This window comes from Coptis chinensis, chromosome 1 (genome assembly GCF_015680905.1).
Source record: "Coptis chinensis isolate HL-2020 chromosome 1, ASM1568090v1, whole genome shotgun sequence".
In the NCBI taxonomy this organism is placed as follows: Eukaryota; Viridiplantae; Streptophyta; class Magnoliopsida; order Ranunculales; family Ranunculaceae; genus Coptis; species Coptis chinensis.
The window spans coordinates 40,015,915-40,088,003 of record NC_141456.1 but is presented as its reverse complement, the minus strand read 5'-3'; the positions used below and the strand labels follow the sequence as shown (position 1 = coordinate 40,088,003).

Below are 72,089 nucleotides of genomic sequence, written 5' to 3'. Positions count from 1 at the left end.
AATTCCATAACAGCCCAAGCCAGTACATCTAAGGCTAGTGGTATTGTTGAGGTGAAGTCCGATCTAGAAATCAAAACTTTAATCGAAACCCTCACAAGAAAGATAGATTCCCTCATAACCAAACAAAAATACCAAACCCCTCATCTTGTCATGAACATAAATACCTCACCATGTAATTTATGTTAAGCTTAAATCATATAGATGTCACCTGTCCTTTGACCACAAACCTATCATCACTTCAACTAGAAAAAGTATGTGCTTTCAATGTACCAAATGCACCATGGAGACAACATCCAAACTTTGCATGGACTAATAATCCACAACCCTGACACTACCTCTTTTTGTGTGTGTAGATGTGTATGGATGATGTAGAAGTATGATGGTCGTTGAACAAATAGAAGTGTATCAAAACCTAATTATCCCTCAATAAGTAAAGGATGAGTAGGGTATCGTTCCACTTTTAAGTGTATGTTATGTGAAGGACAGGACTGGAAAGGGGGTTTGAGGGATTAAAAACTAATATTGTAGAGATTATAGATTCTAATGCTAAACTAAGCTAAACTAACTAAACTGTTGAGAATTTATAAGAGAGGGAATTCAAGAGATTAGAATCCACCAATACTTTTGATCTATGACCTTCTGCTTCATGGTTGTTCTTACAAGTAGACTACAATTAGGCAATCGGCGAGTGTGCCGATGCCCTCTTGGATCTAAAACATCGTTAACAATTAACTCTACTTAAGGTTGTTCCTATGTTTATGCTATTAATATCTTCTTTTCTTTTATGTAAGCTCGGGCAGCCATTCAATGTATTACCAAGAGCAACATCAAGGAGTACTTCCTAATAGGGCAGCCATTCAATGAATCACCACTTAAGGCAAACACAAAGAATACTTCCTCTAGGCAGCCACTCCCTGAGCTACCCTTTCTAAGGCAACACAAAGAATACTTCCCTAACTCTAAAGAACTATACTACTAGAAAAAAAATAAAGAACACTAGCATGATATTAATATTGCAAAACATAAACCCTATTCTATACTTTCATCCCCTGGTGTGGGCAATGGAACTAATAACTACAAACATAAAGAACTAACCTGATTGAAGAACACCATGAACCAGAAGAATCATTAAACCTTAAGCACTGGCTTCATCTTCTCCCTTGAAGGAGAAGATTAGCCTTCCATAAAGAAGGAAGAACAAGAAGAAGAAGAGTTGAAGAACATAAGACTAGAAAGACTAATTTATTAAGACTCAGCTAGTTAAAACCGATCTTTTATTATTAATCTCTCTGCCTCAAGTTCTGGAGACAAGAATATAAGTGAATTGGCAAATTACATGAGGCACTTAGGTCCTCTATTTATAGGGGTTACAATGAGCTCTAGAAGCATTCCAAACCATCATTTGTTTCCTAATACAAATAGACTTCTTTCAGAGTCCAACTTCGTCTCCAAAACTGAGAAGGAATTGGCTACAGTGTCTATTCATGCGTCTGGACTCATTATCCATGCGTCTTAGACTCAAGAAATGCGTCTGGACTCATGATCTATGCGTCCCAGACGCGAGCATTGAGTCCAGACTCATGATCCATGAGTCTCAGACTCAGAAGTCTATTTTCCCTCTTTTGATCCATCCTTCTATCCTCTTTTGCGGGCTTTGGTCCAAGCAACGAATCCTTTGGCCTTGGGCTTCCAAATAGGCTTTAAAATAGGTCCAAGTCACATCTTTAATAGCTCCAATTCCTTGGCCTTCTCCATGATTGTCCACGGGCTTCCCATGTGATCCTTAATGCTCCGAATTGCTTCATTTTACCCCATTTTCTCTAATATTCTACAAAACTGTCTTTTTCACCTGTAGAATCTTAAAACATAACTTATAAACACTATTAGTCTACTAAGATGGCTGAACAAGAGGCATAATCGAGGGTTAAATAGCACTTTTTGAGCACTTATCAAACCCCAACCACCTTTACGTTTCAATAAACCACCAAATACATTCAGACAAGGACAATGCACCTATAACAATCAGAACAGAGCATTGGTTACATCCCATTTTAACCAAAACTATCAAAACCCACCTATCAACAACCAATGAGACCTAGTTCCAGTTACACCATTAACTAGTGTCCAAACAAATAAGCCCACTGAGATAATGTTATATGTCATACAATAACAAACCCAAATTCTAGCATCCATGCAATAATCTCTAAACTTGTTTGCCCAAGACAAACCTAAAAAGGTGTGTTCCCAAGACAAGCTATTCCAAACAATAAACCAACAAACACAGCCTTTGAAGCAACAAGTGATGTGAACGAAGCTGGAGTGCTAAAAATTCTTTCATGATCATCCTAGCTACGAGGATTAAATCCTCTTTTCCTCGATGTATTCCTTCCCCGTTCCATTCCACTTTCTACTTCAAAGGGTATACATCAATAAGGTAACCGAACCCTCTATTTGGAGTGTGTGGTTGTAAGTGCCGGAGCCTTAGTCCACATATATTTCACATATTCTTTGTAAAACACTTTTTACTCATCGTTTGAGTATGTGTGAACCTGCGGAGCGAGCATACAATTTTTTTTTTCTTTATTTTACATTTCTTTTTCAAAACAATTGTTTTTTTCTCTGTTATATTAATGCTAGATTATCGATACATCAATAGTTATGTGATTTTCCAAAAAACAAAATAGGCAATAGATTTTACACAGACCAACCCCTTGAACAACGCAATCTAGGGGCGTTTTGAGATCAGTTTTGTTTATTAAGGGTCACCTATATCACCACACTATTCAAAAGGGTCAGGACATTCTATGTCTTGTGCAGTAAATCTCCCAACTCACATAGCTGAAGCTCTGTCTGTCTAGATTGGGTTCACCCCAGAACCGACACGAAAGTTGCCTGAGATTACCTATTATGGTTTGTTTTAAAAAATTAGCGTTTAAAATCACAGCTTTTGAGTACGAGTATCTTAAAACATCTCTCTATAGTTTATAAAACTAGAGGATATAAAAATGAAAATTATATACCCCGGAGTAACCAAAATGATACCGGATTCACGTATAATTTTATCTTCTTATCAAAACCTCTATATGGTTAGAGATATCTTTTGCTTGAGAAAACTAATTACAAAAAAAGGACGAGGCGTATCCAAACAAGAATTAAAAAAAAATAGAGTAACCAAATTAAAGTGATACTATTCTCTATTTAATTCTATCCTTTGCATCCACCTCTCTATTTGTCTCGAGAATCTGACGTTAAAATACTCAAACTTGTACAAATTTTCAAAAAAAATCCCTCTCAAAATCTTTCCCCTTCTCTATCTCTCTCTTTTAAAATCTTTCAAAAAATTTCAAAAATGTCTTCTGTAACGAACAAAAACCCTCCACCTAGCAAGACTAGATGGATCAGTTTCAATGATCGTGTGTGATTATTATGTATAGTGGGTGAGTAAAGGGTGTTGTTTTTTTGGCTAAAGTAAAGGGTGTTGTTGTTCATCTTAAATCTATGCAAAGAAGGATGGGTTTGATGATGGAAACTCTCATTCTCTAAGCCTTTCTAATCAAACTATGGGTTGCTTTTGGTGTTATCAAAGTAAAAACTTAGTTGTTTAATAGGAATCTTGAAAACTAGACTTTTAAGATTATTGATATGAAAACAAGTATGGAAAGGGTTTGTTTAAGATTATTGCTTAATCACTAAGTAACACTCATATGAACTTGTAAAATGAGTGAACTTGTGTTTGGGGTTGTGAATGCAAGATTAGAAAGATGTAATGAGATAAGAGTAATGGAAACAAGATTGAAAACTTTGTATTGAAGACAAATAAGAACTTTATTCATTAACTAAAGCTTGAAGAACATGAAAATGGAAAATAAGTTAAATAACCATTAAACTATTAATTAAAACATACTAAACTACTCCTAATGACCAAAGATTAATTCTAGGGTAAGTTCTCTCTCCTCTCACTTTATCTTATATACTACACCTTTTATACTTGACAACTTTGCCTTCATCCTTTAGAAATAAGACACCTCATTAGGGTTGCTTTATGATTTAGGTATCTTCTTGAACAAGCTTACTAATGATGCCCACTTTTAAGTTGAGGACATAATATTTTGTCTTTTGGGTTAAGGACATGATCTTCCGTCTTTTGGTTTTGAGCCCCTAATTGTTGACTGTTGACTTTGACTTTGATTTTTTCTCCTGGGTAGGAATCTTCCAAGCAGCGACGATAACACTCTTTTTTTAGCTAAAATGCATGTATGAGGAGTATAAGTCCTAAATGGCCTGAATCCTGCAAAAGGCATCAAAAGCTACGAGTTGTGTGTTCATTAAGCATAAGAAGGGCATATTTGAAGCATTGTAAAGGTAATTAAATGCACATTTGGGGACTGATCAACTACCCCCAAACAACATTTTGCTTGTCCTCAAGCAAATATGAGAGAAAAAACTAAGATCACAAATGTGTGATTTATTATACTAGTCTCGTTTCAAGGAGTGCGACTGCATTGGCCATATGGAACAAAGCCTTAAATCTCTAGGAATTCCCTAGTGGACCAACTTAAGCCTCATGAGAGTTTTCCATAGAAGGTACACACAAACTTCCTCTATCTAGTACAAAGGGTCTTGTTTCCTTGTTTATTCTCAGAAGTCTATACATCTCATTAGTGGGGGAATAAGGAAAACTCCTTTGAACACAGAATGGCATATACACAGTAATTTTAATCATCTAAAGATAAATGTACAAAGCATGAGTGGTGAAATGCAAAAGCAGAGTTATTTCCAAAACTTTTGGAAAGCGTCTTTAAGGTGGGTTCTCACAAGGGTGTGTTGCAATCACAACTCTCTGATATATTCACTCAAGTTTTGTTCTCTTAAGTGCAGAGGGCACTTATTTTTCTCACACACACGAATGACGTCCAAAGAACTCGGGGTCGATTGATCACAATATCCACTTACTATCACACTATCTTATTCCTAGTTGAGTTAATGGTCTTTTATTAGGAATTACGGGGCTAAGGTAGTGGTTTAGAAATAAAAAGGAAGGGAAAATAAACTTCGATAAGTTGAGAAAATGGGTCTTCAAGATATTTGTAACTAGAGAAGAGCCTTGTTTTGTTCTTTTGCTTCTTGTTTATGCATCAAAATAGGAGTTCAACAATAGTTGGATTCCAAGTTTAGACTAAATTTATATAGCATAACTCATTGCACACTTTGTGCCACTTCCTGGAGCATATAATTTGGCGGGGATGCGTTTATGCACAGTACTTGTCTACTTCCTTAGTAAGTGGGCTCTAGGTTGGTCCATGTGCGTGTTCTTGGAATTGGAAAGAGCTTTGCACTCAATAGAAACAAATGACATAGTAGACGGTTCAACTATATTTTAACTAAACCCGGCTGTTTGGATGGTTTAGGCCCAAACTTCATTTTAGTTGAAGGGCCAGTAATAAAATTGAGTTAAAATAGAAGTGTAGCTAGTATTTGATGTGACATTAGTATTTTAAGTGAGTGTGCGTGTTTTGGTTGGTAAGTACTATTTTGTAGGTGTTTATAATTGACAAATTGTAAAGTCCAATGAGTTAATGTGAAACCCACATTTTTGTAAAGAAAAGTTTGTGAAAAAAGGATATATTGAGAACTGAGAACCGTAATGTCCCTTGTTAAGTATACTTCATGGCCTTTCTTTTTCGTTGTTTTTTGGTTGAGTATATATATGTTGTGCCAATATATCTTATCAAGTAGTTAGGAATGGCAGGTATGCTATTGTTTTCTTCTTGGCAGTCTGGAGTGGAGGTTGGTTGAGTTGCTAATGAGAGTCCTCTTGTAATGTGGGGCTCCAGGTTAAAGGGACATGGCGTTTCATCTAGTAAATGACCTGCTGATCTCAACTAATGTTGCTGCAAGGTTGGTTCTACGCTTGCTTCCTTTTGAAACAATTTTTTTTTTTACAAATACATGCTTCCACAAAGTTATGTACTTGCAACTAGGGTGGTCAAGTTTAAGTTTGGTTTTCTGCTTTTGTTCATTGGATTTTAATGATTGGTACTAATTACCATCACATTAGACATTAAGATTTCAATTTGTCTCAAGTAGTGAACCAATGTTGAAAGAACTGATGATTTAGATTTTGAATCTTGCAGTGCTTCTTTGATACTCATGTTTCTTCTGGTTTGTTGCAACTAACTGTGGAGGGTGTGTACGTACCTTGATATGTTATGGGCCATGACCAACTAGATGCTAGGCCTGGTGAATAGCAGCTTAAGTATTTTGATCTCTATCCCTTTAGAAACAGATAATGATAAGTTGAGGACTTATCATGTTAGTTTTGAAAAAGAAAGTTAGTCTATGGAATCTGGCCCCCAATGGTTTCTTCTTTGTTAAGTTTGCCTATGATTTTATCGCCTCTACTCAAGGCTCCCAATGTCAAAGCTCTAACTCCTTCCAATTAAAAAATATATGGGGCATCTGGAAGCTAAAGATTCCGGCTCGGGTGCTCTGGAAATTTGCAAATAACTTGCTGCCAACAGGAAATGCCTTGGTCGAATGACACATAAATATAGAAAATATCTGTGTTTTCTATAATGAACTTACGGAGGATCGTGGGCATCTTTTCTTTGAGTGTCCCTAGAGCAAAAGCCTTTGGTTCTCTTCATGGCTGGGTCTAAGGGTTGAGAGTGGAACCTACATGACCCAAAAATGGGTTTCTTTCTTTAAGAGTAGAGATGCATCAATTGATAAAGTCTCTACCTATGCTTTTGTGTTGATGTACCATTTATGGTGGCACAGAAATGATTGCCGGTTTAGGTTTGTGAAACCTAACCATGATGTTGTTCTTGCCAAGGCTTTAACTAACTGGCAAGAATGTACTATTATGGATAGCCCTATAGCTATCTTATCACATGATTATGAACAAACTGAGAGTAAGGGGGAATGGATTGCCCCTCCTTTTGGTTCGTTTAAAGAAAATTATTGTGGTCTCTTTATGAAATCTAAAGAACCAAGTGTCTCTGCAGTGATCATCAGGGATTGGAATGGGGTTTGTGTGGCTGCTGCTACAGAACACACTCGAGTCTTATCTCGCATTGAGGCCTATCTTCTAGCAGCTGAATTTGCAGTGGACCTGGTTAGAACAAAGTAACTGGACAATGCAGTTTTTGAAGGAGCAGATCAACAAGCAACCTAGATGCTATCGGAGCTAAGTGGGAGTTTAGATCGAGACTGCAGGGCTGCATTAGAAGGGATACAACGGAAGTTAAGTGGGAGGACTGATTTTTCTTTTAGAACCACTTCTATAATAGGGAATGCGTGGGTTATAAATCTGGCAAAGTGCGCTAGAGCTTATGGTCCATAGAACTTTTGTATGTACTGCCCTGAGGCTGTTTACATGCTTTAATAAAATGTTTGCAAGTTTAAAAAAAAAAAAAAAAAAAAAAAAAAAAAAAAAAAGTTAGAACTAGAACTAAAGGAAAAAATAAGAGAATTTCTCTTCTACCTGCGACTACCATTTTTTTCAAACCTTTTTAGCTGGTATCATCTCTCTTACAGGACTGAACCCAAAAAAAAAAAAAACTTCGAATTTTCTGTCGTGTTCATACTTCTAGTGTTGAGTTGTGAATCAACAATGGGAATTGAAGTTAGCGACTTCACCCAATTCGAGTCGTGTCCCGTTTGAGTATATACTCAAACTTGGTTGGGTTGATTAAACTTGATTAGGTTGATTAAATTTGATTGGGTGGAAGATTGGGTTGATTAAACTTGAGTTCAAGTTTGCCCAAGCTTGATGAAGTCATTTCGAGTTTGGGTTAATTAAGTGAAAGTTGATTTTTAAAATGACCATCATGAAAAACAAACCAAATTTTTTTAAGTCAAAACGACCCAGACATGTCGTCCAAGAGAGTCCCCAAATGACCCCGCCATGTTGTCCTGAAGACTGCCCAAACAACCCCGCCATATCGTCTAGCTAAAAACCAAAATTTTTGTCTCAAACGACACGCGCAAACCACTTGAGTGTACACTCAAACTACATGGTGAGGTCGTTTGAGTGTACGCTCAAATGACATGGATAAACCGTTTGAGTATATACTCAAACGACATGGCGAGACCGTTTGAGTGGACACTCAAACGACCCGAGGGTTTCATCATGGTGATACCGTTTGAGTGTACACTCAAACGACCCGAGGGTTTCGTTATGATGAGACCGGTTGGATTGGTTGTTGGACCTAGGCTTTGATGGCAAACTTGTAATATGACAAACTTATAATATTTTTATTTTTTTGGGGGTTGCCCAATCCATTTTAATGAGTGCCTAATACAGGACCACCTCTTAAATTGCATATTGACAATCTCATATCTCTTAGTTAATACGAATTGAAAGATTGAGTACATGAAATTTTAATATGAAGGCGATGATATCAAACAGTTGGTTAATTTGGTGCGTGAGCATGGGCAATTAGGATATGCTAGTGCAGTAGAAGGAGGTGTAGTGCATGCATGTTTGTGAGGATGAGGTGGCGGTTTTCCAAATGATGCCAATGCATGCCTTTATTTCTTTGACTCATTTGGAAAGGGTGGGGGTGTGGTTTACGAAATTGGAGGAGAAAGTTTAATTAAGCCACAAAGAGAGAGAAGGGGAGGGACTACGAAACATTAGCCAAGGAGAAGTTAGCTTGGGAGAAAAGGACGATACCAATGATGTTATGTCATTCCAATTTCTATTGTACAAACATTTAAGTAATGGTGGCCGGGGGCGGCTGAAACACTACACCATAATAGGATATTTGCAACACAGCCCTTTTTTGCTTTGCAATGGTTATTTACCGTTAGCAAGTTGCCAACGCTATATAAGCATTGGTAATGTTGTTAAGTGTTGCTTTAATTCGAGTGAATTTCATGAATTTATTTCAAACGCTTAAAAATCATTTTAGAAGTGTTACAAATCAAAATTTCAAAAATTTCGTGAAAGAGGGAAACCAAAAAAAATCGCGCTCTATTATTTCAGTCGAAATATAAAAGATAACTTTAGTCTCTCTCCTCTCTCTCTCACCGCCGCTACAATAGGTCTCCTCCCTCTCTCTCACTACCGTAGCTGCGCCCACGGTCATAACTGTTGAAATCTTGTGTGAAAGTCTGCCACTGCCGCTTTTAAGGTGACTACTTTCTCACCTTCCCCTTCTATTTCCATTAGCAATGAAAATAGTGAGCTTTTATTAAAACTTGAAACTTGTTTTTATTCCCTATATATTAAACAAAATAATAAAAACCTTCTTACCGTTTTCACACTTTTACGACTCCCGTTCTCTTTCGGTTTCTTTTCAGTTTCTAATCTTTATATAGAATATCAGTTTACCTCTTGAAGCAGTTCCACTTCTTCAGTGTTCATTTGTTTTGTTTCAACTACAAGTAAAGTAAAGTAAAGTAAACTTTTTAAGGTAACCAAACTAACCAACCACTCCTTTCTTTCTCGTACTTGTTCAGATCTTCTTTGTTGAACTGTTTTTTTTTTAGCATTGAAAGAGTTTAAATTAAGCAAGTGTATGTAGTTGATGGATTGTTTGTCAATTTAGATTGTGGGAGTTTAATTGTTTGCAGGGGACAGATGGCTATGTTTAAGGACATAGGAGTGGCAGCGGCAATTAACATACTTACAGCATTTGGTTTCTTGGTGGCATTTGCATTTCTGAGATTAAAGCCATATAATGATAGGGTATACATTCCAAAATGGTATCTTAAGGGTCTAAGACATAGTCCAAGACATTCGGGTGCAGTTGTGCGCAAGTTTGTCAATTTAGATTATAGATCATATCTCAGTTTTTTAAACTGGATGCCGGTTGCACTTAAAATGCCAAAGCCTGAGCTTATCGACCATGCAGGCCTTGACTCTGCTGTTTACTTGCGGATCTACTTACTTGGGTACTTCCCTCCATTAAATAAGAAACTTGTTTTTATTGATCTACTGGTTAAATAAGATGGAACTCTACATCATGAACTTAGGGTTAAGGATGAGAAGACTCTTCTCTTCGGTGAGAAGCGATCCACTGTTTTTTATTTTGCAGTGCAATGCGTCTATCGTCTGTGCGTGATTTTATTGTTTAAATATGGTGAGAAACCGAAGTAGGAACATTTACATCAAATCTTTGTGTCCCCTTTCCGAAAACTGTGACAGACTCAATTTTCAATATCCTCAACGATTTAAAAGTGAAAAGGCAATGGGGAAATATGTAAGGATGCTCCATTGTAATGGAGAGAATGAGTTCTTGAACGCGTTACACCCCATTGCCTTAGAGATCCGGTCGGACATGAGCTGCATTAAGTTCTTCACATGTGAGGTGAACTTGACTATATCCCTCAAAACGTCAAGGAGACGCAAAGACTCTTTCTACAAAGTCAATAAAGATCTTCTTTCTTCTCAATTTATTGTCTCTCAAAAGAGCCTGCAGGAATGCTACTAATAATAAGTTATCATTAATTAATATAATAATTTTACGACCAATGAATCCTTTTTGTTTCAGGTGATAAAGCTGCCGCAATGTACATTAAATTAGCTAACTATCACTTGAAGGTATAAGACTTTCCATTAATGGATATGTAGATGTTTTTTTAGTCGTGTTTTACTTTACCTTTATTGATTTTTTATTGGTTTACAGCTTGACAAAGAAACATGAAGCCGCTTCAAATTTTATGTCGATCTTTGCAAATGCATACAAAAAGATCTCTCCTAAAGGTGTTTTTTGTTAGCTCCGGTGTTTATATATTCTCAGTCATGTTATTGAGTCACTTCTGTGATGGTAAACAAAAGCCGATTCTTGGGTTTGGTCTAGTATTGTCAAATTTCTTAAGGAATTTCTGTTTTAATACTTAGAAAATGCGAATAAAGGGTGAATCCTTAGAAAACGCCACCATCCGCAAACCTAAGTCTTTTATTTGGACATAGCTATCTATCGTTTGTGTGTAGCATATTCTTTTCATACTTGGCTTTCCTCATCTGATTATAAATATCTTATTTTCCATAGTAAAGTAAAAACTTTATTCTTAGAGATAGAAAAAGCATGTCGAGCTTTACGTCCTAAGTGTTTTTTTCTTCTTGTTTTGAAGCTTGTTGTCGATTCGTAAAAACTGCACCGGAGTTTGGTCCGCGGATATCCTTTTCTCTTTCTTTTTTCTTTTTGAATGCTAATATTCTTTCCCCACACACTAATAATCTAAATAGAGATGGCTTTATCATAAAAGATGAGATTCCATGGGCTGATAATCTTTGGAGCTAAATATGTTGTTGAATCGACCGTGTGTTGTTTACCACCAAGGACAAAGTCTTTGCTCATTTGAAGGTTTGCTTTCGTGTTCTAGCCTCTAATGCTTGTTTATATTGACGGATCTGTGGTTCGTGGTTTGTAAATGTTTATAAAAATGGGATTATTATATTATAGTCCACTTAAACGGAGTTTTCTTATTGATACTATTTTGAAATGAAATAGTTGTAGTCGGTTAATTCTAAAATGGGGTTGTTATGTAGTTTGTTTCTTAGTATGTGCGGTGATCCGAAGTCTATGCAAACGAAGTAATGATTCAGAGTAGAATAATGATATTTAAAAGTAATTAAAATTTGTTTGGTTGGATATATACCTACTTAAATACTACTAATAAGATTGAAATGAATTTGATTTCATTTTATTCCTAGAAGAAATTCTAATGATAAGATTGAAATGAAGTGGATTTCTTTATTTCATTCCTGGTTGTGTAGTTTTTATGTATTGACTTTCTTGTGCCTCTACTATGGTTGCATACTAATTATATATATATTGTTTTCTAAAATGTGGTGGGTTGTCAATGCACATGGTGGTGCTAAGAAGGTTGTCATTTCTGCCCCAAGTGCAGATGCTCCCATGTTTGTTGTCGGTGTCAATGAGAATGAATACAAGTCGGACATCAACATTGTCTCCAACGCAAGTTGCTTACTACCAACCGCCTTGCTCCCCTTGCCAAGGTTTGTTTATATTTCAATGGTGTTAAGATTTTCTGAAATTCAGGATCTCTACTTGTTAATCTGTGGGATCTCAAATTCGGGGCTTGCTACCAATGTGTGCACTTAAGAGGGAAAACGCTTCAGTAGTAACTCCCTTTGTAGAATTCGCACCCTCTAAAGTTAAATACTCAGTGACTCCCTCTTAAGAGTGTTTCTCTGTAGTGTTATACTCCCCTTCAGACGCTGCAGTTATCGCACACTCTGGGTAAGATTTCTCTGTAGTGGAATTCACCGCTACCTTCTCCGTAGCTTTCTCCGGAGCTTTCTCTGCCGGGTTGCACTCCGCATCCTCATGGACAGCAGTGCCCTCATGTACCACAGAGCCCTCATGGACAGCATTAGCACTGCCCTCATGCTCGTGCTCAAGATCCTCCTGATCCTCAACCACAACGCTAAAATTCACAGCAGCCCCCTCATGTTCTTCAGCAGCCCTCTCATGTTCGGCAGCACTAGAAATCTCAGCAGCCCCCTCGTGTTCGGCATCAGCTCCCTCTTGATCAGTAGCACCCTCATGCTCATGGGATTATACTGCCACAAAGGCATCTATTCTTCTGCGTAAGACACTCTAAAAACAGTATATTCGTGGTATGGGATGTAAACATGTGTTGCTTAATTGCTTTGTTTGCCTTATTTCACTGAATCACTGATGAGAAGAGAAGACACACTAGCGAAATATAAAAGAATATAATGATGCCTAATAGCAGATGGGATTTAACTGCTAAAAACAAATGGGTAACTAACTATTCATGAATATCGTCTATTTAAGGTATTTTAACTATTTAAGGTACGTTAAGTGCTTTTCTTGGATTCACAAGAACTTTCTTATGTCTGATTGTAATTTACTTGTATGTAGGTGTAACAATCAAAAGGTATCCCAAGGGCATCTGATTATCAGAATTCCATGCCAAGTGTCACTTGCAGGTAATTGCATTTTAACAAGGAGTTCACTAAACCTTATTTTTAACTTCAGTCAGATTCATTTGCCAAACATGTTATGATTGTTATCTATGGAATTATCACACATTGAGTGTAATGCGTGCTTAGTTTTGCAACTGATATACCTGGGCTTCACTTGGGTTGATTTGATATTGGGGTTTAACAAAGAAAGAATGGATCATTGTTTCAGTTATTGCCCGCTTTTGAGAGGTTAGAGGCTTCAACTTAAATATTTTTCTCCTCTGTGTATAATTAAAGACAATATGTATTGCAGTGGAGATAGTAATTAAATTTTAACTACTCTTCTGACATCTATTCTTATACGTGTTTAGGCTTTTGCTGATGAAATTGGAATTCCATTCATGGAAACCAGTGCCAAAAGTTCTACAAATGTAATAGTAGTAGTAGTAGTAGTAATAATAGTAATAATTATCTTTCTTTCTTTACAATTCTTGGTTTCTTGAATAGATTTGTATTAATTTCGTTGACTTTGGCAGAGTTGTTTGACATTAAGATATGAGGCATTGATTTTTAGAGAGAAAATCCGTGGATGAGAATTGACTTAAAGTTTCATATCAAGAGTGGTTCAATTTTGCTAAAGATTTAGTGGGAAATGGATTTCACTACATTGCCGTCAAGGTAATTAATGAAATGTTATTGTTTGCTTATTGGTGTTGTTGTTAAGCTAAAACTTTACTTACTTGTTTGTAGGGGTGTGAAAGTGCATTTTCATGCATTCAGGCAAACAATGTCGTTTGCTGTTGAGAGATAAGTTCGTGCTTGATAATGTGAATCTTTCATGAATCTCCATTTGGGTTTTGATGCAGAGGTGAGAATCCTTAGTCCTTCTTTACTGTTAAGCTCAATCCACTATACCTTAGATTATCAGTATTTAGCGTTTGAATTGGTCTTGATCCCCTTATTGTCTGCTTCATGATCTTTTCTTGGTCGACTATTTTATCTTAATGCTAGGATCCTTTTTGGAGCATTTGTGGAAGTAAATGGGCGTAGGGTTTTCCACAACATAAGCTGTTATCTCTTGTTTAGGATCATATAGTATGAACACTTTTTTTTATGGTGATAGTTCAACAATAAGTTTGTGAGGTTTAGAAAATTGCTTAAAGTTGTGAATTTATATGGTTGGATTAGTTTTGTACTTTATCAGTTTTTTTTCCCATATATATTATGGTTTCTTTGTAAAATAGTATGAAAATGTATTGTGTACAGGATAAATTTAGCTTAAATAAGAATTTATGATTTATGTATATGGTGCAAGAGGGGGCATCTTTTTGTAGGTTTAGCTAGTCGCTACAAAATATGAGATTTTTTTTTTAATCAGCAACCCATTAGCAACGGTTCATAACCGTTACAAATGATTTTTAAATTAATTTTTTTAAATTAACTAACAACTTTGCAACGGTTAAAAACCGTCACAAATTTCCAACGCTTAAAACAGCGTTTGTGAAATAAAAAAAACCGTTGCAAATATTTTAAATTTGTGTACAAAATAGTTATAAAATGTGTTGCAAATCATTATTGCAACGCTTAATAAGCGTTGGAAATTTATATTTGCAACACTTATTAACCGTTGCAAAAATTTCCAACACTTTACCCACGCCATATTTGCAACGCTTAAAAAACATTGTGAAAACTATTCGCAACGCTTTTTTGACGTTGCAAATAGACTGTTATGGTGTAGTGAAAGGAACGAAACTCCCGAAATATGATGGGAAAAAGGACTAACAAAAAAAGACTTCTCTAAGAATTGGTACTCATGCATGCACCTTTCTGGGTTCCCTCAATGCCAACATTCATTTTCCGAGCTATTTTCTACAAAGCAACCATCAGCAAGATAAGTATCTTTTAATGTATGGTTATGTTTTCATGTTTAAGCATGTACCTATTTACATTTGTTGGCAATTGAGAATATAATACAATGTTGTATAAAGTATTTTTAATTATTGAGAATATAAAATTATTTTTTCATTTGTGAAATGGTAATGAGTTATGGATAAATGGAAAGAAATTTATAGTAGTGCCTAGTGATTGGAGCAATGCTAGTAGTTTCAGAATGTGGTCAGCATTTTTTTTTTTTTTTTTTTTGAAATATTAATACAAATAAGTGACGCCAAAATAGCGTCACAAATCTAGAATGCCATCACAAATTTGTGAAGCCAAAACGCAATCACAAAAAAAGTGACGCCAGAATGCCATCACAAATGTGAAAATGCCATCACAAATATGTGATGCCAAAATGCCGTCACAAAAAAAGTGACGCCAGAATGCCGTCACAAATGTGAAACTGCTGTCACAAATTTGGGACGCCAAAATGCCGTCACAAAAATTAGTGACACAAATTGAGATGCCTAAATGGCGTCACAAAATACTGTTATGGTGTAGTGCATGAAAAGTTGAAGTTGCACTTCACAACAAGAAAGTGCGTCTTAAAAAATTACGAAGTAGCACTACTATCCTTTTTTTGGCAGTAAAAAAAATAAAGATAGTGAGCAGAGAACATATAAAACATAAAGGAAAAGGAAAAAAGTTGGTCCACATTGATTTTGAAATATGTATCAGGCGGGATTAAATAAAACAAAGGGAAAAAAAATCAGACGGTAGCAAATCAGACCGAAGTAAATAAAACAAAGGGGAAATAAAAGTCAGATAGTAGCAGGCGGAAATAGTAACCGAAAGGACCACATATAGTGGGGTAGTACATACAAAAAAACATTGGTTCTTTCTTTTTGGTTCCATATATTGAAAAAAGGTTAACTTCACGGAACTTACTTTTAAGGGATGAACCTCAATGAACCTCTCTTTACAACTCACTTTTAATGAACTTATTTACTTTTAATGAACCAGCAACTCTTAAAAATGTGGGAGTGATGCGACGACAAGAAATATGGCAGAACGATGTTACAAATATAAATTGTCGATGTTACAAAGAAATAAGTCAGATCAGCGGCAAGAAAGAGGTTGGTCGACATTGACTTCGAAATATGTATCAGGCAAGATGAGAGACAAACAGATCAAAGAAAATAGAAAGTGTACTCACTAACTAATTTACTACAAAAAGCTCAAAGTCACCTGTAAAAGAGCAAGATGAGACCGGGATGAGAAAAGGGCATTGAGTATTTGTGGAAGTGGGAAGGAGTGATGTGGCAGTTAGGGCAGATGTTGGAAAAGAAGGTCTGATCTCATGGATCCAGACGTTATGGATGGAAGTAGCATACCAAGTGAGAGTCGTTCTTTTTGCCAAGTCACAACTTGCGAAATGATATATGAGCCACCAGATGGAGGCCATGCGGGCAGGGGAGGATCCAGGATTTTAGATCGGTAGGGGGGGGGAGGGGGCTGCCATGGAGTTAACCTTTAAAGATTTTTTTAGGAACCAATAATCAATGTCTACGGAAAATTATCTGAATATCTATTTGAGTTCATAATTAGCTAGGATTGATAAACAAAAGAGTTATCACTTTTATTACCTTGCCTAAAATGGACAAAAGAGTGTTTTCACTATAGACCTAGACAAACATAACAAAGAAATGTGCAAGAATAATATAGCACATTAGCATCACACTAGTGAAGTTTTGACCTTCGTGGATTCTTATCAAATTCATCTATTATTGCATCCAAATCAACTTCTTTAGCAAATTCCCGTTCAATGTAAATAGCTATGCAATCTGCAAGAAATTCATCCCCCATCTTGTTACGAAGTCGTGTTTTGAGCAATTTCATAGCTGAGAATGCTCGTTCTGTAGTTGCCGTGGAAACAGGAAGTGTCAAGACAAGACGAATCAATCTATCAATCAAATAATAGATCTTTATATTTCTTGTTTCAACTAGTCTTTGACATAATTCGGAGATGGTAGACAATTTTTGAAAAAGATGATGCTTGAGCACATCAAGTTTGTAATGTTGCAGTTGACTTCTCAAATAATGTATCTCTTGCTTCGTGAAGTCTCCACAATAAAACTTTTCTGCGAGTTTGTAAATGTCATCAATGCAGAAAGACTTAAAAACATCTTTCGGATCCAAAGCGGAACTAAGATAAAGAAGCTCTATTGTTTCTCTGGAAATTTGTTCTTTAATTCCACCAACTGGTAATCTATTACAGCATTAAATAACTCGACGCGGTAGTGATGCTCAACTGTAATATAATCTTTCTACTGGCAAGAACGACTTGTACCTGCCATGTGTCGAGCACCCATATCAGGCATATCAATGTCATGCTTTTTGCAAAACAAAATCACATTGCTAAGGAAAGCGTCCCAAGAAGATTCTCTTAATTCTTAAAGAAGTGTTTTCGTACTGGAGACTAAGCTGATAGCATTTAAAATGTCTTGGGACTCTTCTTGCAGGGCTTTACATAAGACATTAGTAATTCCCATAGTCTTATGCAATAAATGAAAAAAAAAAAAAAAAAAAAAAAAAAAGACAAACTCAAAACTTTTCATTGCAAGAATAGCACATTTAGCTTCCCCACGCATAGAGTTGCTTGACCCATTCTTCATGATGCTTTCAAGAACTATACAAATTGAATCAAACATCTCTTTTAGGCTACAAACCGAAGCAAAATGAGAACTCCATCTAGTATCTCCTGCTCGTTGCAAAGTAGAAACTTGATTAGCTCTTTTTCCAGTAACAAGTTCACCACTAGCTACCAGCTTATCAATTTCATTTTCCCGAGTATCTTCTAACTCCTGTTTACACTTAGGCGCAACATGAAGATTAACAATGGAAGCCAACTTGGAAAAGAACAACCAAACATCATAAATATCTTTCGAAGCCGCAACTAGAGTAAGTTGTAGACGATGCCCACATAATATGCATATGGACACTCCTTCATAAACAATGCATGTAATCCATTCCATTGACCATGCATATTGCTAGCACCATCATAATCTTGACCTCTCATATTTATAATATGTAAATTATGGCGAGCAAGGATATTGCATATAGCTTCTTTCAAAGTTAATATGCTAGCAAGTGCATTTAGCACCAACAATACCAAGAAAATACTCTAACAAAACCACATCTATCAACAAATCTTAGGACAATCGCCATTTACTCATTGTTTGAATTATCTTGTGCTTCATCAACAAGGACACAAAATTTTGCATCACCAATTTCTTCACAAATTTTCTCTCTCACTTTATCGGCATAGATATGCAAAAGTGTCTTTTGAATTGAATGTGAGGTATATGTGGCATTTCTCGGAGCATCTTTTAATAATTCTGCAACCTTGTCATTCAATATCGCTGCAAATCCCAACACTCTCTTGAAATTTCCACCATTTTTTTTGTTTTTTGGACTTGTCATGGCCTCTAAAAGAAATCTCTTGTAGTGCAAGAACTTGAATACACTGAAGAATAGCTTTGACTAGCAAACGGTTCTTAACAACCTCTTCTTTAGATAATGTATTTAACACAGTATCTATATGTCGAGAAGGATTCATAAAATTTTCATAAGCTATCATCGCCAACCTATGAGGTGAGCATGGACCTCCTTCATGTTGCAAAAAGGAACATTTCTTTCCATTATTAATCTTCTTACAACATTTAAAACCTTTAACAATTGAATGCGGGGGACGCCAAATGGATTTGTTTCAAATATAAAACATAGAAAACAATAAGCTCTATCGCGTGATAGAGTGACTTGTGAAACGAGTCGATCTCATTTTTTTCGCTACTAACAAAGACGTCTAGGATTCATCATTCATATATATATATATATATATATATATATATATATATATATATATATATATTTTATTTTATTTTATTTTATTTTTTTTTTTGGGGTGGGGGGGACATGCAGCCCCACACCATTCCTAATAGATAGATATCTCACTATAGTATTAATACACTAAACAACATTTAAAAGAACGCCTCAGTATTTTTAAAGTTTGCCAACCTTATTTTTGCATTCTAATATTTTATGAAATGAATTTAGATAATCTTGACAAATGTAATTTTAACTAGGGTTTATGAGAAAAGCTGACGTTGATTAACATTGTTGTTGTTTTGGATCAGGCGCTAATACTAAAAAGATCGATCTTTCTATATCACGATGCATATTTTATTTTCAAGGCTATAGATAGCTACAACTTCATAGTCAGGTTCTGTCCACAACTTTACCTTAATAATTGTTGAGGTGAGCACCTCAACACCACTGCTTTGATAGGTAATCATGCACTTTTTTTTTTTCGATAACCCAAGCATGCACTTTCTTAGTTGATGATTCTACAAATGCTTTAGCAAGCAGTAGGATTTTATTTTACCACATTCAAACTTTACAATTAAGAACTTCACATATTTTCCTAACATTTGAATACTAAAATCGATTGCATGCAAACAATTAATTATGTACATTAGATACGGATAGATGTCCCTTCTGGTTTCTACTTTCTACTTTGGTCACTCTTCTAGTCTTCTGGTCCTGAAAGTTTTGAATTGAAGGTTGGAATTATAAATTGCAAGTACTTAGCTTCCCATGTTATTAAGATAAACTACGGAGTGAGTACAATTTACGAATTAAATTGCGCACTAGAAAAACACCATCATCAGTTAAAGCATAGATAACCATCTTTACCAAAAAAACTTTAGAGCATGGACCCGAGGGACCACTATATATTGAAGTTCTAAATAGGTCGCTTAAGAGCATTGTAAAGGTGTGATATGATAATCCCTTACAAACAGTCTCTGGGGGACTGATATGGATGGATGGGTGAGACCGAAGTTGGCTTTTGGAGGCGAGCGCCTCACGTATCTTACTCTGAGTTTTGGGGTCAGAATAGAAATCAGGTCTGGCGTAGTTCATAGGAGTGGTATTTATAGAGATTCGGAGTATATCCTCACCCTCCGTGTAGAGGATATCACCGGCGTGGGGGTGTGGATCATGGGAGCATGTGAGAAATATCTACATAGGTCGGCTGTGATGATGAGGAGTGACACCGAGCAAGTAGCTGCGGCGTCGTCGATCGATGATCGGTCGGGATTAGTGCAAGTACTCCGTCGGTCATGATTGCTTATGGATAGGAGTATGTGTCACTTGCCCGATGTAGTTTCGCGTGATGTTGCGACTGTCTTGTGCTATTTGTTGGCTCGTGGATGCGACGATATCGCAGTCGGTACCTTAGTTCCACTAAAGCGTCTTTGTATAGAGAATATCACTCCCTACACAGCCCCCTCTTAGTAGGTTGTGAAAACGACCTACTGAGAGAGAACGGTGGCACGCGCGTACTATGTGATAGTTGGGGATCGGCCACGATCAGTGTAGAACAGCTAGTGCTAGCCGCGTGAGTTGGTTAGTGCGATCGTGTGACGCGTGCGGTGCGTACGTGACGGGATCTGGCGATTGCGACAAAGGGGAACGTGGCGCCCCGTTTTTTCGGGATGTGAAAAGACAAGACAGTTACTTGGAAGTCGTGGGGGCTAGGGCTACGGTGTAATCATAATGCCTTGGAAATTGGAGGGGCGGTTGTTCAAAAATCTTACTTGCTTGACTGAGGCTTCATTTGGCTACTTCGTTTGGTAGAGAGAACTTCATTAGCGCGTCAACCCTCAGGTTAGTTTTCTGCCATTTTTGAACCCGTTTCCCTTGTTTAGTGTTAAGCTTCTGTGCTAGAGTTGTTAGGGTGCTCTGTTAGATACCAGTAGCTAGGTTTGTTAAGTTTAGAGGAGAAGAATGTCGGATTCGATGACACTTTCGTTGAGGGCGGCGTGAAGTTTCCCTTTGTTGGGAAGAGGAGGAGGAGACGGATGAATTTGGTAAAAATTGGGAGGAGGAGGATAGGGATGTTGGCGGAGTGAAGAAGGCGATGCTCGATCTGCTTCTGTGGTTGCTGACGTTGGCACTTCAGGACGCGGTGAGAGGTCGGCTTCGAGCGAGCTGCCGCCTAGGGCTGTGGATAAACACGCCTTGAGGGCGTTTCCATACCTGAGGAAAAGATATGGTATAACCGTAGAAGGTCTGGAGATCCACGAGCCTGACCGAGGCGTCCTGGTCTTTAGCGATAGGTACGTCCCACCGCACCACGGGGTGATCGTCTGTGAGGGGCAGCTGAGGGCGCATTACGACGATACCATTTTCGGTTGGTTTGTCATTTTTGAACCATTTGTGGCAAGCGCTGTCTGCGGTTCGTGGGTAACACCTGGCGGTTGTTAAAGGTGTTCGACCTATTGAACGCCAGCGGTGAATACCAGATCGAAGTCGCTGATATTATTGAGCACTTCACTTTGAAGCGATCTAGGGCATACAATTTTAGCTTTTGCAAACCCGAAGCTACTCTGTCGCCCGATGGATGGAAAGTAACGAAGTCTTGGGATAAAAGACCGTTCTGCTAGTCGGTAACTCCATCGCGGCGGGTTCAGTGTGGACAGGAAAACGTGTGATTTCACTGGTGGGTACCAGTACGCTTTCTTAGGTTTTTCGCTGATATCGATTGATTTTGTACTGATCGAACATTTGTTGTTTTGTCGTTTGTACAGATACCGACCACAGCTTGCAATAACCGAAAGCAAAGGATGTCGAGATTCGCTTCGGCCGACTTCGAGACGAAAATCGCCAAGTTGCCAGAGGTCGCCGAGTTCTTTAAGGAGCGTGGAGGACCTGTCGTTCGGAAGAGAAGAGAAGCTCAGAAAAGTAGGGCTCGTGGTAAGGGAGCGTCCAAAGTACGTGTTATGGAGAAGCGTGGAAGTGATTTGGTGACCAGGGAGGATAGAAACCGGGGCCGTGCTGGGGTGAAGCGACCCACCGGGTCTTTGGGGCCTCCGGTCCGGGTCGGGCATGGTCGGGAGGATGCTCCCTTCGACGTTGAGGACGTTCCTTCCGATGTTCGGAGTACCGACCGCTAAGATCGCGGAGGTGGCCCGGATCGCATTGAGGGGTGGTGCGAGGTGCGAATGGGTGGGAGGGCGGCTTAACCCGAGGTCGGGGCGAGGCCGATGCCCGACTTCAGCGTTCGTTTCGGGCTGAGGCCTCGGAGAGGTTGCCCCAGAGGTCATTCGACCCCGGGTGGTTGGAGATGCCTCAGGCAAGATGAAGGGAAGGTTGGCTCCGAGGAACCGGTAAGGAGCCGTCCCGCATCGGCAAGGAGGAAAGGCTGGAGCGCAACCCGATGTATGTTGATGAAGTAATCGGGAAGAAGCGCCTGTGGAAGAGGTCGGACTGCAGCTACAAGTCCGCACCCATCCGCTTGCTTGCTAGAAGGATGACACTTGATGGTGACAGGAAAGACCTTGACTCCAAGGAACTAGAGTCGAATGTGAGAGCGGTGGATAAGGCGATTTGCCTGGTAAGTGGAAGTGTTATTACTGATTGTGTTATCCCTTATTGTACACTGTTGCTTATCGTTTGTTTGCGGTAATATGTGTGAGCTGCTGCAGATGGTTGCCGGGTATCAGAAACTGAAGACAACTGCCTTGTTTGCTGAGATGGAGAAGTCGGAGGTTGAGGCCTTGAGGCTTGAGGTCTCCGATCTCCGGGCGATATCTCAATCGGAGAAGGTGGAGCTGGAAACGCTGAAGGCGCAACTAGTTACACTGTCTCTGGAGAGGACGTCGGCTGTGAACGAGGCGGCTGGGCTGAGGCATGAGGTCGATGATCTGAAGAAGAAGGTTTATTCTTTGCTAATACGCCGCTGACGTTGTAAAGCTCTTGCAATGGAAGCGAAGCGCCTATCTTGCCATCCGTCTTTGAAATAGAGGAACTGGAGGCGAGGTATGGCGACCGCCTCGGAGAGCCCAGCTCGAGGACCGCAATAGATCGACAGTCGACTTCATTTCGAGGTCGGTCGGCCGGTTCTCAAGGGTCGTTCTTGCTCTCGGGCCGGTGAAGTGGTTCGTGATCAACCTCCCGCCGTTGGCGGTGCGGGTGGGACGCTTAATGAAGCAGATATGCCTGCCTGGTGATCCGAAGCCGTTCCCCAGTCTTTGGACGTCCCTCGGTTGAAGGCTTTGAAGATGTTGTTTGAAAGTTGAAGGTCCGGTTTTGCGTTTGTAGCGGCCTCGCCTAAAACAATAAGGGCTGTTTTCGGGGTTACAGGGCAGTTCATCTTTTTTTTATCCGCGGCTTATGATAATCGATGTTTTAGCCGGGTGGATTTCTGGGTAGACCAAAGAATTTCGGCTTATCCGGGCGACTCGAAATTTTGGATCGGGTCTTTGATTTGCTAATTGTTTTATATTAATGCCATGTTGTTATCCGTTGTTTTTCTTCCTTGCGCATCTTGTATGTGCCGTCTCGATTTGTATGCCGCAGGTTGGTCGACTTGTATCGGCCTTTGAATCGTTAAGGCGTGGAGGGCGGTGTTAGCGCCCTCTAGTTACTCGAAGATAGTACGACCGGAGTGTCCTGTGAGCAATGGTCACTTCCATTACAGTGCGTGCTTGGCACGTGTGCGGATATGAGCGGTTTGCGAGATATGAAATGATGGCTGCCAGTTGGATTGGCGTTTGGCGTCTCGATGCCTTAATTAGCTGCCTCGGGAAGAGACGTTTCTTTTGCATAAATAGAACCTGTTCGGGGAGAGCGATGGCATTTGGACTTCCTTTTTTTGCCGCGCGGCCCGAGCGTGCTTGCTTTTGTTGGTCATCTCCTCAGGTATGGCTGTTCTTTCGTTCTTTTGATCATGCTTGAAAAGATGCTATCTCTTCCTCATTGCCTCTGTTTTGTTCTTTTTGCTTTAGCTTTCCTCATGGCTCGTTGTTACGCTTTTGGTGTGGGTGAGGGCAGTCTGCGTGAGAGCTCTCCTCTACTGATGGAGGAGATGGAGTTCCATCCGCATGTGCTCGGTGACCGTGGCAAGAGGAAGGTGGTGGCATCGGGGTCAAAAAAGGCTAAACGGCCCCGGAGGTCGTGGCGCCCCACTGGAGGTGTGGTGATCAGGTCGCCCCATCGGGAGGACGGTGTTCCTCGGGCCGCCGAACGGATGGACGACCTGGACCAGGGGGGCGACGCCGCCGGTGGGGAGTTCGCTACTCGGCGTTGGGGACGGGGAGCGAAGTTCTTCACGTCGGTAGGTCGGGGAAGAAGCGTCTTTGTGGCCGCTCGATTGCGGCTTCCACTCTGCGCTATAGCGACCCGGTCTTCGAGGGTATCGTCTTTGGATGGGGACAAGGCCGAGGTTGAGGGCGAAGATATGGATACGCCTCCAGGGACCATGGACATGGCGAAATTTGTTTGGTGAAGTATCTTTGTTTGTTAATTTCTCGGTCGTTCTCTCGATTGATTTTCGTTGTGCTTCGTGCGGCTTGCAGTTTCTTTCTTTGGTTATGATAAGTTGAAGAACGTGGTGCAACGACCAACATCGATGTTGATGCCCGAGTCGAAATGGGATGTCTCTGGCTGCTTTCGGGTAGTGACGACAAGAGAAGGTTGGAAGCTATGTCGGCAAAAATGTCGTCTTTATTCTTGATGAAAATGAGAAACTTCTTTCGTCTGTTGTTGATTTGCAAATGGAGATCACTGAGGTGACCAGCACGCCGGCAATGCCGGAAGGGTTGCTCGTAAAGGCTTCGAACGCCAGATACCACCGTCAGTAGTGAGTACGCCTGCCGGACGAGAAATATTGTCGGTGAAGAAGGCGGATGGTGCTCAAGAGGCCGGTATATGCGTGTTGTTCTCATGAAGCTGCCAGATATGTTCCCTCAACCAGCGCTGTTCCTGAGGATAAACATGTGGTCGCTCCGTGATGCTGATTTTGTTTATTGGTGAGGATACGTTTTTTGATTTGTCTGTTTTGATCGTGTGTTTTCTGTGCCCCTATGAGGGTTAAACATTAGAGCTGTGTATTTTTCGGGCTTGCCCGAGCAGTTCGCTTCTTTTGATTTTTGGAGAACTGGTTTCCACTAAAGTGGCAGTTCGCTCCCTTTGGTATTTGCGATTCGGTAGCCGACCTGGATTTTCTGGGTAGACCCAGCAGGTCGGTGCTCTGGATCGGATTAATGCTGTATATGTTTTGGTTTGATTTGTTCACGGCTTTGATTCTGCGTACGTATTTTGGTTCTGAAATGTATTCTTGCTACATGTTGTGCTGCTATGATAATGTATGGGAATACGCTATGTGAGCGTTTGATCTTTTAGGACGAAAAGGGGGCTTTGCCCCTGTAAGCTCGTGGGCTATGGTGCTCACTGGGAGCGTTCTTCGTTGATTAATCCTAGGAGTGCCGGTCCCCGTCTAGTAAGAATGAAAGAGGTTATGAGCCTGTAAGCTCCCTAGAACGTCATGCTCGTTATGGCGTTTGTTTTAGTCGGCCGAGGGCGTTACGTTTTCGAGGCGTTCGCTTAGTTAGTTGAAAAGAAAATATGCCCCAACGAGATTCGGAGAGGCGATGAGCCTGTAAGCTCCTGAGAGCGTCCTGCGCGTATGAGCGCGTGTTTAGCCCCTGAGGGCGTTCTGCTCCTGAGAGCGTTCTCGCTTAGTTGATTCGAAAAGTATATGCCCCCAACTTAGCGAGATTCGGAGAGGCGATAGGCTGTAAGCTCCCCGAGGCCGCTGCGCGCAGTGATGGCGTGTTTAGCCCCCGAGGGTTTCGCTCGGAGCGTTCGCTTAGTTGATTCGAAAAGTATATGCCCCAACTTAGCGAGATTCGGAGAGGCGATAGGCCTGTAAGCTCCTCGAGCGGCCCCGGCGTATGGCGTGTTTAGCCCCCCGAAGGCGCTGCTCGCTTGGCGTTCGCTTAGTTGATTCAAAAGTATATGCCCCCAACTTAGCGAGATTGGAGAAAGGATAAGCCCGTAAGCTCCCCGAGCGTTCGCGGCGTATGCGCGTGTTTAGCCCCCCGAGGTTACGCTCTGGCGTTCGCCAGCTTTAGTTGATCCTAGAAGTATAGGTCCTCAACTTAGCGAGACTTTCGGAGAGGCGATGAGCCCGTAAGCTCCCTGAAGGAGAGCCAGCGTATGGCGTGTTTAGCCCCCGAGGGGTTATGCTCTGGCGTTCGCTTAGTTGATCCTAGAAGTATAGGTCCTCAACTTAGCGAGACTCGGAGAGGCGATGAGCCTGTAAGCTCCTGAGAGCGTCCTGCGCGTATGAGCGCGTGTTTAGCCCCTGAAGCTTGCTCTGTGGGAGGTGTGGTTTGGAGATGTGAGTAGGTCCGCCATTTATGATACCTTCTTGATTTTCTTTCATTTGAACTTTGTTGTGCCTGGGAACAGGAATTACAATGCGTAATACAACTATTGGAAAAATTGCTTTAACAAGTATGTGTTCCAAGGTCGTGGCAGCATCTTTCCTTCTTGGGTTTTAATCCAACACAGCGCGCTGCCAGCGACCGTTCCACGCGATGTAAGGGCCTTCCCATGTTGGTGCTAGCTTAGCATCGTCTTGAGTTTTCTTCAACACGAGATCCCCCGTTGAAAAGATCGTGGATGTACTCGCTTGTTGTAAGATCTCTTGAGGACCGTTGGTAGTTTGCCACTTTCGGACGGGTTGCTAGGTCCTGTAGTTCCTCAAGAAGGTCGATCTCTCGAGCTAGAACCGAAGTCATTAAAGGCTGTTTTCGACAAGTTCAGATCGGGTTGTCGGATTGTCATTTCGGTGGGTATGACGGCTTACGTGCCATAGCATAGGAGAATGGGGACTCGCCGGTGAGCGCGGTTAGTGCGATGAGCCAGTATGTTCTCGGTGATTGGGCCACTGGCTTTTGTTATTTTCAATTTTCTTTTCAAATTCTCGAATGGCTTTATTGGCGGCCTGCTTGTCCATTGCTTTGAGCCGCATCGTGGTGTGGAGAATGCATGAACGATCTTCCATTTGAATTTGGAATTTATACACATTCGGATACACTTTATGCATATCTACATGCAAATCTAAGAAGGGATAGATAGTTCAAACTTCAAAGCATGTTTCATCATGTTTAAATCGACAAGGTATTTAGAAATGGCATTGATAAAATGTAAAACTAAACCAGTAAATATAGATGTAAAACTAAACCCGATAAACTAAACCCGAAGATTTAAACATGTTTCATCATGTTTAAATCCACCCACTCCGTCTTTGCTCTGTATATCACAGCCCCCTCGCCGCTTTCGATCGGCCTCAATTGATCCCCCAACCACCTCATTGCTCCGTACTTGTTCTCCTGTTACCACTATAGCACTTCTTTGCTACCATAAATAAGCTGGATTTTCCTCTCTACGGCACAAAACAAAAAGAAACCGGGGCTTCTTTAAGTTTTTCCTTTCATTTGTTCAAACATGTTTTCCACCCTAGCATCACGGAGATTCAGTTCTAAGCGAAGGATTCTCTTCATTTACCACACAAGGATCCTTTTTACCAACTCGCCAAACCACCAAACTTGTGAGTAACCAAAACACTATCAAGACTAGCACACATATAAATACTGAAACTCACGATACCTTTCTGTTCTCCGCATTTAACTAGATCTTTCCATAACAATTGTACATCACAGCTAACCGAGAAATTTACAATAGCCCAATGCTCGATCTTTGTAGGTCAGTGCTAGTTTCTACATAAAAGTATTTCGATTAGGACAACAAACTAAAGCTGACAAAAAATGAAGTAGTTATTATAACAGTTTGATAAAGACCACAAATTTGTCAATAAGAACAGTACACACTAACCAAATAAATATACCTTCCTCCAATTTAAGTGAACTCGGAATCTCTTGAAACTCCGTAGAGCGTAAGCGTTGGTCATTCACTCTAAATCTCTTGGAGCTGACCAAGATTTGTTGGAGTGGAATTTGTGGTTTAATTTGACTAGTCCAAGAAATTAGTTTGAGGTTCAGTTTTGTTCATTCCTTTTTTTAGAAACAAGGCCGAGCATACCTCTCAAACTCACAATACAATAGAAAGTGAAAGAAAAAACGGTTTTTCAATACACACAATATTTTGATATCATTCCATAGGTAAATTCGACTCCTCTCACTGTTACCACTTTATAGCTTCGGCGACCGGAATCTCTGCCTCTAGCCGATTTGCACTAGCAAGCTGTATCGAGAACTCCTTCGGCCTCTCTATCTCACCTCTCACTGTCCTGTTTTTCCTCGGACTCACTATACTTTCATCTGGCGATGCTTACGCCCACTACCTCCGACCGAATCACAAAGCTCTCTTCTGCTATCGATTACGACTTACTACCCGAGACAACATCTCTTCCCCGAACTTCTTATGCCCACTTCCTCATAAGAGTTTACGCCTAGCAGCTCCTCTCTCGACTTGTTCCTCTCTTTCGACCACAACCTCAATCCGGCACTTCCTCCCTTTACCATAGGAGCTACTCGCTGTTACGAGACAACTGCTCTCCAAAAGCCCGTGTCCACTTCCTCATTAATGTTACCCGATCGCTCCTCTACCTCGGTGGTACCTCTCTCAGTGATTCCTCTCTCTCTCTGCATCAAATTGCTCCACTCTCTCATTTTGGGTTTGTTCCACAGTAGCCGGGGAAGACCGGTGATTTCTTCCCTATTTCATTTCTAAACATGCTACTCTCCGGGTATGGTTACAGAGTTTTCTACATGCACCTCCTTTTGACTGGAACAGCCGTTCCAATTTCTTGTTTGAGCTCTGGATTTCTTGCATTCACTCCTTGCATATGGTGACTATCCACCATGTTGTGTGTTTGTTCTTATGCGTTGGAATGTAAGGATTGGAGAGGTGGGAAGTTCCGAACATTCTGGCCCCGGGAACTCATGGTTCTTCTAAAGATTTGTTTACCACTTGTTGAACTCACATTGTGTTGGTGTAGGATTTTAGCAAAATGACTAAAACCATACACAAGGATTGGATGAGTAGGATGATGAGCGGTGTTCTTCCACAACGAGAGGGATGTTTTGCCGAAAAGGAATAGAATAAGCGAAGGTTTTTGGATAAGAAACAAGGAACTTATGTATTTTTAACTAAACGCGGCAAAAAAAAGGATTACTAGATCATTGATACGACTTAAGTTATGTCGCATCTTGTCGCGTAAGAAATGGTCCCTATTGTTAGCTTTTGGTTTAGTAGAAATTTATGCAATGTTGCTTTGTCTTTATTTATTAACTTTCACTATCTCTTACATGTAGTTTGAAGATGGTGGTACTTCAAAAGTGGACAAGGCAGCGTCAAATATTGAGTTTAGTATCCCCATGAAGTATGTTTTATGGGCTAAATTGTGAAATTATATCCAACATTAGTTTCATTCTATCATATACATTATTATTTAATACTTGTATGTATTATTTGATAGATGCAGAATTGTAGATTGACTTTGGGATCAAAGGACAAGATTGTTGCCAAAGGAAAGGTTTATGAGAAAGACGGGACCATTAGAAAAAATTCACAATCTTCCTTTAGGGGAGCACAATGTAAAAGTGTCGATTGATTGTGTATTGTGTCCCCGATTCCCTCTCCTATACCTGCGTGGTGTTTTGACCTCTATTTTAGATGCACACAACTCATTTGTGGCTTGGCCTGAAAAGTGGGTGATAGTAGGTGATAAGGTAAAATATATTTTCCAAATTTTATTAGTTATGCTTTTAGAACTATAAGTAACTAACTTTAACGTTTTTACTTGATTGTAGGATATGGTTGATGATTCTTCTGCAGCTAATGGTGAAGTGGCAAGTCAGCTCAAAAGTTTGGCAAGATTATAGAAAAAATGATGAAATCAAGTCAAATAAGTATTCCACTTGAGAAGGGGTGTTTGAAGAAGAGATAGCATTCAATTATTTCTTAAAATCTGATTTGTTAGATGTTTGTAACATGAAGAAGCTTGAGGTTAACTCAATGACTGCATACTTAAGGTAAACTATTTGTCTCAAGAGGAATCTTTTATACATTGGGTGGTATTGCCATTTAATTTACTATACTTATTTTTTAGGTTTCTCTCGACCGATTTGAAAGTTCTCGAAAGCAAAATATGGATTCTTCCATCCTTCACATTTCAATGATTTTGGAGATAGAGAAGAGATGAAAGCAACCTGATAAAGAGAATGAAAGTTGTGAGAAAGGATCAATTGATTTTTGTGCCATACTCCACCATGTAAGTGTGTATGTATTGTATATTCATGTGTGTTCAATGTATCTTACTAGTTATTTAATTTTAACCACTTGCATGTAATTAAATCTTACTTGTCATTTAATCCGGCCCACTTTTGTGGCTTTAGGGGGTCATTGGCTTTTGTTAGTCATTGATATGACATCAATGGTAGTGTTTTGGTTGGACTCCATGGTAACGAAAGGCTATTGATTTGGATGTAAAGTTCATAGTGAATGAGTGAGTAGTTCATTTTTTCTTGTTTGTTTTTTCAAGGCTTCATTTTTTAAAATACTAAGTCGTAATGGATACCGTTGTGTGAAGTCGCGATGAAAGTGGCAGCTATGGAAATGGGAAAAAGAACTAAAGGAAATCCGACTTGGGAATTGGTGAAGGTGAGGAATGAATAGTTGTGTTGATGATATACCACATAGTTTAATCCTCCATTATTGTGACTTTTTCATCTCTATGTAGTGCCCTAAACAAACAGGGAATAAGGAATCGCGGGCGTTTATGGAATGAAATTTATGAAGCACCTTATGGAAGATCCTCTCGTGTCGACAAAATCTAAGTTGAAAGAACTTGGGGAAGTAGCGACATCTGAGACGAGGAGCTTAATGATATTCGCTTTGGAGTTAGTTGAATACATTTTGGATTTTATCAACCATGGAGAATAGGTACTTCCTATGCTTTTGGCTCTTAATTAGCATGAATGCATGTTTGTCTTTCTTGATGGCATGAAACCTATTCCCTTTATGACCTAAAACAAGCTTACCTCCATTTGTATTCCTATTAAGGACAAGAGTTAGACTTGTCTATTCCTACTACACTTACACTTAAGTAAACACTTACACTTACACTACTACACTTATTTGCCATGTGTGAAATAGTGTAAAATAATATTCAATGTTAGGTTGGCGATTTATCTTGGAGTTTAGTAGTTACATGTTTAATTTCTTGGTGTAATGCGTGCTTGGTATTATTTTGTTAGGCTTCTCTTGCAAAGTATTGATGAAGTGCTTGATTTATGCCGTGTAGGTAAATTTTTCATTGGAGAACTAATGGGGAAGCTTTACATGGAGACATCATGTGCTACTTTTGGTTTTTTTAGTTTTAATTTTTTTTTTGTACATGCATGGAATGGAAGTTAGAGAACTAATTGAGGAAGCTTTACATGGAGGCATCCTGTGTTACTTTTGATTTTTTGTTTTGTTTTAACTTTTTGTACATGAAAGTGCAACACATACTTTTTCAGTGGAAAATTGTCTATAGCAAGCTTTCTTATGCAAGTCTTATTTTGTTAGCTTACTACAAGGATGTTGTTGGTATATTGTGAGATTGGAGGTTATTTTGTGGTGCTGCAATTGGTTTTAATATTAAAAAAAAAATAATAATAATATTATTTCGGTTACAAAACAACCGATATTAAACAATTTTACAAAAACCGATATAACAGACAAATATCAAAACCGATATAACAAACAATATAAAAACCGATATAATAACTCTTTTTTATATCGGTTTTCTCTGTTAGTTATATCAATTTTTAATGAATTTATGTTATAAATACATAAGATTATTACATCAGTTCATGTTTAACCGATCTAGAAAGAGACACTTATTATATCGGTTATGGTTATCTCCGATATATCGGGGTACTTATATCGGTTTGAAGTTTATTGAAAAACCGATATAATAAGTCTTTTATATCACTTTTTAGCCGATATAAAACCATTTTTTTTTAGTAGTGTTTTCACATAAACGGGAAGGAAGGATTCTTGCTGGAAATCTACTGATAGATAGCTGTCGGAGCGTATCACGAGTGAGTAATCATTATTTTCTATACCCATTTTTAGTGTGTGATTGGATGTTCTTAAAATCTATAAATTTGAGTAGTTAGCCTATTGATTTTTTTTTTTTATGGATTCTAAGGGATTTTTGTATATGATATGCAATAGGTATGTTGTTAGTGAACTTAAAGTGAATTGGGAATTTAATATATTGGTGTTGGTCTACTGTGGAAGTACTTACAAATTCTTGTACGTGGGTAAATGAATTGGAGTTTGGCCTATCATTGATCATTAGATTTATATTGATGTTTGTATTTTCTGCCCCTCTTGCTTGTAAATAGTGGACTGATCTTGAAAGAGTTTTAAACAAATTGATGTTGCGCATACGCTGAGTTCATTGTTTTTGTGTCATTAGTATGGATTTAAATACTTAAGATTTCTTTATGGTAATTGTTAAATACCGATTCGTTCGGAGAGTTGTTGTCGATTAAATACTCAATTTAGAGCTGGGATAGTGTATACCTCCTTTTTATGAGGACTTTGTCTAAACATCAAAGGATAAGTTCAACGAGTCCTTAGTATGTATGCATCAAGTCTCTAATTGAATGTGTATGTGAAAAGTTATGACGTCGATAAGTTACGCAGTTGGAAATCTGTCTTTAGAAAATCAGGATCTGTCTGTTTTGGAACTGTATTTTCACCTAGTTAGAATCAGATTCAGACTCTCACCGAAACATGAAAGAGTGAGTTTTCTGAGTCTTCTTTCCAACCCAATTGACCTCGTTGCATTCCGAGATTTGTGGATATGGTTACCGTGTTCGGAAGTTGGCACGTCAGAATTTTCTAATTTCAAAAATCCAGTCTGTGCCTGGTTGGAATCGAGTTTTCACATAGTTAGGGTCAGATTCAAACTCTTGCCAAAACATGAAAAAATATTTTTTATGTGTCTGCTTTCCAACCCAATTGGCCTCGTTGCATTCCGAGGTCTGTGGTGATAGATATAAGGTCTGGAAGTTTGGTTAATAGAAAACAGTGCGTCAGAAATCAGTTTCTACGCACTGTGTTCAAGTCCAGTTTTAAAATAGTTAGGGTGAGAGTTAGAATTTTTATAAAACATAAAAAAAAAAAGATTTGGAAGTCTTCTTTCTATTCCAATTGGCCTCATCGCATTCCAAGGGCTGTGGAATTAATTATGGTGTTTGGAAGTTTGACTGGCACAAAACAGTGCGTCAGAAATCAGTTTCCTTGCACTGTGTTCGAGCTTAATTATCGAACGTTTATAATGAAATTGAGTATTTTTGTAAAACATAAGAAAGTAAGTTTTGTGTGTTATCTTTTCAACGCAAAAAGCCTCGATGTATTTGGACACCTGTGGAAAGCGTTGTGTCATTCGGAAGATAGTCCGTCATAAATCTAGTTTGCTGAAAAATTAGGATTTTTACCGTTTTCAACTTAAGTTTTCTTCTAGATGGGCTGAGGTTGGGACTTCGAGTTCTACATGAAAAATTATGTCTACATACCCTAGTTTCTAAATAATTAAGTTACATGTCATTTGGATGAATGTAGGAAAATTATAACATTGACTATGTGGCTGATAAGAATTACGAAGGCTTGATTCCAATCTTGAAAGATTTGGATACGTAGGTAGATTTAAGCAAAAGTGCAGCCACTACACTACACTATATCTATAATATATATATTAGTTTGTGTGATAACTATATGATTGTGTTAGAAATTACTGTTGTTTTGAGACTACATAAATATATATGTGTGAAATAGAAGTTGTATATGAATATAGACTTTAATATATGTGGATCTGTTTTTGACATTAGTGTGTGTGGACTTGAATTTGGGCTAATAAACTATTTGTTTACGATATTGTGTTTATGAGTATGGTTATGTAAATTGTATTTGTTTGATTATAAGTCTGTTTACATTCAATGATATTTAAGTGCTTGATTTGCCTTAACGCGCGAAAATGACTCTCTGCATGTGTGGTCTGTTTTGACATGAGTAATGCTAGTATAATTATAAGTGATAATAATGTTTTAATGTGTCGCCCACATTTTTAGAACTCTCCACACCTCAGGATTTGGTAATGAGATATTATAACTTGTGATGTCATGTGATAGATGGGTATTCATTGAATGTGCCATGAATGACCCGAGTATTCATTAAATGTGCCATGAATGACCCAATAGTTTAGACTGCCCTAGAGAGGAACTAAGGTATTCGCCTTGCGGATTGGTCGTATTCCTTGAATGTACGGGAATATAGGGTTGGGTATTCCTTGAATGTGGCGGGAATGACTCAGGGCATTCATTGAATGTGTCATGAATGGCCCGTTAGTGTTATGATGGGTATTCCTTGAATGTGGCTGGAATGACCCAAGGTATTCATTGAATGTGTCATGAATGACCTGAGATTTTATGGCCAAAGAGGCTGTGATTATGTGTATGGAAAGCCCAGAGATGGTTGTGATATAGTGATACTCGGTGGGAGAGAGGCACACTTGTATGTGTGATTTGGCAAATGTGTGGAGTGCAAATCGTGGAGTAGGAACTAAAGGTTGGGTTGAGTCTGTTTATAAATGAGTCAACAAGATAATTAATAAGCAAAGTGAAATATTGATTTTACGTATGAGTGAGTTAGTGCCTATGAATATTTATGTATTATGATGTATATGCTTTCTTACAAAGAAATATAGAGGTGGTTTGTGTGAGGTTATGAATGTGAAGTGTGACTGGGAATAATATTATTGAATGTTTGTGATCTTTTCTGTGATTGTGGAATGACTCTAAAATGATATGCTATTATGAAAGCATTAATAACTTGTAATAGTCTAAGATATATAGTTATGCACTTGGAAATTTTATGACATAATGATGTCATGTGAATGACTACCCTTGATATAGATGGTATGATAAGTAATTTTTTCCGAATATGCGGGACGAACTATGTTGTATTAATTAGACTTCAATGTCTTAAATGAGGTTTGATTATGAATAAAAATTTGACTGGCTGAGATAAATTTTTTTATAGTGTTGTCTAACTCTGTTTTTGCAAGAGGGTAGGATCTGTTAATCTTTTATGCAGGGACGTAAATATCCTACCCTGAGACGACGTGCTGGCTTAAAGGTAATGTGTATCAAACCAATATTTAATTAAGTTATCATATTTGTATGTAATAAGTGGTATTTCTGTTGTGAGTTATCTTGGAAAATGTATATTGGGATTGAAATCTTACTTGGGAAGAAACTACACGCCGTTTTGGAAAACGAAACTATATTGTCTTCCAAGTTGAAATGGTTAGTAATGTTATATTTATTAATTTGAAAGATTATTATATATATTTTGTTGTTAGTCTACTCATACCAAAAAATTCAATTTGTCACCCATGTTTCTTTTGTTTTCACGCGTGTGTTCTCTTAAAACATAGATAGTGGAATCAATTGGATGAAGACGCTTGATTGGGATTCGCTCTTAGAGTCTTACTGGTATAAGTTTTATGAAGTATAAAATCTTGATTTGAAACAGATGTAATAGAGTGGTTTAGTAAATTCTTAAATTTGTACATTAAAAGTTGTTTGTTTGGTTGTAATTTGATCTCATATTTTAATATTGTGGTTGCTAATGGGTTATTAGGGTTTTGTTTCATCCTAAATTTTCAGAAGATAGAATAGGGTGTGGATAATTCCCTATTTTAAATTTTCTGGAAATTTGGGGTGTGATATACAATTTGACACCAATGTTGGTGAAAGTGAAACTTGAAAGAATTTCTAATTTCAGTGTAGGGCAATTGCGTAAGGAAGAATTTTCTGTTCGGTAGGAATTTAGTGTACCCGTGTGTGGTCCAAATTTCGCTTGGAGCTCTAGGAGGAAAAGTAAAAAATCACTCTAAAAAAAGTTGGTGGGTTCCGGGTCATCGCGTAGTGAATAGAATTCAACTGAGCTGGCTCTCCTGCTACGCTATCTATAAGACTATAACCTGTGATGGGTTCCGGCCATCGTGTGGTGAATAAAATTCAACAGAGCAGGCTCTCCTTCACGCTATCTATAAAACTATAACCTGTGATCGGTTCCGGGGCATCGTGTAGTGAATAAAATTCAACAGAGGTCCTTCCACGCTCTCTATAAGATAACCTGTGATGGGTTCCTGGCCAAGTGCAGTGTATAAAATTCAACAGAGCAGGCCATCTTTTCACGTTGTTTATAAGACTAACCTGTGACACTCAACACTCTTGTTCAAGTTTGCAAAATCAAGAAGAAAAACACTCTCTCAAATCAGCAACTCCACTCCGGTATCTTCTTATCTCTCTCTCTCTCTCTATCTTTCTCTAAGTTTGCAACATTATGAACTTTGCAAGTAAAACATAGACACTGAGACACACACACAGAACACTGTTATTCCTACAATCTCTCACTGTCCAGCTCTCACACTACACATCTCAAATATAAAACAAAGATATATACTGCTTCATGGAACTGTATAATCAATGGGAATTCTCAAAAAGGCATGTATACAACTTCTCCAAACAATGACAGTAGAATTTTCTCTCCCTTTTCCCTTGCCTTTAATTTTACTGTTGTCTTTTATGGTTGTGTCGAATATTATACATGTTTTGGTTCTTTGGGAAATTAAGGTTGTCATCACTCTTGTTAGGAGTTCTCTACGTAACATACATTGTACAGCTGGTGTTTCTGGTACTGGTAAAATTGTTTGATATAGCGCATGACAACAATTTGATTTCAATGGAGTTTTAAATTTTTAAGTCCAGAGATAATTAGTTATGATATTGTTCACTTTGAAGAAACAAGACAACCAACAATAATCCTTTTTCTGGTTATTGATTTTTATTTATTTTTTGTCCTTGATACCAAATACTAAAGCTAAATTAATTCATGTCGTGTTGTATTCGTATTGCCAAGGCCTACCAATCCCTACCATTGGCCTTCACATGAATTGTGGTCGCTAGTTATATTGTCGGTTGCATAACCTGATCTCTTTCCTCTATTCTTTGGTGGAAGAATTGAAGATGTCTCTAGATACTTGGTCTGAACTTCCCGAGGATCTCCCTAGGTTAGTATATCGATTTAATACCAGATTTTTTAAGGTTTGGTGCCGTTTGTCAGTAGTGGAGATCTGTTGCGCTTGGTAAGCGTCACTTTTCTTCATTCTTGAAGCGTTTTCCGTGGTTGATGCTCACCACCAACGATAGTAAAGACAACCGAGGTTTCTTTAGTCCATTAGAGAACATAGTGGATGTCACTGTTGGAGTTTTCCTTTCGGTTTCTGGTCACCTTAGGATTCGATCAAAAAGTTTATCTGTTAAATCCCCTTTCACATGCTCGTCTTCCGCGCTCCCACCATTAGCCGCAGTTAATGATTGGTTTATATAACTAAAGCATTAGTTGTCAAGGAACATAGTGGAAAACGGGAAATGATAGGTTTTACATTATATGCGAAAATTCCTAAAGTGACACAAATAATAAAGGGTACTGTTATTGACGGACGCATTTTGTATTGGGCAGACCCGGTTCAATTTGGAGTCTGCAATTGTGTTGCCCACTACCAAGAGTCCAATACAGCCCCACGCCCAAAACCGATTTCTTAACAAAACTGGAAAAACAAGTTAAACTGGAAAAACCCATCTTCTTCTCCTTCAATGAGTTAAAACTCTCCGACCGAAAACAACTTTTCTTTTCTAACAATGATAACTGGAAAATATGTTTTTTAGGTCAATAGTAATTTTGTAATAAAAAATTTTTTTTGGGGTCCGCCCAACACAAAATGGAAAAAAAAAATTTGGGATCGGCCCAACACAATGCCCATAGCGAGTACCATAGATAATGGGGTATGGCAAATTGCAAAAGAGAGACAACATAATGGTTTTATGGTGGGACTGGACGAAATTAGCCATACCTAAACCCGACTATTTTCATCATATTCGAACCTGAACCCAAACCCGAATTGAATCCAAATGTTCCATCTGAACCCAAAACCCGATCGGGTTGATATCTGCGTTTATGTAATGTGAGTAGAATAGAGATGATAGAATGAATATATGGATGATAATGGATGATGGATCTCGTTGGTCAGATCTAAATGCAGATCAAACCTAATTATCCCTTAATGAGTAAAGAATGAGTAATTGTCGGGGAAAACGATACCAATCGATCCCCTCTAAAATAGCTTGAATGAACACTCTATACTCCAATCGAAAAATCTAAACTTTCACTACAACCAACCTAGCAAGCCCAACTATCTAAGCAATCAACAACTATCATAAACAAGTAATAATAATGCAAAGAAAGTAAAACATACAACAACACAAGATGTAACGTGGTTCGGCCAATGATACCTAATCCACAAGAGCAAATCCTTTATAAGATTGGGAAGGAAGATTACAATCACTCCTCACAAGTCTCTCCAACACTTACTAGATCTCTCTTCTAATAATCTCTCTCCTTACAAGCTAGCTTTATCTCTTTGCAAGGGTTTTATCTCAATTTTGGTTGCTCTCAAAATTGGTTTTCTCTCACTTCTTTGTTATACTAACATATGAGAGTATTTATAGACTCCCAAGTTCCAATTTGGTTTCCTAAAATAATTAGAAACCCAAGTCCAATAGGCAACTCCAATTGGTTTCCAAAATGAAACCAGTTTCCAATACTTCACGTGGTGAGGGACCCAACAATCTCCCCCTCCCGAACCATGAGAGAGAATACTTCCACGCATTCACAAATCAGTGGGAGGAGTGTGCCACCAATCCGGCGGTAGCACGACAAGCATCGAACTTGCCCTTGGGCAAAACCTTGGTCATCATATCCAACCCATTCTTGTCGGTATGGATCTTCTCTATGCACAATTGCTTCTTTTCGAGAACTTCTCTAATCCAATGACAACGCACACGTATGTGCTTGGATCTAGAATGAAAACTCGGATTCTTGCTCAAATGGATGGCGCTCTAACTGTCACACAGAACTACAAATTGTTTCTGCTTTAGACCTAGTTCATTGAAGAACCTTTTCATCCATAGCATCTCTTTGCAACACTCAGTGGCTACAATATACTCGGCTTCTGTAGTGGAGAGGGCAACATACTTTTGCAACTTCGATTGCCAAGAAACTGCTCCCCCTACAAATGTCAACAGATAACCAGAAGTACACTTCATCGAGTCAACATCACCTTCCATGTATGTATCTGTATAGCCTTCAAGTAAGGTCTTACTCCCACCAAAACACAAACATTCTTTGGAAGTGCCCTTGAGATATCTCAATATCCACTTAACACCTTCCCAATGCTCTTTACCCGGATTTGACAAAATTGGCTTACAACACCAACGGCGAAAGCAATATCCTATTTTGTACACACCATTGCATACATCAAGCTGCCCACTGTGGATGCATAAGAAATTTTTTCTAATTCATTATGCTTATGCTCACCCTTTGGACACATACCTTTGGTCATACGGAACTGGCCACTAAGCGGACAACTGACTGGCTTCGCTTGATCCATGTTAAATCTTTTCAACACCTTCTTAATGTAGCTTTCTTATGAAAGCCACAACTTCCCACTCTTTCTGTCACGAGTGCTCCGCATCCCAAGTATCTCTTTTGCTTTACCCAAATCCTTCATCTCAAAAGACTTACTCAAGTCTTTCTTTAGCTTGGATATCTTATTGATGTTCTAGCCAACTATCAACATATCATCCACATACAACAACAATAGCACTATGAAATCCCTATCTGGAAATTTTGAACAAACACACAATGGTCGGAAGCAGACTTCATGTAGCCATGCTTCACCATAAAGGAATCAAACTATATGTACCACTGTCTCGGTGCCTGCTTCAACCCATACAAGCTCTTTTTCAGCTTGCATACCAGGTGCTCCTTACTTTTGAACTCAAACCCCTCTGGTTGGTCCATTTAGACATTTTCTTCAAGATCTCCATGAACAAAAACTGTTTTGACATCTAGTTGCTCAACCTCTAAGTTCATACATGCGGCCAAACCCAATACCACCTTGATAGAAGTCATCTTAACTACAGGAGAGAAAATTTCATCAAAGTCAATACCTTTCCTTTGACTGAATCCCTTCACAATAAGGTGAGATTTGTGTCTTGGATATGGATTATTCTCCTCATGCTTGACTTTGAAGATCCACTTATTCTTAAGAACTTTCCTTCCTTTCGGTTTCTCAACTAAGTCATAAGTGTGATTCTTATGCAAAGAATCCATCTTATCATGCATGGCCTTCAACAACTTCTCCTTGTCTATACCTTCAAGAGCCTCTTAATAGTACACAGGTTCTTCACCATTAGATAGTAAAACATACGTATGTGGTGGGTACCTGGTTGAAGATTGTCTCTCTCTGTCGGATCTCATAACCCTATCTTCTTGTGGCTCAACACTTCTTCTTGCTCAGGTGGTTGTTCATGCACTTCATCTGCATCTTCTATATCAATAGGTTTTATCCCATCATTAGCAATAGGATCATCATCATGAGCTTCAAACTCATAGTTCTCTGCATTCCCAATGCCTTCTACACGTTCCACAGTAGGAACTTCTGGTTCTAAGTCAACAAGATCATCAATGAAAGCTTCTAGCTTCTCACCATTCTCAAAGTCTATTATGGTTTGGTCTTCAAGAACACAATATATCGACTTTGGATTATTTTCTTGTTGATCGGATCATAAAGTTTGTAGCCAAACTTCTCATCCCCATAACCTAGAAAAATACACTGCTTAGCTTTGTTATCGAGATTGGATCTCTCATCCTTGGGAATATGAACACATGCTCTGCACCCAAATACCCTCAAGTATCCATAATCAATATCTCTGCTTGACTATACTCTCTCTGGATAATCACTATTCAGAGGCTTCGAAGGCGATAGGTTGATCACATGTACGGCTGTGCACATTGCTTCTACCCAGTAACTCCTTGATAACTTAGAGTGAGACAACATGCATCTCATCCTCTCTATAATGGTACAGTTCATCCTCTCGACAATACCATTATGTTGCGGTGTCTTGGGAATGGTCTGCTCATGAAAAATCTCATGACTCTTGCAATACTCTTCAAACGGCCTAATGTACTCTCCCCCATTATTTGAGCGAATACACTTCAAATGCTTCCCTGTCTCTCTTTCCACCATACTATGGAAAGTCTTGAACACGACAAGTACTTCATCCTTGGTCTTCAGACTATATGCCCATATTTTTCTTAACGCATCATCAATAAAAGTTAAGAAGTACAAAGCTCTCCCATAGGACTTCACTTTCATAGGACCATATAATTAAATATGTGTGTACTAGCTCAAGGACATTCTCTTTTCTATGATAAAAGAATCTTTGGAAAGACACCCTATGTTGCTTTCCAACCAAATAATGAGTACATATATTTAAATGCGTACCTTTTATGTTTGGCAAGGCCTTTTACTTGGCAAGAACTTCCATGCCTTTTTCTCTCATATGACACAGTCTCTTATGCCATAGTTCGGAGGAAGCTTATTCTTGTGCCGCATTTAACTCTGCTTTACACAAACTAGTTTGTATTTTGTAAAACGATCAAGTTTTCTTCCCTTTGGCTACTGCAATGGAACCTCTGCTCAGTTTCCATACCCCATTACCAAACGAGTTTTGAAAGCCATCATTATCTAACTTCCCAGTAGAAATTAAGCTTAGTCGAATGTCAGGGACATGCCTTACATCCTTGAGTGTCAAGGTGTAGCCGACATTGGCTTCTACATGAACATCTCCAATGCCTATTATCTTTAAGACGCCACTATTATCCATCATTACCTCACCAAATTCACCACAGCTGTAGGTAGTGAAGAATCCCCTGTGTGGTGTGATGTGATAGGATGCTCCTGTATCTATCACCCACTATGTATCCTGACATGAGGTGCTAACACATCATTCACCACAATCTCACACAATTCCCACTAGGCCATCGTCTACTAGTACGGTAGTATCTTGGCCTGTGCTTCCATTCCTCTTTACCATGTCTTCATGTACACAGTTATTCTTCCCATCCCTTTTCAGTGTTCTACACTCATACCTAAAGTGACCCTTGGTGGCACAATAGTAACATTGTCTCTCTACCTTAGGAGCTCTAGCTTCACCCCTAGATTTGCTTCTATCATCACCTCTAGAATGAGATGATTTTCTGCTCTTACCACTCTCCCGCTTCTCAGTGACAAGGATCTCTGAGTGACAGGAGCTGCTTCGTGAACCCCTTCTTATCTCATTATTTAACAATGCCCCGGTAACCATCTCCATGGTAATTATTCCATCCTTAGCGGCTCCTCCAAGGGAAACTGTTAAAGTCTCCTAACTATCAAGTAAAGAGTTTAATAGTAACAAAGCCTCAACTTCATCACCTATATCAATCTTCATCAAGTGCAACTGATTGATGGTATTATGTACTTCATTAAGATGCTCAGACATTGAGGAACCTTCATTGTACCTCGTGTTAGCAAACTTCTTAATGAGAAGTACCTTGTTTCTGGCCGACTTTCTCTCATAGAGGTCTTCGAGTTTCTTCCACAAGCCAAAAGCGGTAGTCTCTTAGAATACATGGTGGAAGACACTGTCATCAATCCACTGTCGAATGTCACAATTGCTTTTCTATCAAGCTTGCTCCACTCAGCCTCCGCTATTGCGTCTGGTTTTACTCCTCCAATGTCAATGGGTTGTGCTAACTCCTTGCAATAGAGCAATTCTTCCATCTTGACTTTCCAAATAGTGTAGTTACCTCTATTCAGACTAGTCATGCGAGTGCTTATAGAATGACACATCTCAACAAGCTATTTCAACTCAAACCTCCTCTCAGGAATTTTATCAAACACCTTTCGAGCAAGATTTGGATAACTATCTTTGTGATTAATCTAACCACGGCTCCGATACCACTTGTTGGGAAAACAATACCAATCGATCCTCTTTAAGATAGCTTGAATGAACACTCTATACTCCAAACAAAAAATCTAAACTTTCACTACAACCAACCTAGCAAGCCCAACTCTCTAAGTAATCAAAACTATCACAAACAAGTAATAATAATGTAAAGAATGTAAAACATACCACAACACAAGATGTAACGTGGTTTAGCTAATGATACCTAATCCATAAGATCAAATCCTTTATAAGATTGGGAAGGAAGATTACAATCACTCCTCACAAGTCTTTCCAACACTTACTAAATCTCTCTTCTACAAATCTTTCTCCTTACAAGATTTATCTCTTTGCAAGGGTTTCTCTCAATTTTGGTTGCTCTCAAAATTGGTTTTCTCTCATTTCTTTGTTATACTAACATATGAGAGTATTTATAGACTCCCAAGTTCCAATTTGGTTCCTAAAAGAATTAGAAACTCAAGTCCAATAGGCAACTCCAATTGGTTTCCAAAAGGAAACCAATTTCCAATACTTCACGAGGTGAGGGACCCAACAGTAAGATATCATTTCACTTATAAGTTATAGTATTTATGAAGGACGAGATTGGAAAGGGGATTTGAGGGATTTGAAAACGATACCTGAACCCTGACTATTTTGATCATATCCAAACCTGAACCCAAACCCGAATTGAATCCAAATGTTCCATCCGAACCCGAATCTGAACCCAAAACCCAATCGGGTTTATATCTGCGTTTATGTAATGTGAGTAGAATAGAGATGATAGAATGAATATATGGATGATGGACGTCGTTGGTCAGAACTAAACACATATCAAAACCTAATTATCCTTCAATGAGTAAATGATGAGTAAGATATCGTTCCATTTCTAAGTTATAGTAATTATGAAGGACGATATTGGAAAGGGGATTTGAGGGATTAAAAACGATGGCTGTAAAGATTGTAAATTAAACTAATGTTAAACTAAACTAGACTAAACTATTGAGAATATATGAGAGGGAATTCAAGATACTTTTGATATGTGACATTTTGCTCCATGGTTGTTCTCACAAGTAGACTATAATTAGGCAATTTAAGGCAAACACAAAAAATACTTTCCCTGAGCAACCGCTCCCTGAGCTACCCCTTCTAGGGTAACACAAAGAATACTTCTATAACTATAGAGAACTACACTAGCTACTAGAAGAAAAGTAAAGAACACTAGCATAATATTAAATTGCAAAACATAAACCCTATTCTATAGTTTCATCCCATGTTGTGAGCAATGGGACTAACAACTGAAAACATAAAGAACTAACCTAATTGGTGAACACCATGAACCAAAAGAATCACCAAACCCTAAACACCGGCTTCATCTCCTCCCTTGAAGAAGAAGATTGGCCTTCCATGAAGAAGGAAAAACACGAGGAAGAAGAAAATAAGAACATAAGACTAGGGAAATTAATTTATTAAGACTTGGCTAGTGAAAACCAAATCTTTTATTATTAACCTCTCTTTGCCTCAAGTTCTGGAGACAAGAAGAATGAATGTGAATTGACAATTACAACTGGCACTGAGGTGCTCCTTATATAGGGGTTACAATGAGCCCTAAAAACATCTAAAACATGGGCTTTTGAACCTAATTTCCTATTACATATTGATCTCCTTCTAATTCCAACTTCCATTTCTAAAATAGAGAAAAGATGGAGTTGTTATGTCGGCTTCATGCGTCTGGACGCACAAGACAGTGTATTCCATGTGTTCCAGACGCATGGGTCTGTTTTTCCTTTTCTGCTCCATCTTTTGCTCTTTCTTTGTGGGCTTCGGTCCAACTAACGGGTCCTTTTGTCTTGGGCTTCCAAACAAGCTTATTTAAAACCGGTCCAAGTCCTATCTTTTCGTAGCTTTAAAATCTTGGGTCTTCTCCATAATTATCCATGAGCTTTCATGTGATCTTTAATGCTCCAAATTGCTCCTTTTTTACCCTTTAACTCTAATATTATTTTGCAAAACTCTATTTTTCACCTGTAAAGGCATAAAATATAACTTACAAGCATGATTAGTCCACTAAGAGGGACAAACAAAAGGTATAATCGAATGTTAAAATACACTTTTTGATAACTTATCATAACCCCCAACTAGCATTTTACTAGTCTCTTAGCAAATAAGATAAAAAGAGAGAAGTAATCAAAATCACTACCTAATAATCAAAATAAAAATGCTAACTCACTTTCGCAGGCATCGCGATTGCATTTACCATATGCAACAAGACTTTAAACCTTTAAGTTCCCCAAAAAGGACGAGTTATAGTCTCGTGAGAGTTTTCAGGTGATATACCCACAAAATCAATCAATAGCAAGTTCAAGAATGATAGTATTTTTCAGTGAGAAAAAATTCCCTACCAACTTTGTGTTCAATCCAATGGACGGGTCTCCATTGCTAACTTCATTGCTGCAAAGACTTATAGATTATACTGGGAGATAGTAAAAATTGACAAAACTCTCAGCCAAGGCTTATATGTGTACTTAGTCAATCTCATATACTTTTCTATCCAAGAAACAGAATTCCTAGTCCACATTTCGATAGATAATCTTGACTTTCAATCCTCACTAGTCATACTCTAATAAAAGAATCTCTCAAAGGAATACAAACATCCCACATACTACCTTGAAAAACGGACTTCTGGATGAAAGTAGTCCCGTGGAAAGAATGTCAATCACATATGTAGTATTGGGTCTTTCACTTTAGCATCCTCTCACCTATTCTACTAAGGGTTTTGCATCTTTCTTGGAAAATGTCTTCAAATTCTATATTGCAGAGAAAATTCTTCATTTGTGTTGGCTTCTCCATCAATTCTGCTCAACTTCTTCAATTTTTTTTAGCTCAGTGGTATATCTGTGATTGATACTAGATATATTTGTTTTCCATTAGCTTCTTCTATTTAGAACAGAATAATGGTCTTCATTGTATTTCTCTGGTATTTTTTTTGTAATCTTCCTTTTGGGCTCTTTCTTCCTCCTTGTGCCCTTCGTATTCTCATAAACATATGGGTATGGTTAACAAGGTTTTGGGTTGTACTCCTTGTATGGAGTTGGGTGAAGGTTTTATGAAGGAAAATCCTTATTGTAAGGCTAAAAAAGGGTTTAACATGATGATCATACTAGCTAGGTGGGATAAAGGATGAATGGGTTCACATACTCTGTTTTGAATAGACTACAAGACCTAATAGTTATCTCCTCAGTTGATGTCACTTCGTGATTAACTAAATCAAGAAATAATGAGACTATATTACAACAAAATAAAGAACTGAAAGAGGTTAAGTCACACAAACTCGGATTTTACGTAAGAACTCTCCAAAGAATAGGTATAAAGCTTAAGTCTTATGGGTTAAGTCTAAAAAATCTACTTCCAGTTTACTAGGGGTTTAAATCTCTCTTCTAGCAGAAGTATACAAAACTGACTAAGTACTATGGTGGTATCTTAATTGATAATTAATTCTATCAACAAGAACTATGTCTGAGTATAATAAATAGTCTAAGCGGTAATGAAATCAATAATATCAACTATTTATTAAACTCAACACTAACCATTATAGAATATATATCCCAGACTCATCATTAAAATTCGTCTTTCTCATGCTAATGATATAAAAACAAAAAGATTTTTGTTTTGAAAACTAATTTTCGAAATTCATTTCTCAAGTACACCCTCTCCCTACTTATACACGCATTGGCCTCAATGTATAAAGAAGTAAATGAAATGGATGAGAAAAGGTAAGATGTTAAAATTTCCTAATCAAATTTTACCACAAACCCTAGTTTGAAAAGACAAAAATAACCTTTTTGCAAAAATACTCGGATTTTGATGAAATTTGTACTCAAGACTAAAGACACTATTTCAAAACTATTGGCTAAATTAGAATTTAGAAATTCATTTTGAAAACGTATCCAACCATAAAACATGATTTCCAAATAAAAATTTCATGATATTTTGAAATTTTTTACACAAGGTGACAAATTTTTTGAAATAGATAAGACACGAAATGAAGTGATTGGAATTATGAAAGCGAAATTTTTTCAAAAGAATGATTAGGAGTTGGGTCGTTTTACATAAGATCCCCAAGACGTAAAAATAAGTCTTTTAAAGTCAGATCCTCTAGATTTTTGAGTCCTTTATAGTCAGATCCTCAAGACTAGCTATTCTCATCCACTAGGTTTTACTTTATAGGAATTCATCCGATCTCTCTCAGCAAGTGATTGATAAAAGTAAACCTTGTACCAACAATTGTCTCTTAATGGCTATAATCTAGGGCAAGTTTTAGAATGACAATTCTTACACCAACCTAGCTTACGCACTCTTCTCTTACGCACGAAGGAACTTTTACCTAACTCTACATGAGCGATAGAAATAATCTTCCATTGAAGTTCAACGGGGAGTAAATCCCACAAACTAATAGGTGGTGAACGCTTAGGTTTCCATCTCAAAATTGTTCTCTCAACAATACGCTTGCTTCCTATAGACATTTTATACTCAGTCTATTCGAGTAACAAGACTTTGACTCCGACACTTGCAACTCTTCTCAACAAAAGATAAAGTTATAAAATTTGAGAGCCCAGCTATCGGTGGTGATTATACTAATGAGATTCTAAGGAGTCAAGCTTACGACGCTTGGCTTCCTCATACAAGAAATTTAAACTAGACAGAGTAACAGGTTCAATAAAAGATATATAATGTAATCTTTAAGATGCTTAGGTAACTTACCCCAATTCTCCACTTCAATAGTAGTTTGATATACCGGATCCTTGAGAAAAATTGCATCTATATCTCTAGTAGGCAACTCCATAAAAGGTTTTAGTCAATGAGCATTGACTTTAAAACGAGTCCCTCTCTTCAGGTCTTCCACTTCAATTGCTCCAAAAGGTGTCACATGTCCCACTATGAATGGTCCCATCTATCTAGATCTCAACTTTCCTGGGAAAAGTTCTAGACAAGAGTTGTATACCAGAACTTTTTGTCCAGGCTCAAATTATTTTCTCAGAATTCTTCTGTCATGTAATGCTTTAGTCTTATCCTTGTGAATCCTTGACTTATCATAAGCATCACTTCTCAATTCCTCTAATTTACTGATATGAAGCTTCCTCCTTTCTCCTGCTTGATCTACACTAAAATTCATTTCTTTCACAGTCTGATAAGCTTTATGTTCTAACTCAACATGTAGATGACACACATTTCCATATACTAAACAATAAGGTGACATTCCAATGGGTGTTCTGAATGTTGTTCAGTATGCAAATAGTGAATCTTGGAGTCTAAGAGACTAGTATTTCCTTGAGGGATTAATTGTCTTCTCCATAATACTCTTGATTTCCATATTCGAAATTTTTGCTTGACTATTTGTTTGGGGATGATATCGTAAAGCTAATTTGTGAATCACTCCATACTTTTCCATAAGATTTCCAAATATACGGTTACAGAAGTGAGAACCACTATCACCGATGATGGCTCTCGGTGCTCCAAATCTTGGTAGAATGTTTTTCTTCAAAAAGTCCATGACGACTTTATGATCGACGGTCTTGGTAAGAATTGTTTCTATCTACTTCAAAACATAGTCCACAGCTAGTAGAATGTAGGTGTAACCAAAAGAAGGTGAAAACAATCCCATAAAATTTATAGCCCATACATCGAAGATTTCTAAGATAAGGATCAATTGCTGAGGCTACTCGAACCTTTTCGAGGTCTTCCCCAAAAATTGGCATCTCGAACATACTTTGCAATAAACATTTGCATCTTTAAAAAGAGTAGGCCAATAGAATCCAGCTTATAGTACATTGTATCAGTACATTGGGGACCAAAGTGTCCTCCACAAGGCTGATTGTGACAGAATGATAGAATGGATTCCTGATCCGATTCTAGGATGCATCTCCAAATGATCTGATATGACCACTTATTGAATAAGTACAAATCATCCCAAAAGTAATATTTGACCTTTGAAAAGAATAACTCTTTTTCTTGCTTGCTCTAATGTAATGATACTCTGTCAGTCACAAGATTGTTCACTATGTACCCGTACCATGGTACTTCTGATATACTTAACAATTGTTCATCAGGAAAAGTCTCACAGATTTGTACATTGTCTTCTGCATTTTCCACTAGTAATCTTGAAAAATGATCAGCAACGACATTCTCTGTCCCTTTCTTATCACGTATCTTCAAATAAAATTCTTATAAAAGTAATATCCATCAGATCAGTCTGGGTTTGGCATCTTTCTTAGCAAGTAAGTGATGCAAGACAGCATGGTCAATATAGACTATTACCTTTGAACCTATCAGATATTGACGGAGTTTGTCAAGGGAATAAACAATGACTAAGAGCTCCTTCTCTATGGTGGAATAATTAATTTGAGCTCCATTTAAAGTCTTACTTGCTTAGTAGATTTCATACAACACTTTCTTATCTCTTTGTCCTAGAACGACTCCTATAGCATAGTCAGATGCATCACACATGATTTCAAACGGCTGGTCCCAATCTGGTGCACGAATGATTGGTGTTGAAGTGAGTGCTTCCTTCAACTTCATAAAACCTTCGACACATGATTCATCAAAATAAAAAACAACATCTTTCCCTTGTAGGAACCGTTATTTCAGAATGTAAATTTCTACAAACCGTGAAAACCATACGCAGTGGAATTAATGGGTTCTCACGATTTTGGATAGAAAATCATACCTGTAGATCGGCTAAGATAACTCTGAGAATCCAATAGCTATGAAATCAACAACTTCTTGATCTTCTATTGTATTCCTATCAATAGATTGGACGTTGTGTGGGCAACGATCTTTCAACCTCTTCTTTCTCTCTTGGCCTCTCTCTCTTTCTCACAACCTCAGAACCAAATTTTGGATCTATTTTTGCTTGAGTAAAACCTTGAGAGCTAAGTGTAAAAAACGGCCAGAGAAAGAGGTTTCTTTTTATAAGCTACAACAGGGACCATGAAGAGAAATTAAGGTTGGGCCTCCTGACGGGCTTGGGCTTCTCCTGTTCGCCCAGAACACATGGCCCAAGTCCGTCAACAAATGGCTTATTCCACTAAAAGCCATTGTTGCACTACCGCCCTAATCCCAAATTACGTGTCAGCGTTTATGGGCTCCATATTATATGATCGTTGATCTCCCCGTGTTTAAGATATCGAATGGCCGTTGATTAAGTCAAGTTACTGACAATTACATTAATCAACTTCTTATGTCCTTGAGTAGTACCACTCAACCTCATTGTCATGTCGAAATAAATCCACTTGTAGGGTTTACATGATAATCCTTTTGAGCTCCTCAAGGGGACATCATCAACCCGACTTCCTGCGGGTCACGGATTCCTTCTATAATCAACAGAACACCTTACATACAATGTCATTACCCAATCCATCGAGTTTGTTGATTTTTATATGAATATTACTCATTGATGATTTAAAGCAATGTACAATGCACGTAAGTGCCCATTATTATATCCGGATTAAGAGGACAAGCATCCATGATAACAAATGTGTTTGTTCTCTTATATAGTCAGTATAAAGAGAAACAACCTCACTTGGTCTTGTTCAATACATACAAAGTGTACTAGTGTAATCCTATAGTCAAGATAAACTAATACCATATTATACTACAACCATACCAATGGTTTGTCCAAATCCATTTTGGTTGTGAACGTTTACTTATACTTTATAAGGTACTGATGATATGATCTTTTGTGTGTCAACACACACCATATCATCTACAACATAAAGTATTAGACACATGCATATAACTAATAACATATATAATATGCATAACATTTGCCCATATGATTCTCATTCAAAATATAAAGAATTAGAGTTAATACAAAAATAATGTTTTTAGTATATAACCCTATCATCCCTAAGAGATGTGACATTGGTCTTGCTATTCTGCTGAAATCCTTGATAAATTGACAGTAGAATCCCACGTGACCTAGGAAGACACAGATATCTTTGACAATCCTCGGCTTAGGTAGATCCTTTATAATATCAATCTTTGCTCGATCTACTAGAATACCTTCCTTTGAAACTTGATGACCAAGTACTATTCCTTCCTTTACCATGAAGTGACACTTTTTCCAGTTTAGAACTAAGTTGGTATCACAACAACGTTTAAGGACTAAGGAGAGATGGTGTAGGCAATTCTTAAAAGATTATCCAAAAACTGAAAAATCGTCCATAAAACCTTCATGTATTTCTCCACTATGTCATCAAAAATACTCATCATGCATCACTGAAAAGTGGTTGATGCATTGCATAGACCAAAAGGCATACAACGATAGGGGAATGTTCCAAGCAAACATGTGAATGTGGTATTTTCTTGGACCTTAGGGTGAATATGGATTTGAAAATAACCTGAGTATCTATCAAGAAAGTAGTAGCAAGCTTGTCCAACAATCTTTCTAACATCTTATCAATGAAAAGCAATGGAAAATGATCTTTCCTCGATGTACTTTTCAACTTTCTATAATCAATGCAAACTCTCCATCTAGTCTGAATCCTGGTTAGAATCAACTCATTGTCTTCGTTATCAATCAATGTGCTTCTGGACTTCTTCGATATAACTTGAACTGGACTAACCTATTGACTATCATAAATATGGTAGATAATGTCAACATCAAGAAGTTTGAGTACCTCTTCTCTAACTATTTCCTTCATCTTTGGATTAAGTCTTCTCTATGCTTGCTTAGAAGTCTTGGCATTTTCTTCCAAATGAATTTTATGTTGGACTATTATAGGGATGATTCACTTGATATCCTCAATCGTCCAACCTATGACTTTCTTATATTCCTTTAAAAATGCTACCAACCTGGATTCCTAATTCTCAGTCAAATCTGATGCAATGACTATTGGGTAGGTTCCCAAATATCCCAAGAAAACATACTTGAGTGTAGATGGCAAATGCTTCAATTCTAGTTTAGGCAACTCCTTCTTAAACTCTTTAGTTGGTCCATTAAGCATAGGTGATTCAAACTTCGCTTTGAACGTACTATCATCAATGACATGTGATGAATCCAATATTGCTTTGATTGCATGGACACTAAGTTCCTCATAGTCTGAGTCTGTTAGAGCTTTCAATAATTTGTTTTCAAGATACAAATGAGTCAGATGATCCTAAGCTAACGCTTCAATCATGCATACCTCGTTTATAACAACACAAACCTCCTGTGGTTGTTATAACATATGGAAAACATTGGTCTCGACTCTCATATTACCAAAGGATAAAGTCATATTACCGTTTTGACAGTCGATGAGTGCATTGTCAATGGCCAAGAATGGTCTGACTAGAATGATTGGTATTTGCCTACCAAATGTAGGTTATGTGTCGAGTACTATGAAATCAACCATATAATAGAAATCTTCGATCTTGACTATGACGTCTTCAATGATTCCTCTAGGTATCTTAATTGATCAATTTGCTAATTGTAAAGTAACACATCAGTCAGTTTAAGATCCTTCAAGCTCAACTTCTCGAAGATGAAATATGGTAGAAGATTCACACTTGCACCAAAATCTAATAAATCTTGCTCTTCCAAAGAATCTCCAATTCTACATGTAATAGTGGGACTTCTAGGATCTTTCAGTTTTATAACCGCTAGATTCTGTATGTACGATGAACATCTTAGACCGATAAAAACTTCTTTCGGAATGTTGGTCTTCTTCTTTTTCGCTAGATCTTTCACGAACTTGGCATACGAGAGAACTTGGTTAATGGTGGTCAGAAATTGGATATTAATCTGTAAATTCTAAAAGACATCGCAAATCTCCTAGTACTGGTCTTCTTTTTTGGTGTTTACTAGGTTCGAAGGAAATGGTGATGGTGGATTTTTCAAAATAGGTTCTCTTCTTTCAGCTTTAGTTGGCTTGGTAACAAATAGTGGAGTGACAGATGGAGTCACACGTGATGGCTTCTTCTTACTAACTTCTATAGTAGTTCCTTCAACTCCTTTTTCAACAGTTTCTTCAGTAGGTGGTGCAACACTAAATGTAATTGGTATGTCGGAACTGGGTGGGATGGTGGGAACATAAGTTATCACGGGCTCCACAAAATATTTTCCTGGTTCATAGACAATCTTCTTATCAACCTTTTTGCTTGACCTCAGAGTGGTGACATTATTAACTGGGTCATTTGACTGAGTAATCTCCAGGTTGTTCACCCGCAAGACACCTCTTCCTTCCGGATTTGGCTCTGGCTGGCTTGGTAATACTCCTTTTGATCTCTTGGTCAAAGTGGCAGCGATTTGCCCTATCTAGTCTTGAATGATACTAAAGTTATTCTTTAGCTTCTGGGTTTTTTTATTTGTCTGTTTCAGCTCATTGACAATGGTGGTGATAGCTTCTTCAATATATGGGATAACTATTTTACTCGTCTAAGGCATAGGTGCAGTGTATCCGCTCATAAGATCTAGTACTAACTCTCTATTGGTGCTGGCTTTGTTTTGTTGGTTCTGGTATAACTGTTGATTTATGTATGGTTGCTGGCAGTTTTGGAGCTGGTACTGGTTATTCTGGAACTGATTAGACTGATTCTGAAAACCGGCCAGGAAAAAAGTTCCTCTGATTGGTGTTTAGTGGTTTCCAATAATCCTGTCTTTAATTGAACAGGTTATTTCTTCCAAAAGAGTTTATACTGCATGCCTCTACATTGGTATCAATATAGTATGAACACTCTTCAGTGGTGTGATCTTCATCAGAAAATAGCTTGCATACTGCATGAATAGGCTTGGGTGGTTAAGGTTTAGCTTGGAAAGTACTCGCTTTTGGAGGAATCATAAAGAACTGATCAAACTTCTTTTCGAAAATTCAAGGCTTGTTGATAAACTTGCCATAATTGATAGTATTGTTTGATTTGGGTTTTCACGAACTTGGATACCAAATTTTAGCTACGTCCTCGTTGTTAGTACTCCATTGTTGAGTTTCTTCAACTAAATTCTTGAGAAAGTTGTAGGCTTTCTCTCCATCCAATGATGTAAATTTGCCTTGATGCATTGAATGTATCATCTGCTTGTTCATAGTAGAAAGTCCTCAAAAGAAAAAACGAGCCAGTGTGCTCTTATCATAATGATGATGTGAACATGAAACTAGCAGATTGTTGAATGTCTCCCAACTTTGATGATATTCTTCAGTCACTTTTCCCTTTGAAATTGATGATAGCTTGTTGCATGGCATCTGTCTTCTAGGGTAGGTAGAACTTCTTCATAAACTTTGTTCTCAACTTCTCCTAATTGTTGATTGAATTGATCGACAGGGTAGTTAACCATTCAATTGTTTTACCTTTAAGTAAGAGTGGAAAAAGAATTACTTTGATACTCTCATCTTTGATATTATGGTTTTTGAAGGTTCTCAGAACTTGTAGAAATTTGTTCATGTGAACATATGGTTGAACATTGTCTATGCCATTGAACTTTGGAAGCAATAGATTACTGATACTCTAAGTTCAAATTGGTTAGATTCTGTCTCTGGGAAAACAATATTGTTTGGTGGGTCTCCAATGATTGGCGAATAGAAATTTCTAAGCTTCTTCTTCTGTTATGCTTGCATGGGTGAGATAACTTTACCATTGTTTGGGTTCACAACACCTTCTTCTCCGTTTGTGGCCATTGTATCAATCACGTCTAGTATTCTTATGAGTCAGTTGTTGGACTTTGTCTACTGTTGTGTTCTTACCGGACGATGAATGGGACGACGGGGCGTATACAAGAAAAAATATCCTATGCGAAAAATGACGAACAACTATCTTATTTTATATGAATGAATACAACTATTCTAAAATTAAACTAATATGCAACTATTCTAATTTTTTTGAATTTTGAATTTTATAAATTTATTTTTTATTTTTTAAAAAAACTAAACTACTTTTCTTTAATCGAGTTGAGCTTTGCAACTATTATCCTGCTCGAATGTCCAAAGTTGTCTCTGCTAGGGTTATGGTGAATCAATTGCTTAAATACCACGGTCTACAGATGTATTGTCTATTTGTCAAGATTCAGGCAAGAAACAAGAGAGTATGAATTTTCACTGTGTTGGCTTACAACTTTAACTGTTAAAAAGGTTTCTAAATACAATTTAAACTAATATGATATGCTTCTAAACTAATATGATAATAATTATACTAAATAATGAAGATTCAACTAACATGAAAGGTGGATCTTGCCTTCGGGATGTCCTTCAAGCATTTGTCTTTCACAAAAAGACGGATGATGTGGCTAACAATACCTCAACATCCAAAGTTTCGATCTTTAAAGAAATGTTTACTAAAAGCAAACTTAGACCGGCAGCGACGCCATTTGATATACACATTTTTGTGAAGGAGGTGAGTGAATGGGGAGAGAAGGAGATTGAAAACTATTGTTGCAGAGATTGTAAATTTAACTAATGTTAAGCTAAACTAGACTAAACTATTAAGAATATATGAGAGGGAATTCAAGATAATCGAATCCACCAATACCTTTGATCCGTGACCTTTTGCTCTATAGTTGTTCTCACAAGTAGACTACAATTAGGCAATCAAACGAGTGTTGATGCTTTCTTGGACGAAACATCATTAACTATTATTTCTACTTAATGTAGTTTTTTTTTTGCTGGGTCTACTTAAAGTAGTTCCTATGTTTATGTTACTAATATCTTCTTTCCTTTTATGTAAGCTCGAGCAGTCATTCAAAGTATTACCGAGAACAACATCAATGAGTACTTTCCAATTAGACAGTCATTCAATGAATCACCATTTAAGGCAAACACAAAGAATACTTTCCTTGGGCAGCCACTTCTTGAGCTACCCCTTCTAGGGCAACACAAACAATGTTTCCCTAATTATAAGGAACTTCACTACTAGAAAAAAAAAAAAAGTAAATAACACTAGCATAATATTAAATTGCAAAGCATAAACTTTATTCTATACTTTCATCTCTTGGTGTGGGCAATGAGACTAACAACTAAAATAATAAAGAACTAACCTGATTGGAGAACACCATGAACCAAAAGAATCACCAAACCCTAACAACCGACTTCATCTCCTCACTTGAAGGAGAATATTAGCCTTCTATGAAGAAGGAAAAACACGAAGAAGAAGAAGAAAATAAGAACATAAAACAAGGGAGATTAATTTATTAAAACTTGGCTAGTGAAAACCGAATATTTTATTATTAACCTCTCTTAGCCTCAAGTTCTAGAAACAAGAAGAATGAATGTGAATTGGCAATTACAACTGGCATTGAGGTGCTCCTTATATAGGGATTACAATGAGCTATAAAAGCATCTCAAACATAGGCTTTTGGACCTAATTTCCTATTACATATTAAGCTCCTTTCAATTCCAACTTCCATTTCTAAAACAGAGAAAAGGTGGAGCTATTATGTTGGCTTCATGTGTCTGGACACACGGGACAATGTATTTCCATGCTTCTCAGACGCATCGGTCTGTTTTTCCTTTTCTACTCCATCTTTTGCTGTATTTTTGCGGACTTTGGTTCAAGTAACGGGTCTTTTTGCCTTGGGCTTCCTAACGAGCTTTAAAACAGGTCCAAGTCCTATCTTTTCATTGCTTTAAAATCTTGGGCCTTCACCATAATTATCTATGAGCTGCCATGTGATATTTAATGCTCCAAATTGCTCATTTTTGCCCCTTTAACTCTATTATTTAGCAAAACTTTTTTTTTCACCTGTAAATTCATAAAACATAACTTATAAGCATGATTAGTCCACTAAGATGGACAAACAAGAGGAATAGTCGAGGGTTAAAATACTCTTTTTGAGCACTTATCACGGGTAACACTAAAAATTGATTTTTTTTTTAAAAAAAATACAGTAAAAACCATACCTAAACCCGAAAAAACCTAACCCAAACCCGACCCGAATACACAAACAGATATAGAAATAGACCTGAACCCGGCCTATTTGGGTTTGGGTCACCCGATTCCCTACCCTACCTATGATAGACCTTTTCTCAACTTTGCCCTTATTTGAGGACTTTCGTTACTTTTATTTTGAACCGTAGATGAATTCTCTTAAAAATGTTTCAATGAGTTCGAATTTTGTTGACCGTTAATTATGGGTATTTTCACGGTTTCACCTCATCTAATGGGCATCATGGCATATATTTGGATAACCAGAATTTGATGTTTGTCAACCAAGATTATATTTATGTTCTAGTTGGTTACCAATTATTTACAAAGCATGGGTTGTTTAGTAATTTGAGATCGAGTATGAGTTTTTTAATTTAGAAGGAATTAAAGATACCAAGTATGGATTTTGTAATGCTCCACCACTCACCACATGTTAATATCGTCTCTACTTATGTCACCCGAAGGCTCAGGTCCCAAGCCGGCCCATTCATTGATGTAATATTTTAACTCAAAATACCTCGACGTTAGGATTTGGCACATATTTACTAATTAATACCCATGATCTTAGTTAAATTAGTTGCCTAAGCAAAGTGAGACTACACCATGGTGCAATCATCACCCAACATCAGGATATGCACCTTTTAATCATATTCCTCCTCGAGCCACACCCCAAGAGCATTACAATGTTTTGGATCTAGGGATTTAGGTGACACAATTAGTAGGGACAATATCGAAAACATGTGGTGAGTGGTGGGGCGTTACAGGTTTTCAATCAAGGTAAAAGAGTTCGAGTATGGGGTTTTTGGTTCGAGACAATGGATTTGGCTTGAAAATATGACTTTGATGTTTTAACTTGAAGTCCTTATTTGATGCTCATATATGGTGGTACAACCATATGTTAAAATATAAGATTTCCTCATTTAATTATTTTTAAATCTATTTATTTATAATATCCTCTATTCTTAAAATTTTATGTACATGAAAAAGAAGTTGAATTACATACTTATTGCTTATATATATTATAATATAGTTTCTAACAATTTTAGTTATGAACTCCACCACCAAAAGTGGATTTATAAGATAAATTGAGGGTTGATTTTTTGTGAAGACAGTATTCTCATAATGGAGAATCTCCCTGCAAAAAAATACAAAAATATGTCTGTTTTTTTTTTGGTAAGTTGGAATGTATTAAAACTTAACGGAAATACAAAAGGATTTTGGTATAGAGTGCAAACATGTTGTCCCCCTATTTCATGGCTCTCCGAAACATGCATGTAATCCTAAACAAGTATGCTGAAGCAAATTCTCACAAAAATCTATAAAAAGTTTGAAATGGAGCCTCCCATTTGCGCAACCAGTTTGGTCGCCCATACGTGGTGCTCACTTCATCTTTAGTTAAAGTTACTCCCTGTTTAGCCAGCAAGTCCGCGGTGGTGTTTCCTTCTTTCCATATAGTAGAGATTTTCCATCTAGTCAACCTCTCTGTACATGTTAACCACCTTGGTTGCATCATCCATGGGACATTCCCAGTTTCAATCCACAAATTCATCCAACCTTAACTAATTGCAGTCAACCCCAATAAGGATAGCCATACAGGCTCTGTAGTTGTCACCCGACCCAATATTCATGCTCAATGTGAGTAGGAATTGACCCATACTCCTTCAAAAAAAGATGTCAATCTCAGAGGGTTCAGGATTTCCCATTGCCACACCATCAGTGTTAAGTTTGACTATGTATGGCTTAGGTGGTAATCCATGTACATTGTTTAACCTGCTGTGCTTTTTTCAATCTTGTACCAATATTCCAAAATTTGAAAATGACAAACTCCAATGGGTTGTTGTAACATTGACCCTTCGAGAGTTTACCCGTGATTTTGTGTTGCAATCTCAAGTAATACTTGCAATTCCAGAGTTTGGGCTCTCTGTCATCAAAGTGCACCTTATTCCTTTCCTTCCAAATGCTAACCAAGCATGAGACAACACACGATTTCCAAGATCTCGTAATATAGGGCTCCAATTCTTGTTAATCTTCATTGTGTCTTGGAAGTTATTAATAGCAATGGTGATGTTTAAAAACTTGTTTTATCCAATTCCAAAGCTTCTGAGTGAACTTGCATTGCCAAAATAGATGGTGGTTGGATTCAACATCATTTCCACACAATCTACAACAAGAGGGTAGACAGATACCTATTTTATGTACCCTGTCATTAGTTGGCACTCCTCTTTGTATGATGTTCCACGCCAAAGCTGATACCCGAGGGTGGATAGAACTCCTCCATATACTTTTACTCCACTCAATCGCCGGCTTTCTTTTTCTAATTTCTTCATATGATGACTTAGTCGAGAAGTTGTCATTCAGATCAAGGCACCAGATAACATAGTCTTCGAAAGCAGAGCTACATTTAAGGACAGATGATGAGCTTTTATGAGCATGTTGCATAACATCTTGCAGCGCATAAAGGATGCACCAATTATCCCCTTCAAGCAGGGCACACACTCGAACTCGGCATCCCTTCAGATTCATTGAGTTGACATTGAGCATGTGTTTGAGAGATTGAGTCCCTAACCAGGTGTCTCTCCAAATGTCCATCTTTTTTGCATTGGCTATCACCCACTGAGTTCTGTGTGTAACTTCCTCTAGAGCTTTCTTGATCCCAGGCCATATAGAGGTTGGGTTGTGTGATTTAATAATCTCTCCCTCTAGATTGAAATATTTTGCTTTCATGAACAAAGCAAAAATAGTTTCACCATTCAAAATTTCAATTCCCAAGCCATTTTCATCAATACTGTAGTATTCACATGTTTGAGCTTTCTAATCCCAAGTCCACCTTCACAAGTAGGCTTGAACACTTTATCCGAGCTTACAGTCACACCTTTTCTTTATATTAGGATCTCCCGACCATAAGAAATTCTTCATAATAGTCTTAGCTTTTTTTACCACAAACATTGGCCACTTGTAGATAGACATGTTGTAGATTGGTATGCTACAAAGAACTAATTATATCAAGATGATTCTCCCTAGAAAAAAGCAGTTTATTTCCCTTCCAACTTGTGAGTTTCTTCTTAATGTTGTCCAAGATTGGTGTTACACAGGTCCTGGTGACTCTACCTTGATGTAAGCTGACCCCCAAATACTTCTCCGGCATATAGCCTTCAACCATATTCAGTTCCAGTAGTACATCCTGTTTTCTGAGATGACTGAAGGTACTAAATAACACTTTACTTTTGGCTTGACTAATGAATTGTCCAGCTGCCTTTTGGTACCTCTGAAGGATATGACTGAGCTTTCTAATGCCTCTTATCTCGCCATTTGTAAATATAATAAAATCATATACAAATATGAGGTGGCTAGGTGTTGCCAATTTCTTAATGATAGTCATCAGTGGCTTGAGATGGGTTTTTTCCCTGAGAAAATGCAAAACTCTACACAATGTGTCTTCAACCAAAGCAAACCACAGAGGGGAAATCTCCTTGCTTGAGTCTTCTTTTGATGCCATAGAAACCCACATGTCCACCATTGATTAGCACTAAAATCTGTGTTGAACTCACAATTGTCCTTAATTATCCATTTAATCCAGGTGTCTGCAAAACTCAATATCTACATAACTTGAAAAAGAAACCTCCAACTCATTGTATCATATGCCTGAGTTATATCAAACTTGATAGCTAGAGATCCACCAAAATAATCCTTCTTCAACTCATTCATCATTACAGAGATGCCATGGAGATGTTGGTTTGAGAACATCTTGTAGGAACAAAACCAGTTTGCTCCTTTGTAATAATATCATTAGCCAACTCATTAAGCCGCAACTATAGAAGTTTAGTAATGATCTTAAAAAGAAAATTACCCATGCATATGGGTCTATACTGGGTGAGTTTCTTGGCATTGTTATCCTTCGGGATCAAAGCAATAAAGTTTGAGTTCAATCCTCTAGGTAAACAACCCTGAATTAAGAAAGACTGGATAACCCAGCACACATCTCACTGTATAATATTCCAACATACAAAACAAAAATATGCCCAAACAAAAATATGCCCAAACAAAAATATTTAACCTTGTCAAAAGTTGTTATGAAATCTAAAAAATCTGGACCGTTGGATAATTTTATTTATAACATTGTAAGCAAATTTTGATACGTCTAGATATCTTCAAATGCACTGATTTTTTCTAAAGATGATCTATATTGTGAGGAGAACATCTCCACCAAAAATTAGCTTCAAATTCATTGTCTTTCATGGTGGAGTTTTTTTAGAGTTCGTATAAGTGGAGTTCATATAACAGGCAAGTTTTAGTTTACACAATTTATTCCAACATTTATTTTGATGATATGTTATTTGCAAACAAAATATAATGATCTTATTATTAAAAAGAGGATATAATTATATATAATGGTCCACATAATTTATATTTTACAGTTAAAAAGAAGATATAATTTCATAGGGTAGAATATATAAGGTCCACATCATTTATATTTTATAGTTCAACAATCAGTATTCAGACGCTAAAAAACAAACGACACTGGTGCCATTATTCTAGGGAAATAGTCCCCAGTTTCTATTTTTGGATAACCCGGAATCTGTTTTAGAGTAGAATCCTTGTTTTATTTTTGTGTTTTCTTTCTGTTTATTTCATTTGCTCACGAGTTCTACATGATCAGTTTATAATGGTATCTAACATCATCTTTGGACTAGCTCCCAAAACACGAGAAATTCGTGTCTATGTTATAAATCTCTGTTCTGAATCCTTTTTCTCCTTGTTTTTTATCAAGTTCGTTCTGCAGCGCTGTAGTTATTCTTTTGTGAAATAAGTGATCCTGTATCCACTATAGCCTCTAGATGTCAGTTAATTATTAACTACTGGAGAAAATTAGTTAGTGTCTTTTTCGATGAATGACGATTGATGAAGGAGGACTGAACACATGAAAATTTGTGAAATTTTAAATCCATTTGAAAGACTATAGGACTGAGTTCACATGTATTACTGTTACCAAGAACTGATCGATTGAAAAAACAAATTGGAAAATTAGGCCCTTACCAGATTGAAATGAGTAGTTTTTAATCAAGAGTAACTAAAACTCTTTGTTAATTTGTGTATCGTGGTTACAGAGCTAGTGGAAGTAAAGATATAGTACATGTGAGGGAATATAATCTCAAGTCTTACACTAGTCACGGTTAAGAATACAAGAGTGACATTCCACCACGTACTTGCGAATTATTAATAGAGCAGTGTTTGTGCACTATCCTTAGTTAATAGTTTACACGAAATCGCTGAGGATTTGCTTTGCATCCAAGGGTGTTTCATAGAGAATGATCAGGGATAGATCGAGAGAGTTGGCGTTGGGTTGTTGGTGACTTGGTACTTCGTAGGAGAACTGAAGAGAGCCCAAATTTTACCGAAGGGGTTACCTTTCTGGCAAAATGAGCTCGAAGCTAAGGCACCAGTAGTGTCACGAGTGGCATTGCCAGAGATGGTGAGTTGTTAGACTTTAGAGAGATATAGGTATGGCTTTCTGAGGGGAATTTTTGGATGTGGGACAAGTGTGTTATTTCCGAAATGATAAAATTTGTTTGGATAAGATATTGAAGTTAAAATAATTCTTTCCCAACAAAAAGATGCATGATAATGGCAAAACTTTAGATCTGTGCACCTTACGTTGATTTTTTATTTTTTTTCGATAATAAATTACGTTGATTTTAAAAGATAACATTTAAAATACATACAATTTTGGCCTATGTGACCCCAAAATTATTTTGGAAACATGACCGAAGTAAAGTTTGGTCATAGGGTTCGTGCACGGGAAAATTATTGGGTTGCTTAATTATCAAGTAATATTATAATCCACTTATCCCGTCTACCACCACTCGTCACTGAAAAAACATTCAAAATGCCTTGTACGGATTAAAGGTGAGAGTCGGTCCTGCCCAGAGTTGGATGAATGGATGAGACTGTTTTCATCTTTTCCAAACTCAACTGATCGTGGTAAATTTATTTTCCTTCTTCTGGTTTTAGGTGGTTTTGCTTTAAAATTTTGGTGCAGTTTTTGCCTCAAAAATCCATCTTTAGTAGCAGTTTTATAATCACATTTTCGTTCTATTTTCTTCGGTAGCAGGTATTAATAAAACACCTGAAACTTTACGAAGTTCGTTTATTGAAGAAACAAGCTGTTTCACATTAAAATAATTTGTGTATCCCATGCAGAATCAGTGCAATGCTAATTGATTTTAGTTCGATTTTTCACACCAGCAGAAATATTGAATTCGCATCTTCTTTTTTTAAAACTTCGTGTGTAAGGAGATGACCCAAGTAAATATTGACTAGACTAATTCTAATGTTGATTTTTGGTTCATCACACAAGCATGTGTTCTTTGATTTGTTCTTCTCCGTGTTCTCTCATTGACTTTTAAACAAGAAAAGTGTATGTACATGCAGTTGTCAAAGTTTACTGAATGCTGTATACTGATTGTATTGTTGATTGCAGACCTGGTGAATTCTTTTATTGCTCTTGTGAAAGAAGATGTCTCTAAACAGTTTTTCTGGACTTCACGAGGATATTCTGAGGTTGATAGCTGAAAAGATTGATTTAATAGTAGATTTTATAAGGTTTGGTGCCGTTTGTAAATCCTGGAGATCTGTTACGCTTGATAAACGTCACTTCTCTTTGTTTTTAAAGCCACTGCCATGGTTAATGCTTACCGCCGACGATGGTGAAGAAATACGAAGTTTCTTTAGTCCATTTGAGAACAAAATTTACCGTCTAAACTTGCCTAAGGCAAGTGAATGTCATTGTTGGGGTTCTCCTTTTGGTTGGGTGGTCACCGTAGCCTTTGATCACAAAGTCCATATGTTGAATCCTCTTTCACGTGCTAGTCTTCCACTCCCACCATTATCTGCATTTAATGACAGGTACTTTGATGCTAAATCCCCTGGAAAGAATCGCATGTCTTACATAACTAAAGCAGTTGTCGTCGAGGTATCTTCTTCTTCAATAGCTGAGGAACAATTTTTGGTTTTAATAATTTACGGAGGATGCAACTCACTGGCTTTTGCTAGACCGGGTGATGAAACTTGGACTCCGATGCTATGTCATACAAAAGCTGTATTTGATGCCTTATACTTCAATGGTCAATTCTATGCAGTCAATAGTTGGGGGTTTGTTCATCTCTGTGATACCTATGGTCTTCCTAGGTCACAGTCAACTATTTTTGCACGTCCACCCCCTAATGTAAAAGGCGTTGATAGGTTTTACATTTTGGAACTGCAAGGGGAGTTGCACTTGGTTGTGAGAGTTCTGGATTTTGGTACTGATATGCCGGCTATAGAATTCCAACATCTACTGAAGACCAAACTTATTGAAGTCTACAAGTGTGATTTCTGCACCCGCAAGTGGGAAAAGCTGCAAAATCTCGGGGACCATGCTATCTTCATAGGTAGTAATAACTCTGTTTCTTTGAAGGCCTCGGACTACCCAGGATGCAAGCCTAGTTGCATTTACTTCACCGATGACCACAATGAAGCTTCTGGTCGTTTAGTCGGTCATGATATGGGAATTTTTAATATGGATACAGGGGAAATTGAGCGCTTGTACGAGGGTGATGATTCACTTTCTCGCTACTCTCCACCAGTTTGGATTACTCCACATCTGCTCTAGAGGAAACTTTAGCGTCTGTTTATTTATTTTTATTTTTTCATTTATGTATTTCCTTTGCTTGACAAATTCTACATTATTGGCACCTTCCGCCGAAGGCAGCAACAAAATTAATGCAGAGCGAACCAAGGTAGCATTTGCAATGATTTTGATAGAAAACAAGTTCATGGCGTGGTGAGTTTAGGAATAGCTCCGATGTCTTTCTCGGGCTCTTTTTAACATGCATTATGTTGGTGAATTGTTTTTAATGATAGTAAAACATCTTGATAAAATCCATGACAGATGTTTGATTTATTATATTAGCTAAGAACGTGGTTGGGGGAAGATTTTTATAAATTGTTATGCCAAACCGAAATTGCTGGTATCCCTCTTCTTTTGCAAATAGCAATGGGCGCGACTACACCACATGGCCCCATCTCTTATTTGGGAAAGAGGTGGATGAATAACACCAAGAAACCCCAACAAAATAAACAAATTATTCTCTTTTCGTTTCTCTCTCCTCATTTCCCCTCTATTCTGTTCTAACATTTTAATGGTAATGAACCATAAACCATTAAAGCTGGAAAAGCTACCTAGACATTTTTGTCACCAACTTGTCCAAGAAAATAACACTAAACAAAAGCGACATATACAATTAGTTGAAGCAACTCCAAATTCATATTTTCAACACCCAACATTGTTTTTGTACAATTTTCATCTTTGGTATTACTTATATCAACTTCTCCACATTTTAAAGGAAGAAACGAATAAGATAAATCTGTGGGTTTTGGTGGGGTTTTGAATATGACACTAGTTGTGGGATTCAGATGGAAAAGGCGCCCAAATGGAAAAGGGTGTGGGCCTATCGTTAGTTAGAAGAGTATAAAAACAACATATTGTTTTGGATGAAGTAGAAGAGCAACTATTGAAGAAAATTTGACAAGAGCCTGTTTTCTTGACTATGTAAAGAAGAGATTCAATCCTATTTTCCAATAATAAAATCCTCAAATCGTGAAATGTTGGTAACAATTGCTGCAACAAGCACAAACTGTGAATAAGAAGGCTGGCTGAAGCACGGATCAAATGCTTTCTTTAAGGTTGTTTCGCATCTGTTCCTCTTTATGCAGACAAAACGTATAACACCCCGTGTTTTTATTTAATATTTTCTTAGTACAATAAAATAATAAAAATAATAAAAAAGAGATAAAATAAAATAAAATGATAAATATTAGAAATAGATAAGGTAAAAGGATAAAGATTATGAAGAGATAGGGTAAAGTGGATAAAGCCCATTCCATATTTTTAGGGGTGGTTTTAAAGTTAAAAGAAAAAAAAAAAAAGGATTCACACGTGGAGGGATTGGACACAAAGAGAAGAAAATAAAAATGGAGTTTTTCACATAAAGAAGAAGAGGGGATTTTTCTTTGGAAATCTATCGATAGATAGTCTGCTAGCGAGAGCGTATCATCAATGAGTAGATATTTTTATATATCTTATGATTTTCTCATGTTTTAAAAATAATATGTAAATTGTCGATTGTATATATATTTTTATATACTTGGATTGAAATTTTCGGTGACGTTGAATACTCAAGTTTAGTGTTAATAATTGCAAAAACAACAAATTTATAAAATAAATAAACAAGATAAATAGATTTTGGTTCGGAGGCAAAAACTCAATTGTAGATCAAATTGTTTGATGATCGTTAATAGATTGTGATTCTGTAATTATACTATTGTTTCCTTTGCTATATATAATGAGTTGTGTGGTTATTGTAAATGGTTGAGTTTTTGGGAGAGATTGGAGATTGATTTGGGATTTGAAATAATGGCTGTCAGTTTCCTTTTGTTAAGAAATTGAGTTGGGCGTTTAAAACTTTGAACTAATGATTTGATTAATTTTGTTTTTGTTTGTTGTTGTATATGGATTGGTTACTGGTTTCAATTCGTTTTTGTTGTAGGTGGTTCAAATCTAGATTTGGTTTTTTGGAGAAATTGATGATTTGTTATTTTGATTGCTAATAGGCTATGGGGTTTTTCATGCTAGTGATTTTCGGTGGGTTGATGGTGGTGGTTGGATAGGTGTCTGTATTAGTTGTTTGGTGGAAAAGAAGGTCTGATGGAGAAGATGATCGGGAGTGTTAGCCAATACTCCCGCTTGTGGTTTAGTTAATTTGTGTCTGGATCTTTTAGTTGGGCTGGTCAGTTTACATGGACCGGGCTTTAAGTTGTAGATGGGTTATGAGCTGATTTTAGTTGGTCGGTTTGAAATGAGTTCTTATGAAGCAGTTAGTCATATCCGGTTTCGTGTGTGTGGGTCGGTGTAAAGATATTTGTATCTAGTTATCTCCACACTTTTATATTAAAACAGAGACAACTTATTAGTTGATAGTAAGTCATTGACTTAATAGTGAACTTTATTAACCTCATGATATGATTATATACTATGCTTAGTAACTTGGTTGTTAGATAACAATATTAACTTGTTTCATGAGTTTCCATCTTGGATTGTAATAAACAAGTTAGTGAAAGAGTGCAAGGCGAGACAAGTAGATATAAGTAGTTTCTCTTTTAATGCCTCTCCCAAAAATTTTCTGAAGCACCTAGTTCCATTTTGGGTTTATCGTCCTCTGGGGATTGGACACAGATGTTTGGCATGAATCTCAGCTTAGAAATATCCCTTCTACTTATTTCCTTTCACCTACTCCTTGCCCGGATATAGTCTTGGCGTGCCTTAGATGTCTTAGCGCTGGTCTGTTTTCGAGCTAAATTTTGATTTAGTTAGAGTTTGACCTAGAGTTTTATGAAAACATGAAAAAAGTAAGGTTTGGAAGTCTTCTTTTCAACCCAATTGACCTCGTCGCATTCGAGGTTTGTGGATATGGTTATGGTGTTCGGAAGTTGGCACGTCAGAATTTTCTGATTTCAGAAATCCGGTCTGTGCCTGTTTTGGAATCGAGTTTTCACATAGTTAGGGTCAGATTCAAACTCTCGCCAAAACATAAAAAAATAAGTTTTATGTGTCTGCTTTCCAACTCAATTGGCCTCGTCGCATTCCGAGGTCTGTGGTGATAGATATAAGGTCTAGAAGTTTGGTTGACAGAAAACAGTGTGTCAGAAATCAGTTTCTGCGTACTGTGTTCAAGTCCAGTTTTAAATAGTTAGGGTGAGAGTTAGAATTTTTATAAAACATAAGAAAATAAGATTTGGAAGTCTGCTTTCTATTACAATTGGCCTCATCGCATTCCGAGACCCGTGGAATTAATTATGGTGTTTGGAAGTTTGACTGACAGAAAACAGTGCGTCAGAAATCAGTTTCTGTGCACTGTGTTCGAGCTTAGTTATCGAACATTTAGAATGAGATTGAGTGTTTTTGTAAAACATGAGAAAGTAAGTTCTGTGTGTCAGCTTTTCAACACAAAAAGCCTTGTCTCGTTTGGACACCTGTGGAAAGAGTTGAGCCATTCGGAAGATAGTCCGTCAGAAATCTAATTTGCTGAAGATTAGGATTTTTACCGTTTTCGACTTAAGTTTTCTTCTAGATAGGCTGAGGTTGGGACTTCGAGTTCTACATGAAAAAGTATATCTACATACCTTAGTTTTTAAGTAATTAAGTTACATGTCATTTGGATGAATGTAGGAAAAACTATAGCATTGACTATGTGGCTGATAAGAACTACGAAGGCTTGATTCCAATCCTGAAAGATTTGGATACGTAGGCAGCTTTGAGCAAAAGTGCAGCCACTACACTATATCTATAATATATATATTAGTTTGTGTGATAACTATGTGATTGTGTTAGAAAGTAATCATTGTTTTGATACTACATAAATATATATATGTGTGAGATAGAAGTTGTATATGAATATAGACTTTAGTATATGTAGATATGTTTTGGACATAAGTGTGTGTGGACTTGAATTTGGGTTAATGAACTATTTGTTTACAATATTGTATATATGAGTGTGGTTATGTAAATTGTATTTGTTTGATTATAAGTCTGTTTACATTAAATGATGCTTAAGTGCTTGATTTGCCTTGACACGCGAAATGACTCTCTACATGTGTGGTCTGTTTTGACATGAGTAATGCTAGTATAATTATAAGTGATAATAATGTTTTAAAGTGTCGCCCACATCTTTAGAACTCTCCATGCCTCAGGATTTGGTAATGAGATATTATGACTTGTGATGTCATGTGATAGATGGGTATTCATTGAATGTGCCATGAATGACCCGGGTATTCATTGAATGTGCCATGAATGACCCAATAGTTTGGACTGCCCTAGAGAGGAACTAAGGTATTCGCCTTGCGGGTTGGTCGTATTCCTTGAATGTACGGGAATGTAGGTTTGGGTATTCCTTGAATGTGGCGGGAATGACTCAGGGCATTTATTGAATGTGCCATGAATGGCCCGTTAGTGTTATGATGGGTATTCCTTGAATGTGGCGGAATGACCCAAGGTATTCATTGAATGTGCCATGAATGACCTGATATTTTGTTATGCCCAAAAGAGGCTTTGTGATTATGTGTATGGAAAGCCCGTGAGATGGCTCGTGACTCACAAGTTACGAAGTTTACAAGATGAAAGTATGTTTCACGAGGCGATATCCCGCTTGGGACATATGTTTTGTAGTGGTACTCGGTGTGAGTGAGGCGCACGGATATGTGTGATTTGGCAAATGTGTGTAGTGCAAATCGTGGAGTAGGAACTAAAGGTTGGGCTGTGTCTTTGAATAAAAGAGTCAACAAGATAATTAATAAGCAAAGTAAAAATATTGATTTTACGCGTGTGATGGAGTTATTGCATATGATGTCTATGATTTCTTATGAGAAATGTTTACGTGGTTTGTATGAGTTGATACTCACAAGGGATGAATGTACTCCTTGGTTGTGACTTTTCCTCGCTCTCATAAGTAGACGAAAGGATACTAAAGTAAAAATATATGAATTGTGTGATGCTATGGATATGAAGTGTGACGGTGAATAATACTAATAAATGATTGTGAGTTCTATGTGACCGTGAATTGACTATAACTTGATATGTTATTACTTAAACTATTAATGACTTGTGATAGTCCGAGATCTATGATTATGCACGCAGAAACTTTATAACGTAATGATGTCATATGAATGACTACCCTTGATATAGGTATTATGATAAGTGGCATTCCCCAATATCGCGAGATCGAACCAGTCATATCAAATTAGACTTAAATGTCTTAAATGAGATTTGGTTATGAATGAAATTTTGACCTGGCCGAGATAAATCATTTTATTGTGATGTCTAACTCGCTTTTGCGGGGAGGGTAGGATCTATTAATCTTTTCTCTGCAGGGGCGTAAATATCCTACCCTAAGACGACGTGTTGGCTTAAAGGTAAGGTATACCAAACACATATTTAATTAGGTTGTCATATGTGCATTTAATAAATGGAATGTAAGTGGTATTGTATTGTGAGTTATTTTGGAAAGTTGGAATGACGAAAATCTTGTTATATGAGATTCTTGGAATTTGTATGTTGGGGGTGAAATCTTACTTGGGAAGAAACTACACGCCGTTTTTGGAAAACGGAACTATATTGTCTTCCAAGTTGAAATTGTTTGAAATGTTACATTTATTCATTTAAAAGATTATTATATATTTTGTTGTTAGTCTACTCATACCAGCAAATTCAATTTGCTGACCCATGTTTGCTTTGTTTTGCAACGTGGGTGTATTCTTGGGAACATAGATGGTGGAGTGCAGTGGATAAGGAGACGTGATTTGGAGTTGCTCTTGGAGTCTTCTAGTTTAAGATTTTCTGAAGAGTGAGTTAGTTTCTTTATAGTTTAATAATGTAATTTAAGGATTTTTTTCCTTTTCGTTTATTTTGATTTCAATTTTTGTATATATCGTGTTTGATAACAGGGTTTTGGGTTTTGTTTCACCCCGGGTTTCCAGATAATTAAATATAATTGTTTAAATATTGTCTGGAAATTTGGGGTGTGACATTTTGGTATCAGAGATTAGGTTAGCCTAGAATGAGAAGGTCTAGGTGATCCTCGGATGGTGGTAATGGGTAGTAGGAGTGTTTTTGTGGTGTTAAGATTTCTGGTTGTTTTCAAGTTGATTTGTTCTCGTTTTGAATTTTGGTCTTCTGCATTTTCGTATAAAGTGGTGTTTCTCATGACATGGTTTTACTTTACGTATGTCCACATATAATGTTATATATTATTGTATATGTGTATTCCTTTTAAGGTGTGTATACTTAGGTATACACTTATATCTAATTTCTGATATTTATTTACTATGACCTTTGGGTGCAAAAGCGATATAAATAACGTGTTTAATTAATCTTACCTTGGCTGTTTTAGATTATCATATACATTTCAGTCGTTGAGATATGATCAGTTAACTTAAAATAATTATTGTTTGGCATATGTTTGTTTGGTTAATCTACTCTCTTTTCTAAAATCTCGGGACGAGATTCCTTTAAGGTGTGTATATTATAACACCCGTGTTTTTTATTTAATATTTTCTTAGTACAATAAATAATAAAAATAACAAAAAAGAGATAAAATAAAATAAAATGATAAATATTAGAAATAGATAAGGTAAAAAGGATAAAGATTATGAAGAGATAGGGTAAAAGTGGATAAAGCCCATTCCATATTTTTTGGGTGGTTTTAAAGTTAAAAGAAAAAAAAAAAGGATTCACACGTGGAGGGGATTGGACACAAAGAGAAGAAAATAAAAATGGAGTTTTTCACATAAAGAAGAAGAGGGGATTTTTTTCTTTGAAATCTATGATAGATAGTCACTAGCGTGGGCCGCATCACGGGTGAGTAGATATTTTTATATATCTTATGATTTTCTCATGTTTTAAAAATAATATGTAAATTGTCGATTGTATATATATTTTTATATACTTGGATTGAAATTTTCGGTGACGTTGAATACTCAAGTTTAGTGTTAATAATTGCAAAAACAACAAATTTATAAAATAAATAAACAAGATAAATAGATTTTGGTTCGGAGGCAAAAACTCAATTGTAGATCAAATTGTTTGATGATCGTTAATAGATTGTGATTCTGTAATTATACTATTGTTTCCTTTGCTATATATAATGAGTTGTGTGGTTATTGTAAATGGTTGAGTTTTTGGAGAGAGATTGGAGATTGATTTGGGATTTGAAATAATGGTCACATCAGTTTCCTTTTGTTAAGAAATTGAGTTAGGCTTTAAAACTTTGAACTAATGATTTGATTAATTTTGTTTTTGTTTGTTGTTGTATATGGATTGGTTCTTGGTTTCAATTAGCTTTTGTTGTAGGTGGTTCAAATCTAGATTTGGTTTTTTGGAGAAATTGATGATTTGTTATTTTGATTGCTAATAGGCTATGGGGTTTTTCATGCTAGTGATTTTCGGTGGGTTGATGGTGGTGGTTGGATAGGTGTCTGTATTAGTTGTTTGGTGGAAAAGAAGGTCTGATGGAGAAGATGATCGGGAGTGTTAGCCAATACTCCCGCTTGTGGTTTAGTTAATTTGTGTCCGATCTTTTAGTTGGGCTGGTCAGTTTACATGGACCGGGCTTTAAGTTGTAGATGGGTTATGAGCTGATTTTAGTTGGTCGGTTTGAAATGAGTTCTTATGAAGCAGTTAGTCATATCCGGTTTCTGTGTGTGTGGGTCGGTGTAAAGATATTTGTATCTAGTTATCTCCACACTTTTATATTAAACAGAGACAACTTATTAGTTGATAGTAAGTCATTGACTTAATAGTGAACTTTATTAACCTCATGATATGATTATATACTATGCTTAGTAACTTGGTTGTTAGATAACAATATTAACTTGTTTCATGAGTTTCCATCTTGGATTGTAATAAACAAGTTAGTGAAAGAGTGCAAGGCGTAGACAAGTAGATATAAGTAGTTTCTCTTTTAATGCCTCTCCCAAAAATTTTCTGAAGCACCTAGTTCCAT

The 72,089-nt window shown here is 37.5% G+C and overlaps 2 protein-coding genes across 5 annotated transcripts; one reads left to right on the top strand and one right to left on the bottom strand.

Moving 5' to 3' along the window:
• Window positions 1–16,528: 16,528 nt before the first annotated feature.
• On the bottom strand, window positions 16,529–17,823 carry LOC147523969 (uncharacterized). Its single transcript, XM_086573133.1, has 2 exons — window positions 17,393–17,823; window positions 16,529–16,751 (listed from the first exon to the last, which is right to left on the bottom strand). The coding sequence occupies exons 1-2, from the start codon at window positions 17,821–17,823 to the stop codon at window positions 16,529–16,531; spliced, it is 654 nt and encodes a 217-aa protein (XP_086429259.1).
• Window positions 17,824–35,667: 17,844 nt separating this feature from the next.
• On the top strand, window positions 35,668–64,420 carry LOC147523968 (putative F-box protein At5g55150). 4 transcript variants are annotated; one of them, XM_086601115.1, is made up of 3 exons: window positions 35,668–36,021; window positions 59,592–59,702; window positions 62,978–64,420. In XM_086601115.1, exon 3 carries the CDS (start codon window positions 63,014–63,016, stop codon window positions 64,145–64,147), a length of 1,134 nt encoding a protein of 377 aa, XP_086457241.1. In that variant the 5' UTR covers window positions 35,668–36,021; window positions 59,592–59,702; window positions 62,978–63,013; the 3' UTR covers window positions 64,148–64,420. The 4 variants fall into 4 exon arrangements, with proteins under 4 accessions (XP_086457241.1, XP_086457235.1, XP_086457250.1 ...); XM_086601109.1 differs by lacking the exon at window positions 59,592–59,702 and having other exon boundaries at window positions 35,669–36,021; XM_086601124.1 differs by lacking the exons at window positions 35,668–36,021; window positions 59,592–59,702 and adding an exon at window positions 62,189–62,403.
• Window positions 64,421–72,089: the final 7,669 nt, after the last annotated feature.

Coding starts and splice junctions, on each gene's coding strand:
- LOC147523969 (XM_086573133.1), bottom strand. CDS start 17,823: ATGGAATGGATTACATGCATTGTTTATGAAGGAGTGTCCATATGCATA. Junction 16,752..17,392: donor CTTGCAATGAAAAGTTTTGA/GTTTGTCTTTTT, acceptor TTTGATTGATAG/ATTGATTCGTCTTGTCTTGA.
- LOC147523968 (XM_086601115.1), top strand. CDS start 63,014: ATGTCTCTAAACAGTTTTTCTGGACTTCACGAGGATATTCTGAGGTTG.